General features: G+C 35.8%; 2 protein-coding genes across 3 annotated transcripts; one reads left to right on the forward strand and one right to left on the reverse strand.

The window, feature by feature from the left end:
* Window positions 1-15,033: 15,033 nt before the first annotated feature.
* LBR (lamin B receptor) lies at window positions 15,034-38,831 on the reverse strand. 2 transcript variants are annotated; one of them, XM_069846425.1, is made up of 11 exons: window positions 38,696-38,831; window positions 34,378-34,444; window positions 31,326-31,740; window positions 31,080-31,204; window positions 28,892-29,092; window positions 26,776-26,956; window positions 25,769-26,064; window positions 23,220-23,458; window positions 18,547-18,674; window positions 17,032-17,154; window positions 15,034-15,954 (listed from the first exon to the last, which is right to left on the reverse strand). In XM_069846425.1, the coding sequence occupies exons 2-11, from the start codon at window positions 34,378-34,380 to the stop codon at window positions 15,794-15,796; spliced, it is 1,872 nt and encodes a 623-aa protein (XP_069702526.1). In that variant the 5' UTR covers window positions 34,381-34,444; window positions 38,696-38,831; the 3' UTR covers window positions 15,034-15,793. The 2 variants fall into 2 exon arrangements, with proteins under 2 accessions (XP_069702526.1, XP_069702525.1); XM_069846424.1 differs by having other exon boundaries at window positions 31,326-31,743.
* Window positions 38,832-39,196: 365 nt separating this feature from the next.
* LOC138713907 (succinate dehydrogenase cytochrome b560 subunit, mitochondrial-like) lies at window positions 39,197-50,987 on the forward strand. The gene is made up of 5 exons (XM_069846426.1): window positions 39,197-39,351; window positions 39,505-39,561; window positions 40,167-40,369; window positions 47,001-47,143; window positions 50,698-50,987. The coding sequence occupies exons 1-5, from the start codon at window positions 39,332-39,334 to the stop codon at window positions 50,800-50,802; spliced, it is 528 nt and encodes a 175-aa protein (XP_069702527.1). The 5' UTR covers window positions 39,197-39,331; the 3' UTR covers window positions 50,803-50,987.
* The last annotated feature ends 2,820 nt before the right edge of the window (window positions 50,988-53,807 follow it).

The following is a 53,807-nucleotide window of genomic DNA, read 5'->3' on the forward strand; positions in this document are numbered from 1 at the left end:
TTTTTGCGGTGCATTTTTTTTTTTCTTTGGGTGAAGGTGCCTGAAACAAAGCCGATAATTAGCCTCTCAACAATGACTGAGTTATTCAGTTTATTTTGGGAAACCCCTGCTTCCAATTATTTTGCATTATTGAGTTACATTAACATTTACCGCAGCGGGTTTACCGTACTCCACGCTAGATGGCTTCTCGCCACGTCTCTGACATGTTTCTGAAGAGCCATATGCATGCGCACGCACCTGCGCCATGTTGCCGTTCAGTTATTATATCTGTTGTTCATAATTTACAGTACATTAAAGGCATCACAAAAACTTTGTCCTCGTATAAAGGAAATAAATTGCCGCACACAGTAAATATCTATTTTATTTTGTCGTACCATAAAATAATAATTTGGAAGTTTTGGCTGACAAGTGAGCGTTACTATAATAAAAATCCGAACGCACTGAATGAATTTTTTCGGTAAGTGAGCGCCTACCTTTAGACTACCTCAAAAATTGAATGGGCGAAATTAGGCTACCGCTACACGTTATTTCCTTTTACATGTTTATAATGCAGTATATTACTCATAGGCTTTCAGACCATTTTTTTAAAATCGGAAGTCATTGTTGTTGATTGTTGCCAGCATCGTTGCAACACGCTTCGAATTCTCTTCATCTCTGTATTCTATGACCAGTATCTTATATTGTGACGTCATAATGTCGTAAGACCGCAAAATATGTTATTATCGTTCTTTATTTGTTTTTTTTTTACGTATTATTGTTATTACTATGGTATTATTGCTCTGCTAGTGCTAACTGCTAATAGTAATGTTAATGTGGTGATGGTACGCGGCAAATGTGAGGAACAATATCGCAAGCCTGGGAGAATACGTCTAAATTTAAAAGTAAGTTAACAAAAAAAAGTCTACTATATAATTTATTGTATAAACATTATTAATGACGATATATTGTAGGGTTACCACCAATATTTTTATTGTATTGCATCCAGAAGTGTGAGAAATTAAAGATCATACAACTTATCCCTAAATATTAGGTACCGATATATAATTCAAGATAGGTTGTAACAACTCAGAGCGGGTTACAAATGAGGCGGACATGAGATGCTTAATTACGCCCCATTTACTATTATTATTATGGTTATCAAATGCATAAGTACTACTACTTCTGGTAGGTCTAATTGATAAGCACAGGAACGCCATTTCGTAGTGCTTTAGCAAGACTTCTGGCTTCTGTTGCATTCAAACAATTATAAAATACGATAATTTGGTCCAGGGAGCATCCGTTTTTGGCGTAAAGATAATTCGTTTGGCGTGTTTCTTAATTGAAATTACGAAATGGCGTTCATGCGCTTAACATTTAATCTACTTCTTAATCCTCGACATTTACATGGGATCTTTTCTAACCCCACACCATATTTTATTGTTAATGTGTACATCCATATATTCCGAAACGTTCCAATAAGCTTAACCTAGAAATGCTGTCCTTGGTTACTTCAGTTTCCTCTACAATTAAATTATTGTTTCATAGTTATAAATTTATTATTTTTTTATGTTTATTGTTTGAATTCATGGATGGCTCCAGCTATAGAACACGTCTTTATTTTCTAGGCCTAGTTAGAATTATTTTGCAGTGATAGTGTCATGTATACTATAAAAAGTGAAGAAATGAAACAAATACAGCATAAACTGCCACGTAGGCTATGGGTAAAATGTTGCAGGTTCAAGAGTAATTAACTTACCGGTACTTGTATTTGTAAAATTAGCTTCTTCTTCCTACTGCAGTCCATATCTGTGGAGTAACGGTTAGCGCGTCTGGTCCCGAAACCAGGTGGCCCAGGTTCGATTCCCGGTCGGGACAAGTTACCTGGTTGAGGGTTTCCCTCAACCCAAATGAGCAAATGCAGGGTAACTATCAGTGTTGGACTCCAGACTCATTTCACTGGCATCACTTTCATCTCATTCAGACGCTAAATAACCTAAGATGTTGATAAAGGGTCGTAAAATAACATAATAAAAAAAATCTTGCTACTGCAGCAGGTGATCTCGCACGCACGCACACACACACACACACACAGTGAACCGTAAGTAATGTCATTAATTCAGGGAGCTGCTTTTTGAGATATTTCAAGCAAAAATGGTTTAATACAATTCTTCTAGTTTTTGCTTTCTTTTCGAGATAAAAACTGTTTTATAATGAAAAATTACATAGTGTGTTTTGGGAAAGTCATTGATTTAATTCCCAATACGCTCAATGAATTTAAAAGAGCAGTATATAATAATCAGGGAACGGATTTATATGGACTAAAAATATATGAAATATGTAAATATATATGTAGTTATTTTTACCAAAATATGGAATTAAATATGGATTTTTACCAAAATATGGAATTAAATATGGACTTAAAATTATAAAAAAATGACTATGTACGTTAAATATTGGTACATTTTAATCAAACTAAACAAAAAATATAATGGACGTACCTTATCTTCCAATGTAGTTTCAACAAAACACAATTTTTATTGTCTGTTACCATAACAATAGGTTACAAACATTTCTTTCAAGTGCTGAAAAGTGAATCTTCTTCTATTGTCTCTGAGGATAGATTTATACTGACTAAAAGAGCGTTCGACGTCACAAGAAGTAACTGGTACATAATTCAATTTCACAATGTCTGCTGGGGATAAGTCCAAGTTAATCTTCACTGTTGATTCACCACTCATCACAGCAACAACCTTTTGTAGTTCTTCATATCCAGGGTTTTTTGAAAGTACAGTGTCCACCTTAGCTCTTACTGCATCTGCAACTTTACCTCTACCACGATTCAGTTGTTCCACAGTACTATTTATAATTTCAAAACTTTCAGATAGTGAAAGGTGCCTATTTTGGAGACTTTTGAGCGTTTTTATGATGCATGAAAATGTATGCTGAATGTGAGCTAAGTCATTCTTCACACTTATGTCACAGGTAACTGTTTTCGCAGTATCAATTGAGACTGCATCTTCAGAGTCCAATGCAAGGAGAACATTGTTAATAGAGTCTATATGTTCGGCATAATATTCAACTGCTTCTAGCCATGTACCCCATCTAGTTAAAATTGGCTTTGGTGGCAATGGAATTTCAGGGTACATTTCTTTCAACACGTTAACTCTACTGGGAGCTTTGAGAAATACTTTTTTCACTGATGAAATCAACAAATCTACTTTAGGGAAATTGTCTCTGACCACTTCTGCCACACGATGAAATGCATGCGCCACACAAGTAAAATGAGTCAATTTAGGATATACAACAGATAATGCTTGTCCAGCTTTGACCATATAAGGGGCAGCATCGCTAATAAAGAATAACACATTATCGTACATAATACCCTTTGGCCACAGGATACCCATAGCTTCGTTGAACAGTTTAACTATAGTTTTGTTATTGCACTTTTCTAGAACATCACAATGTAAAAGAATTCGTTCAGAATATTGTTCACTTAACAAACCGATAACTACATTACCAACAAGTCTACCTTCTTTGTCGGGAGTCTCATCAATGGAAACCCAAATTGAACTATCTTTAATTTCATCTCTTATCTTCTGTATTGTCTCATCGTAGATGGATGGAGCATACGTCTTCCTAAGTGTTGACTCATCCGGGATTGTATGTTGAGTATATTTTTCAAGGAATTCCCTGAAGACCTTATTCTTTAGTTTGTAGAGAGGAATATCAGCAGAGATGAGAGAACGGCACAGGTCGATGTTAAACTCAGATCTTACATTCGATGTTGTTGGTTGTGTTAAAAACAATTGTCTCTGCTTGGAATTTAGTTGTTTGTTGGCCTGATGTTTACTAGTTGTAATGTGTTGTTGCACCAGGAACTTTTGTGTAGATGATACTGCACACTGACACAAATTACAAAATAATATTTTATTGTCAGTTGATAAACCATCTTCTTTAAATTCTGAAATGTAACTTGTTAGTTTTGATTTTAAATTGACTGAATGACGTACTTTTGGCATATTTACCGTCTTTATAGTATGATTTACAAAACTGAACCTATGTGTACTCTGACTGGCATTTAACTGTTGAGCTGCACAACTGAAGTCTGTTAAAAATTTTAAATTAAATTAATACAGTTTTGTAACTTACTTTCCCATTGTTGATAGGACTGCTAATTTTCAAATAACTCTGATGTTAAAGGGATTACTGAACATGTGTTTAAATCTCTATTGTTGAAATGTATTTTTAAAAGTTAATGGAATTTTGTTTTGTTTTATTGTTAAACCTAATATAATATGGACTGTTTTATATGAAATATGGAAAATATATGGAAATTAACGAAAATATGTACTAAACTCTAAAATATGGAAAATAAAAGTAGGATTTTTCAACCCTACACATTGTGAAACATAAAGATAATGCAAAATATAAATTATATTAGCTTTATAAGTAAATATGTATTTACATATAAATCCTTTCCCTGATAATAATAAATCATTGAAAGAATTTTAGTTTTGTCCTTTAAATGTGAAGAAATTTTATGTGGTCAAATGTAACATTGTAAAATTCCTTTGCAGAACGAAAACGTACATTGGTTCAGCTCAAATTTCTGCACATTAAGAGGACAAAACTAAAATTCTTTCAATGATTTATTATCATTATTATAATACACTGCTCTCTTAAATTGACTGAACAGTTTGGGAATTAAATCAATGGCTTTCCTAGAACATGCTATGAAATGTTTCATATAAAACAATTTTTATCTCGAGAATGAAGTAAAAACGAGGAAAATTTTATTGAACTTTTTTGTTAGAAATATCTCAAACAATACGCCCCTGAAATTAATGATCCTACTTACGGTTCATCCTGTATATGGCTCCAGGAGCTACTCTGAAATGATTGGGAGCTCAGCTCCAATGCCACTGTAACTTACTACCAAATGCTCGGAATCACACCGTTCTTGTACTAAAAGATTGGGTATATTTTTTTATGTATGAAACAAGCCAAACATTAATTTGACCAAAAAGTGGAGCCATCTCCCCTTTTTGCAGTGAGCCCTTCAATTGATAGTGCATTTTCAGATATACCGGATGTAACTCTTGGCCCTTTTCTTTCGAAGTCATATGTTGTTGTTTTCTAATACCAGGCGTTTGACAATAAAGTCATTTGACCTCTTGCACTCCAATATTTTTCAAAGATATTATCATGACCAGCCACTGAAGCACAGATTTTGAGGTTGTTATACCGCCAGCATTCCATTGTAAGATGTTTAGTTGATTCTGTACCATTAACGTAGTCCCCGCACGGAGATCCGATTGAGGGACTATTTTACCTCCGGATAATTTTACCTTAATGGTACTCATTTCATATTGGAGTGAAAATGGCAAGTTGTAGCCGATTTAAGTGAACACCATATTTTAACGTTTTGGTGGCTACTTCATTCACACACAACCCCCAGAATGTCTGGAGGACCACACCTGCTGTTGGTCGACGGGCCCACTGGACCTAGCTGGGAGATCTTGTTGATCACCAGCTTTCCCTCCTTAAGCCACTGGAGAACGATTTTAGTGCCATAGCAGGTCAGCACTAGGAACAGAAAAGTAGAAAGAGGAGGAAGGAAAGGGAAATGAACCCCTAGGCTCGAATGCTCTAATGCCGTCAGGGTCGAAGAAAGTAAGAGTTCAGTCAGAGGACTGGATAGGAAAGGGTAAAGAGGGAATTAGGTGTTGAATAGAGGAAAATTATACCAAATTCGGTCATTGACTCATCAAGCTGACCAGTGCTAATGGATGAGTAGCCCCTCCCTTTAGTTCAGCTCGTAAAATTATGCTTACTAACAGCTGCACCATGGGAAGGTAGGGATGGGACATTGGGTATTTGTCCAGGTTGGTTCCTTAAAGCCTTCAATGGGAAGGATTAATGGCTCTCCCCCCTGTATCCGACAGATACCCTTTTGCAGCTTTTCGAAGTCATATAGTCCACATTCACGGGCAGTGCCATAAATCGAAACATTGCTCTGCGTACCATTTGTGCAAGCAGTTTCTTAAATACGAGGGCTATTCATAAACTAACTTCCGTTTATTTTTTACAAACCTGTGAATGACGTTACAGAATTGAGTTACATTACGTTTGAAAGTATACACTCTAGTTTATTTTTCCTTTTCCACATAGATTCCAGTCACATTGAGACACTTGTTGTAGCGTTTGACGAGCTCTGAAATTCCGCAATTGTAAAATTCGGCCACCTGCAAATGAAGCCAACCTATGATGTTGATTTTCAACTCGTCATTGTCAAAGTGCTTTGAGCCAAGCCACATCTTCATGTGCATGAAGAGATGGTAATTGCTAGGCGCCAAATCTAGACTATAAGATGGTGATCCAATACTTCCCAGTTGTACTCTTGCAGTTTGGTCGCAGTACAACACATTGTATACGGCTGGACGTTGTCATGCACGAAAATCACCCCAGAACTCAACATGCCACGTTTGTTTTGAATGGCCCTTTTCAAGTTTGTTAGTGTGTTACAGTAACGCTCAGCGTTAATTGTGGCATTCCTCTCCAAGAACTCCACTAGCAAAATTCCTTTTCTGCCCCAGAAGACAGTTGCCATGAGTTTCCTCGTGAAAAGTGTTTGACAACACTTTGTGGGTTTTTTTTTGGGGGGGGGGGGAGTGAGTATGGCCCCACTGCATTGATTGAAGCTTTGTTTTTGCATTCACATACTGCACCCAAGTCTCATCTCCTGTCACAATCTGATTGAGAAAAGCATCACCTTCTCTATCGTAACGCTCAAGAAAGGACAGTGCTGCTCCCATCCGCTGAGCCTTTTGTTCTTCAGAAAGGAGTTTAGGCACCCATCTGGCAGAAAGTTTCCGGTAGCCCAAATCTTTGGTAATCACTTGGTACAGACGAGTATGACCAATGTTGGAAAATCCTCAGTAAGCTCCGACATGGTGAACCTGCAGTTTGCTCTAACCCTTTCGTCAGCCAAACGAATCAGATCTGCATTCACAATACTCGGTCGGGCCACTTCTCTCTTCATCATGGACATTGTTTCGCCCATTTTTTAACATACGGCACCATTGTCTTACACCACCTTCACTCGTTACGTCTGGCCCATAAACTTCACAAAGTTGGCGATGGATTTCACTAGCTTTACAGTTTTTGGCCACAAGAAATCTTATTACAGAACGTACCTCACACCTGGCGGGACTTGCGATTGCAGCACACATTTTGACAGCACGTGGCTCAGAGAGGAACAAAGACACGACCTTGACTCTACTGCTGCTCGACGCGTACTGCTTCAAGGTACACTCCACCGCAAGAGTGGCACCACTCTCTCTGTTGTTACGCACACTATATGAAAACGGAAGTTACTTTATGAATAGCCCTCGTACAACTAATTGTTACCTTGTTTATCAAAGTCACCAGTGGAGTATGGGTAAAGTGTCTGGCTTGTGTGCAAGAAGACTTCCCTATACGAAGGTCACCTCAATTCCAATGTCATCCCATAAAATTCAGTGTTGTCTACATTCCGAAAAATAGGAGCAAGAGATACACCTGGTATAATTCTTTTTTTTTTAATTTATTTATTTTATGTCGCTTTAACTTAGGAAGTCATATCGCGACAATACATAAACAATTCTTACAGTTTACATAGAGTTTACTGTATTACAATAATCATTTACATACATTTGTAAATGTTGATAGCGTTCAGAAATTTAATTAAGTTTGAACTGAATGATGGGTTGTTTAGAACTGTTGATAAGTCTGTTGGTATATGGAATTGATCTCGATGAAGGTGATATAGTGGACATTCAGAAATTAAATGGCGTAGAGATCCTACTGTGGCAATTGGTGCATGTTGGAGGAGGAGTTCTGTCTAGAAGATAAGAATGTGTAATTCTGGTGTGGCCAACTCGCAATCTGGTGATTATTACTTCATCTTGACGTTTAAAATTCTGTAGTGGATATTTCATTCTGGAATGCTGTGCTATTTCGTGAAGTTTGCTGGATGATGACTCTGTCCATGATGTTTGCCAATGGTTGTGCAGTTTTCTGGATATGTATTTAATGGCGTCTGTATGAGGAATAGACGTTAAAAATGCAATGGAAGTCGTGTAGCTTCTTTTGCTGCGGCATCTACAGTTTCATTTCCAGGAATGCCCTGATGAGAAGGGATCCATATTAGAGTTATTTTTCGTCCTTGTTTCATCAGGTCAGTGAGGAGCTGGTGTATTTCTTGAAGAGCTTGTAAACTTGATTGAGAATCAGTGTGAAGAAGATAAGATTTATCAGTCTCTGTTTCCAGAATATATTATAAAGCTTTTTTGATGGTGTATAACTCACATGTGAAGACTGAATAAAGAGATGGCAATGTGTACAACATCATGTGATCAGGGTAAACTACAGCACATCCACATCCTTGGTTAGTCTGCGATCCATCTGTGTATATGTGACGGTAATTACGGTACTGATCCCATTGTTCTCTGCAAAATTGTTGATATGTAATATTGTTCGTTTCAGTTTTAATATGATATGTTAGATCCAGATTTATTTCAGGTAATATGATTCTCCAAGGTGGATGGGCAGTGTTTTTATTTCTTTTAGAAATGGGAGGGATTGGCATATTTATTTCGTTAAATTTCTTAAAAATGTCAATTTGTGTAATAAAATACAATATCATTACTCTGCTGTTTTAGTTTTAGCAATACCGTGTAACTAGCAATATCACCAGATGGAGGAAGGGGGGGGGGGGAAGAGACATACAAACAACACTGCGTAACTTTGGCAACACTGCAGTAGAAACAAAATTCTCTTCACTCTTTTTGTACTGCAAAGAATTTCATTCTAAGAGGATTTCTGGTTAAAATAGTTTTTATTTCCTCTCCTGTAAAATTAATGATTTTTTTTTTAAGTTATGTAGTAGGCCTACTGTTTCTTAGGTGAAGATATATAAATCGGGATATATGAACAAAATGTGCTTATAGACAATAAACACTATATATTTACCAATAATAATTATTATAAAAAAACATAAAGAGTTACAATCAGGAAGATAATTCGTGACACGTTTACAACAAAATTAAAAGTCATGCCTAATTACTAAACATCACGAGTTTTGGTCAAATATCCTTTTCAAATACAATAAGTATGCAAGTTTTTTCTTTCTTTCTGCAAATTGATACAATGTGCAAAAAAATTCACAACAGAGCAACAATTATCGAGAAATAATATTTTCAATGCTCAGATCAATATTTCTACAGTGATGTTTTAAAACTAATCTTAAAAATAAACATACCTTGTGTTTGGTTAAACTTGATATGTATAAATGTACGCATGATTAAAATAAAATAAAACTGTAATGTTCAAAAGATAGCACGCTGATAAGAAGTGAATACTGTTTACAAAATACATACTGAACTCAAAAACAAAAGAATGCATTTTTTTCCTCATAACCAGGGCCCAAATAAAGAATAATGTAATTCTAGACAGTGACAAAACAAGTGTCACATCAATGTTTCTGGAGTCCATACTGGAAAAACTTCACAATTTTTATCATAATATAATTTGTGTAAAGTTAGCTAATATAAAAAGTCTTAAACTGTCAAACATAATTTCACACACACATACACACTCACTCACTCACTCACTCTACTTCGTCACTTAGTAGTTTAAATGAATCCTCTCTAATGTTCTATCATAATTCAAATATCATCTAAAAAAATGACAACTTTTTTCGTTAAAAAAAAAAAGTCCCAACCAAGAAGAGAGGGGAAAGAAATGTTACTAGGATAAAAAAAAAAAGATATGAACAAGTGGTAAGTTTGCACTCTCTTCAAATAATAAGTATTATAACTTTTAATCAATTTCTATACATAACCTTAAAGAATCTTTTGCAGTATCAACCTATTCTATAATGTCATGAATAAAAAATAAAACTTCTTATATAATAGCATCAACATTTTATGTGAAGCAGTCTCCAACCTAAGTACTTGTATTTCCTTTCGTCATTTTATGAAACTTCATATCAATAATTTAATTACAAATAATTGCATCAGACAAGAGATATTTTGAATATCACACTACTCATGTATATCTAAAAACAATGAAGGTGCTACGGAGTCTACTCTTGAAACAATGTTCCTCAAATATGCATTATAAAAACTGTCTTATGAGATTCCTCATCTCTGCATCCTGTTTGTCCTAATCCTAACGATTTTTAATATAAAACACGAGGTTGTAAAGAATGCTTTCACCAATCATGTCATATGATCTGTCATGGTCTTACAGTTTTCAGATCAGCAATTTGGGAGTGTCGTTCAGGTGATTGCTTACCCTGTATTTTGCTGAGGCTCTATAGCACTGCAATGCATTTTTTCTGTTACAACTTTTGAGGGAGGGTGAAATACTGAGTTGAAGCGACAACACATATTTCCTTAGCATTTGGGGCTTTCTTTCAATGTATCACAATAGTTTCTTTGAAAAGAATGTCCATACCTGCTTTAATACTTCCCGGCTCATTATGTTCTCACTTTTGTAATGCAAAATACATGTTTTTACTTTATTTTAGAAAAGGGTTAAGTTGTCTGTCGAAAAACCTGCGTTGAAGGAATGGTTTAGGAACTTTTAAGGGGATTCAAACCTTAGATATGAAAATCTTTAAAAATTTTACCAGACACATGTAATAATATTAATATATTACCAGATTTCAGCTTTCTACCGTAATTATTACCCATGGTATTGAGATTTTACTAATATTTTTTTTTAACAGTAGCAGATTAAAAATTCTTCAGCAGCCACAAATTTTGGTTTTGAACATTCAGATTATTATAATAGAAGTTACCATTCTCATATGTGTATAGAACTTACTAATGTTTCCATTTTCTGTAGAACATTCAGAAATTAAAAAAAAAAAAAAAAGTGAAATTTACCCCATATTTGAATGTTAAAAAATATATAAATCTTAAAAGAAATAAAAAGAAGTTTTTCTTATTGATTCATTCCTGACATACAGTAAAACTTTTGTGTAAAACAAACAAAATTTGTGAACAATGGAGCATTTTTTATACTAGAAAGTGTTGAAAAAAAAATGCCTGTCCTGGGCATGCCATTATTGTGCGAGTATTTGAATCTCAGCATCCTGCAGTTGAAATATGGCTACTAAGGGACATAAAAAGGACCAACTCCCCTTAAGTGGAAATAACAAATCCGAATAGGATTAGAAATCCACTGACTTTACAAAGACATGACAGTAATTATTCCACCATGACTGAGCTACTAGTCTGTCAAATATTTCTCTACAGAGTACTGTTCATTCTTTGAAGAAAATTCTTCTAGCAAGTAATAGCCAATGCTTCTAAAGTAAGCTAGAGACAGGGACAAACTTGCAACCCATTCCATTTTGGTGTGATTGTCATCTGAATTTGATACTTCGCAAATGCTCACATAGTGATTAGCACCAGGTTAAAGACAGCAGTTTTGACAATGTATTTGAAAGTGATTTATCCTATATATATCAAACTGTCCATTCAGTTTTACTAGCTATTCTCATTGGATTCAGTTTCCGACTACATTAGACAGTGGCCATATTCATACTCGAGTCTTCATTTGCCAATCATTTTTGGGTAATCTTCATATCTTTTGCACTTTAGTGATAATCCAGAAAATAAACTGAGTGGTGACTAGTGAAACTTACTCACTAATATGTACTTCAAACTTTTTTGTACTGTTGAATAACACATATACTTTTGAGTAATATTTTCTTCATCTTTACATTTGTAGAATTGTACTAGAGACCTGCGTAATTTTTAGTGACATATAATTTTAATTATTATTAGGATGGAAGTAATATAACTGTGCAGATTTTAACAGCTTACTCCTTGGATAAAGTACAACAAAAATTTATAATACCATATTAGTCCTAAATGAATATTTTTCTCAGTAAAAATAATTTTCCCCTAAATGTTAACACTGATTTACTCGATAAGTACTATCTGTACGATTCTGATTTTTACTCTTATCATTAGAGAAACTGATAAGGAATGATTTATCGGTTTACAGTTTTTAAATAAAATGAACGATTTTTTTTGCAAATTGAATAAAAAGATTAACATGTATCATTTCCTGCCATTAGGAAATCTGGCAACCTACTGCAGTGTACGAGATAGAATGCTGCAATTCAGACTGAGTATGTGTGTGTATTTGTAGGTAAGTCAGTGATGCCCTGTTGCCAAACTATGCAGACTTTCAGCCTAATTTTGTAATTAACTATGCACTTAATTAAAAAACGTATAATAGGTCCTTTTTATTTTAATTTATTCTACTGTCCCCTTCATTATGCACAGTTATATCACTTCCACTCCGTATAGTATCACACGCTCTAAAAACAGCAATTTCCGTGGAATCTCTTGCATGAGAAGTTTAATTTACCTTGAAGTGTTTTGTATGTAATTTATTAAATTCTAAGCTCTGTAAGGATGAAATTTTGGTCGTTTGGTAGCATTATGTCCTGATTCCCATTTCTTGTGCTAACTTCGTTGAAAGATTTTCGCGGTGATCGTTGTAATCGAGTATAGGTCTCGCAAGCAGGGAATACCAATGGCAGGAATGCAAATGAAACAATGCTATAAGGAAGAGCAGGCAACAGGAAAGGTCACGAGATAGCTTAAATGATATTCAAGAGTACAGTCAGAAGAGAAATGACATCGATGGAATCAGTCTTGTGTGGGATTGAGAACCGTGCAAAGAATATTGTTAGTGAAGGAAAGAGGGTTTCTTTGGTGTCATGATTGCAGTAATCAACGACTAAGGCCATTATTGTCTTTTGATAATTTAAATTCTCTTCTGCACTATTTGTATTGCACATGCACTGAAGTACGCTGCCTTGCTCTCTCTTTGTCTCTTTCGATGCAAACGCTAGCAGACGACCACCTTCCGAATTGCCGCAACTCTAGTTTTTTAAAAAGTTAGAGCAAATGAAAATTGTTCTGTATTAAATCCCAGAACTATGACTCAAGCAAAAGACACAGGCAGACAGAGAAATGAAATTCAACACTGCACACAATAACAGACAACCGTCTTATCAGTGACTATGCACAGCTTACTGCTAAAAGCTGGTTCACAATAAACCGGAAACGAGAATCGGAACGAAAACGAAAATGGTAAGGTTGTTAAAATGTGTACATTGAAATGTGAGCATTCACAATTAACGAAAAGCTTGCCGGAGCCCGAGATCGGGAACGGAGAGTTGGCCAAGTTTCAACTTTGGCGTTTATGTTTCCGATCACAGCTCACTAGATTCATTCTATTGCCATATAAAAGCTATTTTGTCTTCATATATTTTGTAGCAAGAAGACCGTGACATAATCTATGCATTATTTTGTTCTGTGCTGTGCATCATGGAGCAAGTTTTATTTGATGAGATTCTAATATTGAGTGTTGAGGAAAATCCTCACGTTTATGATAAGCGGCGCGCCTCGTATAAAGATGAGAAAATGAAGGAGAATACGTGGCTTTCAATAGCTGCATCTTTGAACACCAATCGGAAGCGAATCATATTTTATTACTGTATTGGTTGTATTACACACTATATATTCATGCTTCAATTCAATAACTACTGTTGTGTTCATTTTTGTTCTATTACAAATGTTTCTTCTCTAATTATTTTACGTTATGGTAGACTTAAAGTAGGTTGTGATAATAAAGATGCATGGGCATATTTATAGTACCGTACCTAATGAAATGTTTGTTTAAATTTCGAAGTTGGTTAACCTGTGTTTATGTTGGCTGCCTTGTACTCACGAGAAAACGCCACTGGTCAATTACACACAAATAACATCAGAATGCGTAATATCGACTTTACATATCGTTATTGACATGCATATCGATATGCATAGTCGTTTATGTTCTCGGTTTATTGTGAATCAAAAATTTTCATATTCACGTCCTCTGCATCTCGTTCCCGGTTTATTGTGAACCAGCCTTAACTCTGTTCCCGTAAGCAAGCATGGAAAGATGAAATGTATGCATTGTCTATTAACTGTAAACAAGTTAAAATTTGTTGGTTAATGAAAAGGTTTAACATTCTCCTTTGTAGCGTTTCAGTTTCACTAAATTTCTTAGTCATCTGCAATACATACCAAATTATGATAAAGTATTTAGGTAAAATGAGATCTAAATCCCCTTCATCAGAGCAATATCCACTGAACCTTCATACTTCAGTTTTTCTCATGTACATGTTCTGTACTTTCATTCAAGGCATTAACTCCTGAACTGAAATACAAGTGGTTGGAAGCCACTAGGTCTATCTTAATTTATAATATTTATAGACATCTATGAAAACTCTTTCTGGTCCACATTTCAATCCTGTACAGGTACATCATTACTGACAGCGTATTCCGAATCTCACCAGTCCAGTGGCATCAATGACGTCACGTTGCAGCGAAATAAGGAACAAAACTGCTGGAAGGATCGATGGCTGTCATGGCGACTGTACAAGTTGTTGTCTGTGCTAAGCTAGCAAAATTTTGCTCCCATCTCGTTCAAAGAAAAGATAGCATAAACAATTTATTTCTTGAACCGGTAGTAATAACTGGTCCATTGACATGTTCGCTCATAAGCCATTAACATATTGTTTTTACGTTGTACTCATTACAAACAATACAGCAGACACATGACACAACAGTGCACGATGTTATTCGTCAGCTAATTCCCGCCCTATACAAGAACCAATCAGATTCACTGATGGGGGCTGATGGAGACTGCCACCACCTCTGCAAGTTGATGGCACCGGTGCGACACCAGTGGAGCATCAATGACGTCATCGGTGGAATTCGGAACACCGTGATGCCATCGGATTGCTCACCGGTGAGATTCGGAATACACTGATATTCTTAATGCAGCAAGATTAGTAGATTAGCAACACAAACTGCTTCTAAGTGGATCATATTCTTTGGTTCACTCTTTTCTACTCATGAAGTTTAACTAAACAGTTACTGTTGATCAAATAATCGTTTTCAAATCAACAATCATGATTGCAGATTTGGTAGTGTATTCATAAAACGTAATTTATTTAGAAATAAAAATATACATTGAAAGTTTACATGTGAGACAAGAGATATGCTGAAATTTAAGGATCATGTGTAGTAAATACGTATAAGAAATGTGCAAATGAAAGTGAATATTTACAAGCAACATGTATGGTTTATGAAAGAACTGTATGGCACAGTTTGAGTGATGCCGGAAATAATGTTTGTAAATCTAAAAGTACACACACACCATGGACTACCAAGTAGTATCCAACAAACACATGGAGAATCATCATATAAAATTACAAATATTAATGCAATTCATATAAAATTTAAACTTCTCTTATTCACAATTTAAGGCAACAATCCGGACGGTCATACTTTGGACAAAATCTCCACATAAATCATAGACATTCCCGAGGAATATATTTCACACTGCATTGGATTTAAGAAAAATGTAAACAAATTCAAACACGAAAAAAAAACCTAAAATAAGCTTTGTAGTCTATACAGCATGGCTGGCTAACATCTGGTCAGGACATTGCACATTCATTCTAATTTTCTTTAAACTACATTACATAAAATATTTATCATAAATTGTACTCTAATAAAGTCATCTTAAATTATATAAAATTCTTACTGATTTTATGATCATATATTCATTTTGTTTTAATACAATCTTTCTGTAGAAAAAACAAAATGCAGATTATTCTCCTACTGAGATCAAGATCCTAACCAGAACGACCTGTCATGATTTGAGCATTTCAAAATGTGCTTCTTAATGGTTAGAACACTCTAGGTATAACATGATACTGAACACGGTTGCTGTACCGCTCCCAAGCTGCATTGTAACGTTGTTTACAACGTGCGTCGTCTCTTTTAGCTCTATGAAGAAGCAACAATGTGACAAACAATGGCACTATATATGGCAGGGGATGGGCAATACCTGGAAGAGAGGGAACAGTTTTATTAAAATCCTGTTGAGTACTTAAAACTTTATTGGACTGTATCCATAAATATAAGAAGCTCCACAACAGAGGTCTGCATTGGACGTTTTCGCTCGAGCGCCAAGTAGTTCATAGCATAATCCGATAGGTAGCGCACATGCATGATGAGTAAAATTGTCACGAGCGATAAATCCTCGAACGGTATAAGCCGAGCGTTAGACATTCGTTCTTGTTACAGAGATGAACTGTGTATAACATCATAGATGTTTATCATTTCAAAACTTTGCAGTGTTTAACTAACCTCTCAATAGTATAACTACAAAACTTGCTTTAAAATGTAATATAGATGTTGTAGGTAAATGTTTTTTTCCCCCCACACGAGTGATTTTGTTTTTTCCACATCTGATAGATGTTATTGGATGTAAATGTAATTATTATAAAGGCAGATCACATCACGATAATGCAAGAACTGTATCAAGTTTTCCAATAATAATAATAATAATAATAATAATAATAATAATAATAATAATCTCTAATAATTGTGTATCAATCTTTGCGTCTGTAACAGTTGTGAAGCATGATTATTCGTTTTATTATATTTTCTGTGACGTTATCTCTGTACTAATATTGTTATTAACCTACTGCTATATCAATATTTTGTAAAATGTTTCTACATTGTCGCAGTATATAGGCGGAACACTATGTAAATCAAATACTGAATAATTATTAATTAGCAATAATAACTGTATATCGAAGTTTTTCATACTATTTTATTTATAACTTCATGTTCCTGTTTTGGTACGTTCCATTGACTGTTCCATTAAACGTTTGTCATAAACGCAGAAAATAAAGCCTTATTTTTACCGTGTGAGCAAAACATATGTGTATCTTATCTGTCGCCTTCCATACAAGATAAGACATATCGGTGAGATGACCTTGTACTGTGCTTCTATTTATTATGAGCGTATCACGACTGATCGTATCTCACTCGAGGGTGCGGCACTCGACCGAGTTCAAGCGAGTGATTTAACTCCAATGCAGCACTCTGCTCCAGAATGTATAATTAACATACATACCACAACAACTGGCCCACGTCCAATGCATTATGATGTCTCCAAGATAATTAGGATGTCGCACCCATCCCCACCAGCCAGAAACCAAAATTTTCCTCCCACGCTGGGTGGGGATGGTTTCCAAGTCTGTAACCACATAAAATTAAAACATATAAATATTCCATTTCAGTGTATCCACAACTGCATATAATTTGTCTTAAAAATATGAAGGACTATATTATACAGTGTGTTTTTCTAGGAACTGGACAAACCTATATATAAAAACAATGAAGAAATAACTTAATCGGTGGACCATGTTTAGAAATTAGCAGGCTTTCACAATTTGTAAAACAAGAGAACATCATTTATGATTAAGCCAAAGCCTGTTCACTTGTTATACAAATTATCAAACCCTGCTAATTTCTGAACATGGCCCAATGATTAAGTAATTTCTTCATTGTTTTTATACACGGGTTTCTTATGGCAACATTTCTTATACTCAGAAAAACACACGATTATATTTTTTATAGCTTGCTATTTTTTTATATCAGGAATTGATCACTTCTATCTGTAGTAAAAAAAAAAAAAAAATGTAATAGCAGTTTTCAATGTACAAATCTTACATAAAAAATCCGAACCTACAAATGACACAAACATAATATCTGTTGTTATTAAAACAGGATTTGAGGCTTATGAATTGGTACCTCGTATTATTTGCTTAAATAACGAAAATACTGAATTCTGTATTATAATTTTTCCATCTATTCTAAACTTTAAACAAGTTTTGGAAGTCTGCAGATTCATAATGAAGATTAATACTTGTGTTAAGTTGTACAAAAATTCGAAGCACCTTGCTTTTAAGTAGGTTATTTTACGACGCTTTATCAACATCTTAGGTTATTTAGCGTCTGAATGAGATGAAGGTGATAATGCCGGTGAAGTGAGTCCGGAGTCCAGCACAGAAAGTTACCCAGCATTTGCTCGTATAGGGTTGAGGGAAAACCCCGGAAAAAACCTCAACCAGGTAACTTGCCCTGACCAGGAATCAAACCCGGGCCACCTGGTTTCACGACCAGACTTGCTGTTACTCCACAGGTGTGGACTCTTGTTTTATTTTTCTTTCTATTAAGTTTATTTATACACACTAACATCTGTGATCATATCGTGTGTGGAGATCTTCGCGTATACCAGTAGACCATTTTTACTATTGTTGAGTTTCTGTTTTTATTACTATGTTTTATAGATGGTTTGTGTTCATGTAACTCATTTTAGATTTTGTTATATTTATGATATTGATGAGTAAGTTGGTGATGAATAATAATATGTAAATTTCCAATCTGGCATTTGGCTTTGTGAATGAGGGAAACCATGAAAAACCCCAGTCTGGACACAGGGTTTGAACCCGGGACCTTCTGAATGCGGATCTCAAACATAACTGTGTAAGCTACCTCGCTTGGTTTCGAAGCATTTCTATTAATAAGATTAATTTCAAAGATTCTTATGGTTAAGATACTGGAAAGAAATACTTGCAGTACTTACGGGCCAGAGCTGGATTCAGTGGATTCTTCCTGAATTCATTTTTCTGCAAATTGCTACCTCGGTAAATAACATAGCCAATGGTGTGGATTACAACAATAGCAGCCAAGGCATAGAGTGGGATTTCCAACCTATGAAATAAACAGAACACACACATTTGTACATTAATAATTTTTGCATGAGAATTAATGAACAATTATTATTTTACTAAATTCTGTGGAGTTCCACTTATTTGTACTTCAAGCCTCATATACTGCTAATGGTCTTGCCGAAGTTTTATCAATTTTGAGCTGAATGTGCTTCTACACTAAAGAGGATTTAAGAGTTGACTATCCTTAGAAAGGAGATACTTAAGTTGAGTTTCAGCGCTCCTGACAAAAGCCTCTACATAATGGGCTTTAAAGAGACCCAACTCGGAGGAAATGTTGAGACATCACTTCATACTCTGTTGGTTTGTCCAGGATTAAGCCAAATCTGGCATCAATACCTGGAGAAACACATGTTGTCTCCTGAGGAGAGCCAGGAAATCAAACCCAGCAACATCGTCAACCAGTCCTCCACTGCAGTCTCCTGACATGATATCACAGTCTACTATATACAGTCGCGAAGCTTGAGGTGATTTTTTGCAAATCTCGTGATAAAGCGCTCCAAGCAGTTAGCAACTAGAAACAATAGACTGTCCACGGTCGACTTTGGACTATGTCGTACTTCCATCGAGTGCTAGCTCGTTGCGTATTTCACATTGATGCTTGTGAAATGTTCGTTATTGGTTGTAATGAAAATGTTAATGGCTAAAATACAATAATTGGAATAATAATATTTTACTAGAGACGTAGAAAAATTAAGTTTGTTTTAATGAAATTTATTGATCACGTTTTATTTTCAATTCTGGTGGGATTATTATTGTTTAGGGCTACTTTTTTTTTTCAAAGGATATGTTTTTAATTATAGCTGTTAATTTTGTTGTTATTTTTATTTGTTGCTTTACTAGAGACGTAGAAAAAGTCTGTTACAATAAAATTTATTGATCACGTTTTATTTTCAATTCTGGTGGGATTATTATTGTTTAGGGCTACTTTTTTTTTTTCGAAGGATATGTTTTTAATTATAGCTGTTAATTTTGTTGTTATTTTTATTTGTTGCTTTACTAGAGACGTAGAAAAAGTCTGTTACAATAAAACTTATTGATCACGTTTTATTTCCAATTCTGGTGTGATTATTATTGCTTAACCTCATCCCACTTTGTTAACTACGTAAGCCTACACTACAAGTACCGGTACACGTAAGTTACTCCATTAATTCACATTTCCATTATTATTGCTGTAAAGGAAAATGCAAATTAATATTTATTGGTTTCATAGTTAATTATCGCTATAATCTTGAATGAGTGAAGCTATTATAGTAAATTTCAGTTTGTTTTGCACAAACAAAAATAATATTAACCTATTTCTTGCAGGTATCTTTGAGTTTATGGTGGAATGTAATATATTACATTAAAATAATAAATTAACTTTATGCATGTAATATTTCAATAATGGAAGGAAGGTGTTAATTTTTCCAAAAGAACACAACGAAAGTGTAACATATTTTGTCATCTGCTAGGAGAGAGATCTGCGATGATGAGGCGATAGTAGTGATCCTAGTGGTGGGCAACTACCCATGTTTGCATTTTTACTACATATTGAGCTTCGCGACTGTATATAGTAGACTGTGATGATATCCAGTTTATGGGTGCATAGTTCGTTGGCGGGAATGAATGAGTCATAAAGCACTACTTCTATTTGAAAAGGTAATGTTGTTATCTTAGCAATGAAGCTATCAGCTGACTTACGAATTCTAGAAAACACAAGATTTGACCAAACCAAGTGAACTTAACCATTTTTTATAATGGCCCTGAAGAGTAAAGGGAATATTGAAAAAAATTCTGAATACATGCACAGTCTCAAACTACCAAATCCGTGCTATCTGACAAGTATTATCTGGCCCATTGAAATCTAGACAAGAGTAAAATCTAATAAAGAACTACTCAAAGAAACAAAGTATACAGGAGGAATTCATGAATAAGAAAGAATGAGAAAAAATGCATGACCATACCCACACTGAAGAAATGCAAACAAAAAAATGATAATAGTATTTTTTCAAGACATTATATAATTATTTTCATTAAATTCAAAGTATTAAACGAAACATAAGTGGGGGAAGGGTTCAAAGAATAACAATTAAAAAAAAGCCACTCTAAAGGTTAGATTACACGATGACACTAGGTTTTGCAACTGGTTTTTATGTGAAATGTAGTGGTAACACTGAGTTATGACACTAAAAAGTTTCGGCTAGTTCCAATTTTTCGTGAAACGAAACTTGTAGCTTCGAGGTTAAACACGTTCTTATCTGTGATTTGATTTATATGCAGTGCAAACGTGTTTGTGGGATTTCTATGACCTAAACTTTAAAAGTAAGCAAAAAGAATCAAACTATTCCAAAGTCATTCTTAAATGATTATAACTTTTGGGATCTTCTACAACTATCTCTTTCAATAAGGCTGCAGAACAATTTTTTTTTAGTTGGTTATTTAACGACGCTGTATCAACTACTAGGTTATTTAGCGTCGATGAGATTGGTGATAGCGAGATGATATTTGGCGAGATGAGGCCGAGGATTCGCCATGGATTACCTGGCATTCACCTTACAGTTGGGAAAAACCTCGGAAAAAACCCAACCAGGTAATCAGCCCAAGCGGGGATCGAACCTGCGCCCGAACACAACTTCAGACTGGCAGGCAAGTGCCTTAACCGACTGAGCCACGCCGGTGGCAGAACATCCTAAATGTGATCTTCTCTTTATTCATGCCCTAGTTCAGACTTCTTTCTTTCTTCTTTTCTCATTTTTTAAGGTCAGTAATAATATCTCTGGGCTAAACTAGCATTGCTTATACATCTTGTATATACAAATCTGTGACAGGTTAGGTTTGGTTAGTTTAGGCTTTTATTATGCCTTGCATATACGATCAACTGCATCTCCGCAAAAAAATCCCTTTTAAATTTAAGGATTTTCACTTTGGAAATCACCGGAACTACCTCAGTGCTAGTTTCACCCATATCTGCTGCTACTCCAGCATTTAAATAAATAGCACTGAAGAAAAGTACAAAAGTTGTCATGAAACGACAGTATACGTAAGTCTCCATGTAAAGAACTTCCTTCATGAAATTAGTTGTGAAACCTATTGTCAGTGCATTTCAAACTGGCGTATCAAGGTAAAGCAATGGACTGCATTTGTCACGTGTGCTTACCCCAATCCTGGACCATTCACCTCAACTAAAGTCACCTGGGACAGCCAGGATTACCAGTGCTTCTGTTCATAGTTTAGTTCAGTGACTTGTACGTGGTTTGTACATTTGTACATGACCTTGATCCACAAGTTCGAAATGCGCTGAGTATAGTGTTGTCGTGTAAACTAGCCTTAACAGTGCAAGTAAATGATAAAATATTTACAAATATACCAAATTGGTGTATATAATCTTGCCAGTCAGTACACTATATAGCCTCAAACATATAGTACGGACACATACTTGGCTAGCTACTTCATTTGAAAATATAGTAAAACCTGCCTTAAACTGAACTTCAATAAATGGAAATATTTTCTGGCACCGTGACTTTAGGGTTGAAATATTACATTACTTACTTACAAATGGCTTTTAAGGAACCCGAAGGTTCATTGCTGCCCTCACATAAGCCCGCCATTGGTCCCTATCCTGAGCAAGATTAATCCAGTCTCTATCATCATATCCCACCTCCCTCAAATCCATTTTAATATTATCCTCCCATCTACGTCTCGGCCTCCCTAAAGGTCTTTTTCCCTCCGACCTCCCAACTAACACTCTATATGCATTTCTGGATTCGCCCATACGTGCTACATGCCCTGCCCATCTCAAACGTCTGGATTTAATGTTCCTAATTATGTCAGGTGAAGAATACAATGCGTGCAGTTCTGCGTTGTGTAACTTTCTCCATTCTCCTGTAACTTCATCCCGCTTAGCCCCAAATATTTTCCTTAGCACCTTATTCTCAAACACCCTGAACCTATGTTCCTCTCTCAGAGTGAGAGTCCAAGTTTCACAACCATACAGAAGAACCGGTAATATAACTGTTTTATAAATTCTAACTTTCAGATTTTTGGACAGCAGACTGGATGATAAGAGCTTCTCAACCGAATAATAACACGCATTTCCCATATTTATTCTGCGTTTAATTTCCTCCCGAGTGTCATTTATATTTGTTACTGTTGCTCCAAGATATTTGAATTTTTCCACCTCTTCGAAGGATAAATCTCCAATTTTTATATTTCCATTTCGTACAATATTCTGGTCACGAGACATAATCATATACTTTGTCTTTTCGGGATTTACTTCCAAACCGATCGCTCTACTTGCTTCAAGTAAAATTTCCGTGTTTTCCCTAATCGTTTGTGTATTTTCTCCTAACATATTCACGTCATCCGCATAGACAAGAAGCTGATGTAACCTGTTCATTGAAAACTGGCTTCAGTGGAAAATTTTCCCAGTTTCTTGTAATTCTGTTGACAGGTTTTACTATATATGCATAATTCAAATAAACTACTTTCATTACTACAAATACGATATAGTAAATTACAAAGACAAAAATACACAACCACTACAAACCTGTAGTTAAGCAGGAATCTTGTGATGATTGTAGGAATGTAAGGAAACATGTTGTAGCCAAGTGTTAACATGTAACCTGTGCCTTCATACCTAACCTCGAAAGAGGCCAGAAAACATTCCTCGAACCACATGTGATCTAGACAATACCATATTTGAAGCCCAGCAGCAAGAAGGAGAGTAGGTGAATACCCGCTACTTTGTTCCAGACTTTTAGCTATTATCGCCACATTCACCAAAATCTGCCACAACATTACAATCTTCATTTACTTCACAAGTACATAAATAGTAGTGCAACTTGCTACGAAATTAAGAACAATCAGCAACCCTCTTATTATTCTACTGCAGACATCCTTACTACTAATGCAGACTACATAATATACAAAGTGTATTTCACAAAACATGGTTAGTTTAATGGTTTTCAATAACAAGCACTGGACACTGAATTCACTGACTCTTCTCGATAAAAAAAAAACTCACATCTATGTGTTTAAGATAGTATTTTTCTTTAAAGTACCCAATAGCTGGTTCATAAATTTCTTTCTTTTCTTGGTGAACTTCCTGAGGCTAGTCAACGCTCCGTTTGACAGGTTTTAGATAATGAATGCTATTTCTTCAAATAATTAATGCTATAAAATGCTATTTTTAAAATCATTTTTGCTATAAATACAAACAAATTAATGCTGTACTTTGTAACGGTATGTTTGGATGGTTTATATTGTAATCCGGCAGAATGTAAATTTGGGTATCTTTCCTGAATATATATGTTTACAAAGCTACTTTTAGTATAGCAGTTTTTGACTATTTCTGTGTGCATGCGTCGATCGCCTTCGGCCCCCACCTGGATGGTGGAGGCGGAGGTGGGTCGTTGTGTGGAGTATGGTCAGAATGTGAGGCCAGTTGGAGATCTGCCCTGATACGGGTGGTTAAGACGAGAGGATCAATTGATCTGGAGAGATCAACTGGGTTCGGGTTGACTTTGGTTACACCGGAAGTCTGGAGGTTGTTACCGTGGCATGGGTTATGTTGGGTTGAGAGAGTTTTAAGGGATATGTAAAAAGGGTGTTGTTGGATGAGATAAAGCAAGTCTTAATGACCTGATTTTTAACCGATTAGTAATTGTTCAAATCCAAGATATTCTTGTTACTTTGGTTTGAAAGTTTGCTGTTAATTCTGTTTAACAGGAATGAAATAATAAAAGGAGACTATAAGTTACAGATACTTTTCTGTATTTTCAGTTACTCTTTGCTATTTGATGCCCTACCTAACTACTCTTTCATTGGAGCCAATTTAAAGCATTTCTGTGATTACATTTCTACAATGGTCATCACGTGGTTTTCAAGGAGTTCATGTAGTACTACATTTTGTTTCTCAAAATTTGTCCCCGATTGTGCCAACAACAGCCTCAGCTGAATTCCTTCAAGGAACTAGGAAGATTGTTTATTGATGTGATTTTCATCCACGGGATTATAGCAATTGCTATTAATATGCTGTCTATATTGTCCAGAGCCACATAGGCATTCACCAATCACATGAAAAATTATTTTCCGTCCTTCATGGTGGATAGTTTAATTTGCAGAAATTGATAGTACGGTACCAAGAATAAGCAATAGCATGCTATGTTCTTGAAGCAATAATTCTGTATTTATTATAATGTTAGAATATCAGGAAACTTGAATTTGTCTAATTTTGTAAAGAGGCCTAGTTGAGAAAGTGAGGACAATACTGTAAGAGGCCCATGAAAGGTTTGCTAAAATGGTTCCCATGTTTCTCTAAGAGGACACCAATTGGTTCTTGTAAGTAGTCCACACACTTTAGTTATGCCAATGCATCTCAGTTACTTAGTTCTTGACTTAAAGCTATTAAAATATTATAGAGGCTGCTATAATGAAACAAAACTAGCAAGGAAAACCAAAATGATTCAGCATTTAGAACATAACACAAAATCCTAGGAAAATTAAACAGCAACCATCTTAATAACAGGAAATGAAAACTACAGTGAAACTGTAAGCTAGTGATTGTATAATATGAACAAGACCATTTGAAGTGAGTGAATGTATGTATTTATAGTGGCTATCTGGGATATTAATATTAATCATTTTCTCCCTGACTTCCTAATGTAAGTGGATATGTAGAGCATGATTTAAGATTTTTGTGCTTTAAATGAGCAGAATTTTGAGATTTTGATCTGAACTATAGAACTGACAGCATAAGTGCAAGAAAACAGCTGGCAGATATATCTTAATATGAATTTTATGTACAAATGTTTCTCAAAGTTTCTACTGTCACCATTTCTACACCTCTGCATATAATCTATAGCATTCAAACAGAAAGCACACCTCAGAAAATTATAATTGCAAGACTGAAATAAGTCTGAGGTAACAAAAATCAAAAGAAATGTTTGAATGAATAAAAGAGATACTGGGAATATGCAGAAAAAAAAACGAATATTGCCTCATATCTCGAAAACAGTGAATCATAAACAAGAACTCGACATAATACCATGAATTAATTATACTTGATCATTGACAAGTTCTTGAATTGCAACTTACCAATCCTATGACGCCAGTTCTCACCAAGGAAGATTTTATATCAAAAGGTCCAATCTGAGGATTCACCTCACGGCCCATCCAGAAATCATAAATGTGACTTCCTGTTACAGCGTATGCATTCTGAGCCATGAAATGGGTTCTTCCACCTCTCACGTACAATAGCACAGCCAGGACATAAGCAAATATAAGTCCAGTAACAAAAAATTGAACATATTTGTCCACAATCATTGTTACAGGAAACTCGAAGTATTTGAGGAGTGCAAATATGGCCAGTGTGATAAAGGTATTCAGGAAACCTGTAAAGAAATAACACGAAAAATCGTTAATATGCAAGATTACTGAACCAGAACAAAAGGAATCATAGTGACCAATGCAATTTGTATGTCATTACAAATAAGGAAAGAACAGGAGAAAGTTGAGAAAGAAAACATGTAATTCATTAATTAAATAACTTATTGACAAGTCATGTTCATCTTGAATTTTATTTTATTGGGTTATTTTACGACGCTGTATCAACATCTAGGTTATTTAGCATCTGAATGAAATGAAGGTGATAATGCCGGTGAAATGAGTCCGGGGTCCAGCACCGAAAGTTACCAGCATTTGCTCGTATTGGGTTGAGGGAAAACCCCGGAAAAAACCTCAACCAGGTAACTTGCTCCGACTGGGATTCGAACCTGGGCCACCTGGTTTCGCAGCCAGATGTTCATCTTGAAGTTCTTAGCTTATTGTATACATAATAAATCTAAATTCAACCGACAAACTTCGAGGAGTTGCAAAGGACACCCAACTAAACAATTAAAGATAGGATACCAATGGTCAGAAACCAACTGTTCACAATATACAGGGTGTTAATTATTTCTAACTGAAAACTAATCTATGCTTTATTACCTTACTTTTAACTTCACTTGTAACATAATCATAATTCTATGGTGCACAGCACACACACACAAATAATTTAAAAGAAGATGGAGGGAGAGAGGAAAAGAGAGACAAAAATAACTTACCATTACAACGATACTGCAGTCTACCTAGCTTATCAGGTAGTCCATCAACAACTTTCCCCACAGGCAGAATGGATAACACAAATTGCAACAACACATATCCCAAAAACAATGCAGCCACCTCAATGTCAAAATATGCTCTCCAATCAAGTGGGATTTTGAAATCTTTGATACCATAATTTGCCTGCAAAAGTACAATTACAAGCAAACATTAAAATTATAACAGAATAAAGCTGAGGGTGATCTACATCAGCCCTGATCACTTGTTCAAAGACATGTTGTGCCTCAAATTTACATCAGTCTCAGCAGCTTACCATAACGTGTCTCATCCTAACAATGGAGCACTCTGGTGCCAAGAATGACAAGCTTTTTATGATATTATCACAGTCTAGTATATACAGTCGCGAAGCTCAATACATAGTAAATATGCAAACATTAGATAGTTGCTCACCACTAGGATCGCTAATGTCGCCTCATTACAGGCAATGCAAAATAGTACTGTCACTGTCTATTGTTTCTAGCACCCTCAAAACTCAAGCTTCGTGACTGTATATAGTAGACTGTGATATGTTATATTTAGTTCAATTACCGAATTCTGGCATGAAGTAATTTAAGCTTCAGTCATCACTATCTGTGACAAGAGTGTAAATTATTGCTTTGTCTTAGGCTCCAAATTTTTTAACATCTTTTAATTAAATACTTATATCTAATAACGTTTTAAATATACAATAGAACCCCTTTTAATGACTCTCTAAGAGATTATTTTTCTTTTCCTTAATAGAAGTTTTTCTTACAAGAGGGTTTACATAAAATGAGAAGGAAAAGCTAAAATAACTAGTACTAATATGTGTGTTATATAACGAACATTATAATCATTTAATTGTCAATTATTATTTACAGTACATTTCACCATAATATTTTCTAACTTCGAATGGTGAGGCACAAATGTTTTTCCATTTGGTTCAACCTGACTCACACTGAAACTAGGCAGTGAAAATTCCTTTTGTGCGAGATCGTGCGTATTTGCTTGGTTTCCGCACAAAACCAATACGCGGTAAGTCTAAAATTCCACATTCAGTATTCCCAACCTAACACACATAACAATTTCCTTCTTCTTACCGCTTAAGTGACATATTGATTTTACTGCTTTAGGCTTCTAATATATTATTTTTAGAGATGTTCAATATAGTAATAATTATAAATTGGAAACTTACCACTGCAATTTCACCTAAACTGCATTGTTAATTATTGTTTTTAAATATTTGCAAAAATTAAGTAAACTCTACAACTCCACTAAAGTTACTGGATTCGTGATGCAAGTAACATTAAGGAAGCTGTGAAAAAATCAACAAGATTCCGGATGCCGATGTTATTACTGCAATATGTTATATAAATAATATTGTTAAAATATTAAAATGAAAAATAAATCATTACATAACCTTACCGTTTGTCTTAAGTTCGCATTTATGGACTGGGGGAAAAAGAGACAGACATATATCACGGCTTGCTGGAGTTTTAAAGCAACAATTTTGAAGATAGATATTTTTGTTTTACAAATTTGCCGTCACTGAACAGAAACCAAGATGGAGATTTCATTGCAACTAATTAGAAATTCCTCTTTCAGGTATGTAATAAACGATCTTCACACAAAATAATGTACGATACACGAGGGGTATGTTTTCTTTCAATTCTCGGAAATTAAAAAAGCTCAACTACGTTTCGCCTTTTCAAACTTTTCCTCGAACATGAAAACTTCAACATACTGCTCTTGTAACGCATATTACTATTTTCTTCTTCATTATGCACAAGCAGCATAAACTAAGAAAAAAAAACTTGAAAACAGGATCCATACAATTCGCGAGAACAAAGCAAGAATTATTAAAAAGTACAGAAACTAATTTATTACAAAGGAAATATAGTTATAGCTTATAATGAACAATTGAAAAGGAATTCTGAAACCAAATTACCTAGTCTGACTACTTTTGAGCAATGTCTGCAAAGTTACAGTAGTCAGAAATAGGTTTTTCCTCCTTCATCAGGACTGATTTATAATCTGAAATATAATATTGCTTTCAACATACTTCTAAATTCTACACAATGAACAAATACTTCTGCATACCTTAGAACAGTATATATGTGTCAATAATAATGATGCTTGTGAAAAAAATTGTAACACTAAAATTCCAAATCGGCCACCAAATTCAATGATGTCTTCATTTTCTGACTTTGACGGGGGCTGCTTTTCTGGATATTCCAGCTCTCTTTCCTCAGTTACCTTCAGATGTTCAATCTCTTTAGTTTCTTCTAATTTCTCTTGAAACTGAAAAATGAACAAAATAAAAAAATAGTACATTATGCAACGAGCCTATAATGGTAGTAATTAAGACGCGAGTATGTTTGTTTATGAAACGAGCGCAAGCGAGTTTCATAATTTTCATACGAGCGTCTTAATTACCATTATAGACAAGTTTCATACGACTTTTTATGCTCGACCATATTTCTAACTTGAAATTATTCCTAAGTATTCTTGTTATGGTTATCTAAGTGAAGAGCGGAACTGACCTTCTAAATTGTAATATATGCGCAGACGCGAAAGTATTGATTTTTTCCGAGGGACGAATGTCATTGACCTTAATATAATCTAGAGAATAACATGAACATTTATATTGATATATATGGTCTAGTGGTCAGAGCTTCTGGCTATAGTTCATGAAGTCCCGGGTTCGATTCCCGGTTAGAGCACAGGAATTTTTCCTTAAAGGGGATTATTCCTGTGTTCGTCCATAGTCTGGAATTTAGGTTAAGTTTAGATTTAAGACCTCTCCTGGCACTACATTATCATAATCATCCTATCACATCATCGGGGTAATGTAACTCCGCCTTCCAGGCGCCCCAACCTCAGAAGTGGGTTACAACTAAGCCACGGCCAGGAGAGAAGACCAGAAATGTCGAAAAGACAACCTGGTGGCATTGGATTAAAAAAATATATATATATTTTGATATAACCTCGAAATTGATTTAGAATTGAAAAACGAGATGACAAATTGAATTTATTTGAATATTATTTAAAATTAAGGCTAATTATTATAGTAACAGAACATAACCTTCTCCGACAGTATTGGATTTCCAGCCTCCGTGACGTTTCGCTAATTGCTTTCGATTGCATATCCGAGAATAATCGATACTTGTGGTCTTATAATGGTACAATGGTGATTTCTCATTGGTTGAACAACTGAACTATAATGAATAGGTGTACTTTAATGAGGTGCATTAAAGGGCTGCTACCAGGTATATAATTACTACATTTCGGCATGGTCGAGCATAAAATAACTTTCAATATTCACATTTATCATCTGGTAATTTCGAGTATCTACATCATTTTGTTGACGCCTTTATTCTCTTTCTCTTCCCCTATTCCTCCTGAATCAAAACCTATACTTACCGTAACAAAAATAAATAAAATTCTTAATAACGAAAAAGCAGCAATATTTAAAGAATATGGATTATACTGTGCCATCAAGACAATGAAAAGAGTGTAAATTTAACATTCAATTCAAGTAAATATAATTATATTAGAATAAATCAAGTATCATTATTCTGAAATCAAAATCAATAATTTGTATTTAAATTACACTTTTTAATTTTCTCGGTATTATTGCGTAGAGAAATTTAAACATAAAAAATGATCAGTGTGACACAAACTCGCCCATTAAACATAAACTCACACTAGTACATGACATAACTCTTCACACAGATACACATCATGCATAGCATGGCCCACCAAAGTGGTGTGCAACTTGAAAATGAGTCACAGTCCTGCCATCTCTCTGCAATATGTAGAACCCGAATCACGCAAGTAAAGTGGACATTAAAAAAAAATCTCTTCTCTCTCTCTCTCTCTGAGTTATAATTTTTGACACTTTTTGAAGTTGATGACCCAGCTACTGCTTGTATGACGGCTCGTGACTCTGACATAATTACAACTTTCTGAAATTTATTTATTCTGTATAACAGATTCTGTAAAGCTATATAGATAGCTGTTATTTCTCCGTCAAAATTTGTTGTAATGGATCAACATTATGGTAAACTGAAAAAAAACAGGCCATGTAATTCCAGTGCCTTCTTCAGGTGGCCTGAGTGATCCGTCTGTAAAGATTTGTAGCCATCCTGAATGTGGATATTTTGAATTGATGGTTTCTAGTGATCATACTCACATTATTGTGTTATACCTGATTTAGACAATACTTTAACCCTGCATATATCAGTGTCTGCCATGTTATTCTAACATAAGTAAATGTTATACATACCATCTTATTGGCTGTAATTCTCCTTATGAGTACAACAGAAGATGCAACAGAAGATTCTCTGGATCCTCTTGTTCGTGGTTGGAAATCAAAATCAAATCCGTCTCCTCTGTCATGGTTACTCAGAACTACGGAGAAACAAGAATATGATTATCTTTGTCTCCTTCCTTCCAAGCATCACAACATGCACCACACTACATGGGTAGGGGACCTCGAAGCATGCATTGCTGTTCAACTCTGAAAGCTTACCTCGAGGGTAATGAATTATTTCTTCTTTCTGTGTAGATGTAACTTCTGCCGCTGAAAAACTTCTGGCAGGAGATTTTGGTTTGCGAGCAGGAGATTTCCTCCGACTTGCTGTCTTCCTTCCAGGAGAAGGCTTTCTAGCTGCTCGACTTGAAGATTTTTCAGACACGTTTGGAGATTTTTCAGGACGACGTGCTGGAGATTTCTCAGAGCGACGTGCTGGAGATTTTTCAGAGCGACGTGCTGGAGATTTCTCAGGGCGACGTGCTGGAGATTTTTCAGTACGTCGGGCTGGTGACTTCTCAGAACGACGAGCTGGAGATCTAGATCGTTGAGTCGCCACAGCACTCTGAGCCACTGCCACTGCTGCAGCTGCGGCAGCAGCTCGTGCAGGAGATCTCCGAAAGTTTCTCTCTGGCTGCTTAAAAAAATGAGAAAGAAAGTGTATCACAAAATGGCACATACTTTCTCGAAGTACATATTATTACTCAGCGACTGAAATAATTACTATATTGAGTTAGCTCTGTGGTAGCAGGTCTGCCTCCAGACTAGCCGGCCCAAGTTCGATTCCCGGAGGGGTCGGAAATTTTCATGTAAAATTTTTACCTCGGGACTAGGAGAGATGGCACTGCACAACTTCTAATCACTAAATTGTGCACCAATATATCTGGGTTAAATCCCAAATCTCTCCCCAGAGCATATGAACAGAAGGCATATGTCACTGTTGATAGTGATTTGTTCGTCAGATGGGGATGTTAAGCCTGGCAGTTCCCTTGGTGCTATTCGACAGAAGTACGCTACATGCCGCACCGGGTTTTCCCTTCTCCATTTCTCACCATCATCATCATCATCCTACATTACAATTACATGAACACTTACACATGCACACACTATATTAAGTATATCAAATAAATTATCTGAAATCATAGTCTTTTAGGCAGCTGGCTAACTCAATTGGTAGAACAACTGGCTATGGACTGAAAGGAAGGAGTTTTTCTCATTGCTAAACTTCCAGAACAGCCCTGGGGTTCACTCAGCCTCGTGTCAAATTCAGTGCCAGGTCTTTCTGGTGGGTAAAAGACAGTTGGAGCATGGTGCTAACCACCTCCATGTCCCCTATGCACCTTCCTGTCAAACTGAGTACTGAGGTTTTCCCGAGGGCAACTTGGCTCTACAAGAGGGGACTACACACAGACCCTTCAAGTTGGAGATGTCATAAGGCTGATGAAATCACTTTCCAAAATTAAACGATCTTTGGCAAGTCTCCCTTAAAGACATTACACCTCCCTTGAAGGGGTTAGAATTGTTGGAAAATTAAAGCAAGGGGCAACACAAATGATCCTGAAGGATTGAAGTGCTGGAGTCATTAACTGAAACCCTCTCCCTGCAAATACCATACTATTCCATTGTGAAAGCAATTGTTGTTATGAGTTTATCAAACTGTGAATGACTATATGAACATATTCCACTGAACATCAATGACGAAATACTATATCGTGAGGGTTGCTGGATGTCTGGATTTCACCGGATATGTCCTGATTTTTAGGTTTAATTCCTGAATCTGGCTAAAAATTGTAAAAAAAAAAAAAAAACAAGAAAATGTCCTGCTTTTCTCTCTCGTAAATTCTTAGAGGAATTAAGTTTGTAAGATTTAATTTGAGACATCTATGTTGTATGAATTTCCACAAGTAATTCCTAGATGTAAATGACAACAATTCATGCTCAAACAAATCGGAAATAAAACAAGGTAGTTTATTTATAATACGCAGACTTAAAAAGTTAATTTAATTAGTCATTACTAACACTTTGTATCAATTTTATTGTATACTGAAACTAACAATTTATCTTATTACATAAAATATTGAGAATAAGCTTCACATCTCATGTCACATTATCATGCCCTGCTTTTCATTTTTTCAATCTGGTAACCCTAACTATAGTACAGCATCTTTTCATGTAAATCATCTTTAAAATGTATGTACATGGACTGCCAATCTATGTTTCTCTATTACACAATACATGAAAAATGAAATGTTTCATGAAACATACAAACAGTACATATATGAATGCTGACAAGTGAGTTCTATATAGTTTATATAGCAGTCTTGGACAGGACTCAATTTTTTCATTTTAAAACTTAAAGAAATTTGTTGGGTAATTTTGTGACAACAAGTACTATTGTAATTTCGGCATTCCCTGTGGATGTTCTCTCTAGTTTTGATATTTTTATTTTAAGTGCCGTTCTTATTTCACTTATTATAGGTGTTAATTATTACATTACACAGTACTGTGAGCTAGCAGTGTGTAAGTTTAGGTAAGCAGCTACCTTATGAGCAAGGTTTATGTATAGAAATGACGTAATGGCAAATTGACAAAAAATGTTTATACAATTTCCCAACACAAATATTACTGTGCCAGTGATTTGAAGACTTAATTCGTTTAAACATAAATAAATGTTTATATTCTGAAGTTTACTCGGGCTATAATGAAAGTACGAAATATTGGTCTGTACTTTTTTATAGCAATACATAAAAAGAATCTAAATTTTATATATTTATTAGTAATCTTACAGTTCATATATTACACAACACATTTACTACTCGGGGAAATGTTTTTCGAACCTTAGTGACAATTATGTTTACTCTGTCTCTCAAATATTGAAGTTTCAACACAAGCTTTCCCTCCTTCCCAACATGCAGCAATCACATACGTATATGGTTGGGACTTCTGCGACAGATTCAGCATAACAATAGACTTTCATCTAAGAAAACACAAGATACTATACTGACAGTGGACAGACATTAATTAACCCACTAACATATAGTACCTAGAAAAATTAGGACATTATTCAGGCCTAAATACTGCATGAAATTTATATATATACACATACACACATAATTTTAATGATAAAAACTTTAGATTCAGTTATGACATTGAAAGAAAGCCAGAGAAAACATCCATCTGTAACATCTAGAAATATCCTACATTTATAAAAGAGTTAATCAAAAATAAATGTTCAAAAATATTTCCTATACCTAATGTTACATATACATACCATTATATGTCTTCGCTACAGCTCTGTTTAAATAAGCTGAATCTTCGGACTTCAAAATAATACAGTACTGCAAAAAAAAAAAAAGAAAGAAAAAATCAATAGAAAATTATCCATCTCCCAAGAAAACATAAAAACTGATAAGTCCAATCTTGTTTTAAAAAACTGTAGGCCTACACTTGTTGAGGAGGCCCATTCACCCACACAAAGAAACAGACCTGACCTAACTCCACTTCTGGTGATAATAACTAGAGCTAGGATTTATATGTAGTATGAGTTAAGAAATGACGCTGAGTATAGTTGAGTCGATGTGATGCCGGTTAAGAAGGTTTTAAGCCTGGTTGACAAGACTCGAAATGCAAGAAAAGTCACAAGGACTAGACAATGCAGCTTTTAAACCCCCGCTGTTTTGTAAGTGGTGGTTAAGAGGATTAAAGACCCTTAGTGCTAACTAATGGAAGTACTGAATGACAAGAATGACAAGTACAAGGAGTGGGGCGCATGGCTTGCATGTTTATAAACTATACCAATTAAAAATATTAGCTATTACTACATACGAATCCTAGCTCTAGTAATAACTTAAGATTTAGTGACGTACAGAACACATATGTATGTATGTATGTATGTATGTATGTATGTATGCATGCATACCTAATCACTATTATATTGAATATTATAACTGAAATTTATCTTAAAAGTGTAAATAGCAGTTACAGTGACAGGGCACTCACTACTAGTGGTGTCATCCCTCTCGACATGATAGACCTCATGCTCATACCTGTTCCCCTCTCACTAACTTACCACTGATATCGTTGACCTCATGTCCACAACATACTCACAGTATCACATTAATGTGAAGCTCGCTTTGTGATATTGTCAAAGGCTAACCAAAAGATAAGTACAGGAACTTCATTTCGCAGTAAACTTACACTGCGAAATCACTTGGATAACTTAGCTGTATTGTATATATTTTTTATTTTATTGGGTTATTTTACGACGCTGTATCAACATCTAGATTATTTGGCATCTGAATGAAATGAAGGCAATAATGCCGGTGAAATGAGTCCGGGGTCCAGCACCGAAAGTTGCCCAGCATTTGCTTGTATTGGGTTGAGGGAAAACCCCGGAAAAAACCTCAACCAGGTAACTTACCCCGACCGGGATTCGAACCCGGGCCACCTGGTTTCGCGGCCAGACGCGCTGACCGTTACTCCACTGGTGTGGACCGCTGTATTGTATATCTCGTAGAAAATATAAGGAAACAACTCCTAGGAATATGTGAAAAGATTTCAATGATTTAAGATCCTCGGCCACACGTCACTTAGATATCCCTCAACTAGCCCACTAACCTTGTAAATACCGCTTGGTCCCTTGTTATTACCTTATTGTGGAACAAATTTGTGGCAAAACTCTTTAAATACACATTACCCTGGATTGCTGCAGCTGTTTCTTTTCATTTCTACATTATCGGATTCATTTTACAAAGTGCTAAGAAATGGCGTTCCTGTGCTTAATATTTAATCAAGTGGTCTTTCATTGCAAACCCAGTATTCTCCAATCTTTCCTATTTTATGTCTCTCCCTTAGTTTCCGCATATGATCCATATATCTTAATGTTGTCTATCATCTGATATCTTCTTCTGCCTCAGTCTTTTCTCCTGTTCACCATTCCATTCAGCACATTCTTCAGTAGGCAATTTCTTCTCAGCCAGTTTATTTTTCTCTTCTTGATCAGTTTCAGCATTATTCTTTCTTCGGATAAATCGCAATATAGCGAACGCCAGTAGGGGAAGCTATCCCCAGCCACATGAAATGTGTATTCGACACAACACTAGCCTATCACGTAGTGTGTCTGATGAGCTAGTAGGGGAAAAGTGGAAGGGGTCGTGGGCGGAGCTTCTACGTTCGCTATATTGCGATTTGCCCCTTTCTTCATCTACAGAGCATTCAAGCCAAGATGTCCACTCACTACCAGTGGCCGTGCGGTCTCTGCATACTATACGGGTCGCACATCTCCCGCCAAATGGTGACCATAATTAATGGCAAAATAAAATTCATAACACTGAAATAAAAGGGTTATCTTATTGTAGTAATTGCTGGAAATGGTGACCTTCGGCATTCAAATATATTTGACATTGCTTTAGCACATTCTGGGCACTTTCTGTAGTTCATTTTCACTTATGTTCCATATTGCTTGTCAGATGTTTTCCTTCAATTCATCCAAGGTATGTGTACGATACACTCTTTAATTTACCCCACAAATAAAATTCACATGAATTTAGGTTGGGGAATTGCAGAGACTACAAACCACTTCTCACAATGCACTCGAAAATATTGGCAGTTCTTGCATTGAAACATTCACAGTATGTGCCGTCCCATTGTCCTGCATAAAATATGGATAGTCTTTTTCCTCAACTGTGAAATTGGCAAAGAATGGCTGCAGAATCAATAGTACATACCACTCACAGTTTATAGTCTCCTCAAAAAAGATTGGGCCTATTATTCTCCTTCCTGATATTGCACAGGGTCTTCTGATCATGTAACAGCAGTTCCAAAATATTATGTGTGTTTCCAGTGCTCTAATATCTATTGTTTTGTTTTTTTACATAGCCACAGAAGTGGAACAATGACTTGTCGCTGACAAATACTAAAGTGAGGTCTACTAAACCATCATGGACTGATTGCTGATACCAGTTACAAAAAATTATCCTAGCCATGTTTTTTAATAGGTTATTTTACGACGCTTTATCAACATCTTAGGTTATTTAGCGTCTGAATGAGGTGAAGGTAATAATGCCGGTGAAATGAGTCCGGGGTCCAGCACCGAAAATTACCCAGCATTTGCTCATATTGGGTTGAGGGAAAACCCCGGAAAAAACCTCAACCAGGTAACTTGTATTTCAGTTCCTCTCCCACCTCACATTCTTCCCACCAAAACACTCAAGATTTCGATTAGTACTTTTTCCTATCAGTTCTCGTAGCTGTGTGACTGAAGCGGTGTTTAATATCCAATAACTACACCAGCAGTGGTTCACGTCCCCATCAACCCAAGACAGATTTTGATTACTTTTTCTTACCTTTTGTCCCAGCTCATTCACTCACTCCCTTTTTCCGAAGCACCTAATAGTGACTGGGGAAGGGATATCGACGGGCGTTCCTACAATTTCATCCAAATGCATAAGAGTTCTAAAGGGCATAAATCCAACAATCACTTGTATAGGCTACTACAATAATTTCACGATTTAGGTTACCTCACTAAAGTTACTTCATCACAATTTCAGTTAAATGGTTCAAATTTTAAGTCTCAATATTCTGAAAAATTGTGCCTCCTTTGATGTAGTTCTTCTGAAGAATTATAATTCCATAAGCTACAAAACTACTGTATCACTCTTGATAATGCACTGGTATGTTAATGTAACTTCACAATACCGCGTGAGTACATATGACATTACTAAATTGAATTACTCTTGGTCCAGGGACCATAACTTTTTTTATGTACTTATTTATTTATCTACTCTTGTGCCATCAATAAAAACATGTATTTTAATTATTTTTAATTTGCAGTCTTTGTGCATAAGTAGGCTTACGCTGCATTCCTAAGTATAGTGGACCATTCAACCTATGTACCATATATTGGTTTTGTTTGTTTAGTCCGAAGACAGGTCTGAACCTCATATGTGATACCAAATAGGCACCACATATAAGGCAACTAGGCCAGGAGGTAATGGGGTAGGGTGGCCTGTTCTTTTCTCCCTCTATTGCACTGCCAATTAGCTACATATTACACTAATCAGACTTATCTTTCTTAAATGACATAATTTTATATATGTACAGATTATAAAGGTTCTGGGACGAGGATCCGTACATTTTAGTCAACTTCATTACCAGAATCGCTTTCAAATAATTTCCAGCCTTTCCTCCTAGATCATAGAATTATACTTCTATGATCTAGGCTTTTCTTGAGCTGGCACACCAGAGGTAGAGGTAACGGTCATTGGCACCACTGGTCATTTCTGGACAATAACCTTTGACTTGAGAATACGTCAATGTGTATTCATTCTGGAAGTACATTTATGTTACATAAATGTGGAACAGCAAATAATTTAATACACGGTTTCCATACGCTAGTTGTAATCATTAAACACAACTGCAATGAGAAATGAACCATGACAAAACTATAGTTAAAATATTAATGCCCTAATATTACAACATATATATAAAAACACGTAATTTAGTTAAATCTCAAATGGCATATGATGTGCATGTACAGGTTATCTCATATTTAATTTTAATTCTAGTTGATAATCTCATATATACTTTACCTCAAAACAAATTTGTGTTCAGAACACGAACTTCATCCAAACAGACGCCTTTCTACCAAATCGAAATGTGTCATTGAATATCATTGGTTAATGACAATCAATCCTCAAATTTTATTGGTTGTTGTTATAAAACAGATTTGCCCGGAAATTGCTATAATTATATCAACTTCAAACGAAAAGCTTGTTTGGCTTTGTTTTTTTTTATTCGTTACATTATAAGTATTCATTAATATTGTTAAATTTTAAAATATGACCTAGTTAGTTATTTAAAAATGATTTTTTCTGCGAATAACTGAATTCTTCTTGTTCATTTGTACACAAATCATACAAGTACCAGCAATAAATATGTGTACATATCTGTAACATTTTCTATTAATTTCATATTCATATTTACGATTAATCATTGTGCATTATTTTCCGTCAGCAGGTTTATTTTAGTTCGCTCTTATGCAAATCATATAACTTAAATAAGTATTAATTTTGATTGAAAGGTAGCTGCTATTTACCCGTAAGCAACGTATTTACCTATTGGTCTCATGGGTAATATCGGTATAGGTTACTTCCTGTTGAAGTTCTCTAGTAGATTGTCGATAAGAGGCGGTATTAGGGGAGAGGACGAGAAAGAGAACGTTTAGGATGGCATTTCAGAGTAGTAGGTAATGCGAGTAATGTATAAATATTCGAAGAAAATTCACTTAAGAAGAATATTATCCTACCATTGATTTTATAGTGTGAGACGTAACAGCCCTATGTTATTATTTTTGCTAATTAATTATCTTACTTTATGTAATTGTTTCTTAATTTTACAGGATTTTTGCCCAGAAACAATTGTCGGGATGCCTTTTCCGTGGCATTTTAACACCAGGGTAAGAGACACTATCAAGGACTTGTGTATATATATGACAGGGTTTTTAAATGTCACTTTTATTTTCAAGGCTTTTTCGTGTTTAAAAATATGACCATAAAGAAGCTTCCGAAATTGTTAGATGTGGGTAAAATTGTTTTGTCTCATATGTAGTATGAAAGTACAGTTTTTCTGTAATAGGGCTACTCTCCGCTTACCTCTTTATTTATTTTTGTATATAGAAAAGATGCTTTTCACTGAAATGATTTGCCAAGGCTAGATAAATTAGATTTAGTTGTACCATATATACTTTTCATTGTTTACGTTACAGTAATAAAGGTCGCTAGATTTAAGAGTTCAGTAGCACAAATACTGTCTAGTATAATTAATATTACCATACATGAACTCTTAGGTAGTTCCATAGTCGTAGGCCTAACACCTTCACAAAGAGAACTTGAAATTTGTAAACGCAGTTTTTAGTAAGGCAATTTTTTTTTCTATTATTTCTAGGAAAGCCTTCTAACGTTTACACGGCTAATAGCCAATTGTTGTTAGGGGAGGGATGCTTGCTGGTAAGTAATTGTGACGTCTCATACCTCTGGTTCTTTAAAAACATTTTATTTGCAGATTGAGAGCTACCACTGTTCGAGCAGCTGCAGCAAGTGCTGCTGCAAGACCAGGCGAAGACTTCGATGCTAAGAATGCAAGACTGCGTCGCCCGCAGTCTCCTCATCTCACCATTTACAAACCTCAGCTGACATCTCTTCTGTCACTTACCCACAGAACGACCGGCATGATAATGGGGAGTATTGTGACTGTGTGGGGAATAGGTAAGATTAAAAGAATTAGTAACGATAAATTCTTAGGAGACGGGCATCTGCTTGGATGTAGTAACTATTGACAACTTTTTTTAGATAAATTTTAGTGACAATTTTGTTGAGTTTTATGTAGAGATGGGTAAAAAAAAAGCTGGAACAGTTTATTTGAAAGGTTATGGTTGTCTCATAACAAGATTCATTAAATGTGAAGCACAGGAACGCCATTTCATAATTTCAATTAAGAAACACGCCAAACGAATTATCTTTGCACCAAAAAGCGGATGCTCCCTGGACCAAAAATACACAAATTCAATCTTCTAACACGATTATTTTTTAATACTTTCGTTTTAAGTTTATTTCAGCGATTTTGAAAAAGGTAAGGGACCGTAAGAATAAAGTTGAGCATATCCTTTTACTCTACTATTTTGAAGGATGTGCTTCAGATTTTAATAATAAAATGCAGAGCAAAACCTTCTGCTCTTGATGACGCAATAGGAAAAGAGCACTTGCTTCACAGGAAGAAGCATTTGCTTGGAGCGCATCCTTTTGCTTCAGAATTAGAAAAAATGTATGAATAAAGTGAAGCATATCCTTAGATTCCGAAGCATATCCTTCTAAAAAGTGAAGTCTGGTCAGGAGCAGACTCATCTCTGTAGTTTACTGATCTGGTTGAATTACCAGTCGCATTACGTCGTGAAAAATACTACAAATTACGTTGGTGTACTGTTAGGGAGCAGTATAACAGTTTATATACACTTAATGAAGAAAATATCCAATGGATTACATCACATTTTCTGGAGGAAACACAGGAGATAAGAGGAGGGGCCCAAGTGCTAGCATGCTGTCTACAATCCCGGAGGCCCGGATTCGATCCTTGGCCAGGTCGTGTTGGAATTTGTGGTAGACAAATCAGACGTTGCAAAGAGTTTTCTCGGGATACTCCCGTTTCCCTGCAACATTCCATTTCATCTATTATCTGCAATAGTAAAAATAGGTTAGAGTGAATTCTTGGGAGTAGTACGGGTTTCCGATGCTGATATAGGAAGGGCTTGGAGCTCCGGTATTGCAGAAGAGATGGGTATACATTGGACCACTATGAGTAAAACTATTATTAATGTATTTAAATATAACGGAAAAAGCGAACAAATGGCTCAAGTTGTCACCATCATTACAAGATATAAACCTGAATAGTTATAGAAATTAAATTTTCCGAGTGTAATCAGTGTATTAGACTGCACTCGTGCGTATTGCTAAACATACACAGCATGGTGATATGGTGATAAAATTAGGAGTATGTTGCAAGCTACATGCAAAGCAAAAGAATGCTTGACTAGTGTTGCAGTTGGCCAGGGTCCGTTTTTGACTGTAGAATAAGGAAAAATTCATCAGTTCGTGATGTGTTCAGTGGATTTAAAAATACTTGTCCTATTGAGTGACGGCTTCGAACCATGGCTCATGGTATCATATCGAAATCGGATTTTTAAATAAAGAGACAGTTATTTATAATAGAACGTTCCTTTGGCCAACTATGAAGCAGGTTTCCCATTCTACAATACGCCTGTACAATGCTGCCTCAAACATCCCAACAGTCATATTGTTTGTTGCTTTGTGTTGCACAATGTAAGCTAGCGAAGTATCTATATGATCATAATTATGACTTTACAGACAATATATAGGATTTAAATGAAGATGAAAATACTGAAGAACAAGAGGAACCTGCCACTGGAAGGACTTCAAATACATTAACGTCACTGCATTGGTATAATTTTACTACTCATATTTTATTGATGCACACAGATTAACGTAGAAACTTTAACTATCAGTATTTCTTATAGTAGGCTTAATTATAATATTTAATAATGCTGTTATGGGTACTTCAAAGACGCATGTTAAGAGGAATTTATTAGTATGCCGAATTTTCTTACAATAATTTTTATCGTTTTCTGAAATGCTACCTCTTTTTTTTTTCCTTTTCACTTCTGGAACTTGTCACTTTTTTCTAATATTCCAGGATGTGTAGCTAAAAATATAATTGTACTTTCAAGGGGCACAAAGCTACCGCTGTCTGAATCGGAAGATGCAGTTTTAACCACGTGGAATCCTTATTTAGTTGTGATTGAAATGTAAAGTAAAAGTAAATCCATGGCTTAACAGCCCTGAACGGCCAAGACCGACCAGCCGGCTGCTGGCCTCACGTTCACATGCCGAAGTAGAGGTGGACGATCATCCAACCAGAATGGAGGTATCGTGTGGTTAGCACGATGATCCCCCCAGCCGTCATAACTGGTTTGCGAAACCGGATTTTCGCTACCTATCGTAACTCCCCAAGTGCATCACGATGCTGGGTGGGTACCGGACCCATACACTGGCCGAAATTTTATGAGAAAATTTCTTCCCTCACGAGGACTCGAACCAGCGTGCATTCCGTAACGCGAGTCCTAGGCAAGATACCTTAGACCACGACGCCACGGTGCGGGACTGTGATTGAAATGAGTGTGGTTTATTAGCATCAGAAGGAAACTTGCTATGTCACTGGGATGCCTACCATTGCTGCTTATCTCATTTCTTTATGAAACCGAACACCCGCACTCAGCTGACAAAGAGTGCCGACAAATACACAGTACTGCAACATGAAACGACACAACATTCATGAGCACATGCTCCTGTCTTAGAAGCATAAGGTCGAAGAATAAGGTAGAGGTTATTCTTACAATTCGAAGCACATGCTTATACTTCAACCTCTTGCTTCGAAGGAAATCCTTCAGTTTTATTCTTATGGCCCAAGAAGTGGCGTTCCTGTAATTCACAATTACCATAAAATCGAAACTCCTGTAGCTAGCCTGCAAGATATTTAAAATAATGTCTTCCAATATGCAGTCGCCAGGACAAATTGTAGAACACGTAATATCACTTCTAATATTCCAAGGAGTGAAAATGCACCTCGACAGGACTAGATGAACCCCATAGGTAATAACTGAGAGCCTATAATATGAAGGAGGATGAATAGAGTCAGAAACAAAGTGCTTGAAGTTGCAGAGCACACATCAACAGGTGCAGACATAGACACTGCAGGAAATTACAGTGTTTCACCAGAAAGTTTTTAGAAAACTACACAGCAGACAGTTCCCATCAAAACCAAAGTGTAATAAAATACAAGTCTCGGTTTGGTAAACGCGCAACACTGAGTGCAAAATATATAATATACGCAGAGCCAGGCAAAATACCATGTAGTGTGTCTCATGTGGAAAACCAAACAAACTCACAACCCAATATCATTACTTGGAAATCAGAAATTCCAGTTGGTAATCCAGTTCCTTGACAGGATGGAAAAGTGTGGTGTTGTTATGCTGTGATCGAATGTTGTAGAATGTTCTGCTGAGCCAGCATCTCGTTGGCTGCCCCAATTATACATCCATCCTCTTTCGTAGTAGGTGCTCGACTCCTCGGTACATCATCCTGAAACGCCATCACAATGCATGGAACAGGTGATGGCCATTAACATTCAAACAAGCCAATTAGAATGTAACCCTAGACCCCAATAAAGAAATGAAATAAATCTCGTAAAAGCAATGTAGTACAATATACACTTTCTAGGCTAAAAGCTACTGAATCGACTTATCCAGAACTCTCTCTAGTGGAAAAGTACTAAACCCCGTTAGAGAGGATGTTGAAATGTGACAGCCAAAAGATGAAGACCTAAAAAAAGAGAGGGAAAAGGAGAAACGGAGGAAAGAAAAATAAAAAAGCGGCATAAGATTCACCACAGTAATTAGATGATTTAATTATGCGAAGTTAACTGTATGTCAGAGTATTGGTTTAGTTTTTTGTTGGGTGCATGGTTTAACTTTAGAAGCAACCCCTTTAAAAATATCCATATATGTATAATTTTGCATTTTGGATTTTGAGGTGTTTGGTGGCATCTGAAGTTCATAGTTGGCAGTAGTTTTTCTGGCAGTTTTTGTCTGCCTCATAGGAAATTACCGAAATGACGTAAAATCTATTTAATTCTAAGGAAAAAACTGTGTTAGTTTTTGATCCTGTGTAATATTCTCGAATGAGAGATGATTTAAATATTTTTTCTTTCATGCACAAATTATTCTAGAATATTTTGCAGAAAAATGCATTGGTAATTATGTAGACAAGAATGGCCAAACAATAACACACACTAACGGAAGACGTGGGAACTTTGGGTAAACTAGTGAATAGGTAGGCCTACTTCCCTTCGTACTTACACACAGTTAGCTATTTCTTCAGTCTTACCAACATAACCTAGGACGACATTACGAAAGTTTCATGCTAGTGTACACTGGAATTTGTTATGTTATGTTAGGTTAATCTTGACATCTGTGCTGCAATGATCAGTAATGTGTGATTACACACTGAATGTTAATATAGTCTAGAAGGCTGGGAGAGAAGTTGGCTATGTATCCATTGAACTGAAGATCAGAGAACTTGAGAAACAAGTCTGATGACATATCATAAGATAACTGAAATGTTTTTCATCGTGCTTATGAGTAATTAAGTTGTAACTAAAAAGTAACTAATTTTTATTTAATGTTTCGGTAGGACACTACATTTTGCTGTCTGATAACATTGTCTACAGTGCACATCATGGTATTGGATTTGCATTTGACGAAGCATGACGATGATTATTATTGTAAATTTTATTACTAAACAACAATGTAGTTTATTCTCTCAACAATAACTCTTCACTTTCTACAATTCAATTCTATTCCCATCAACAATGGAATTTGCTCTCCACACAGTAACACAGTATTCGTTAGTGCACTCCACAGACGACAATGACAATTTACTTGGACTATTACGAACAACAATGAACTGTTAATCTTAACTAATATTCACAAAGCACTATTTACAACACAGAACTGTCAGTTCTCAGTTCACAGCTCGTTTGTCTTGGCTAGTTCTTCTAGCTCAGTCACTTGCGTTCACAGAATCTCGAACCCCAGACCTTCAGAGACGATCCGCTGAACTTCGAACTCAGGTCCTCCAACTGCGGTCCACTGCACTCGAACTCCGGGTTTCAGGCTCCACAGTTACGGACACAACTCAAGTCGCGCTCTGGTCTCGAAGCTGGCTTCACTGCTACGCAAGACTAACTCGCTTACTGTCCAGATCTGCCTGTAACAACACTGGCTTACTGACTGACTGACTAAAACTAAACTTGCGTCTTCTCTTTTATAACCAAACTATAGTTTCTAGAGAGTTCGCAAAAGATTCCACTCTCGAATAATCTCGCACGCTGCTGCTCCCCTCCACCGCGCGTAGCACATGCCGTTGGGTTTCTCTCCCTCTCGTCGCGCCCCTCTAGTTTGCGTGGCTGCAGCTCCCTTCTCCACGTCATCCGAACCTTCCACGCGCACCCTGCCCTCTGTGGGACGCGTGATCGAGTCTTGATGGGCTGTCACATTATTATTAAGAAATGGTGGAATGTGATTTCTATGTCTAGCATGGAAAACAGATTCGGTAAACTTCATTACAGGCTTAATGTTGAAGTGCGTTGTACATAATGGTTTTTCATTTTCCTCAGAGGATGACCCATAATAGGTCGAAACATGTAAGCCAGGTACGATAGAATTTAACACAAGAAAGTCATATAATACATATTCTGAAAAATTACAGTCAAAGCTTTTGGTTACACAATGAACGCCGAGAGATATGCGGACATGCTGGAGAATTTTGTCCTATCCATCGTATCTGCTTGGGATGATGAAGTTTTTTTTTTTTAATTTAAAAAATAACTCCTGAAATTCCAAACAAATGGGACCAAATTTTTCCTAGTTTTGCACATAGAAAAGAAGAGGAAAATTAAGAATAATTTTGAGGGAAAAATTGTTCCCGGGGCCGGGTGTCGAACCCAGGACCTTTGGTTAAACGTACCATCACTCTACCAACTGAGCTACCCAGGAACTCTACCAGACACCGAACCAATTTTTCCCTCTGTATCCACAGACCTCAAAGTGGGCTGACAACCGTCAAGCAACCAACATTGAGTGCACACTAACTCTGTGTGACTTAAATTGTGGTTTTCTGTTAACGAACAGTGACGTGTATTATGCTAATCAAGCTTTCAAGTATAACTCCCTGTAAAGTTGATTTGAATAATTTCGAGGGATAAATTGTTCTGGGGCCGGGTATCGAACCCGGGACCTTTGGTTAAATGTACCACCGCTCTACCAACTGACATTTTTACTTTCCATATTTCCAAAATTCAATTTTCACCTTCCTTCAATCTGTGTTGCATACTACATACTGCGGACATTAAAATGATAGACAAGTACTGGGGAAGAGATAACGGGCAAGTTAAAATATTGGCTAAATCCAACTGAAAACACCAGCTTCACTAAAATCTTAACCAAATTAGACCTCTCGATAATAATCGCAGATGTCATTATGAAATATTGTTTCTGTGCTTGGATATGAAATAGCAAGAATCATGATACATTTTTCTTGCATTAATAGTATAAGTTGCAGATGAGAAGTATGCCACTTCATCAGTCATCACAATTTCTTCTTATTTAGTACATCACGTCATGGATACATGAAGGATGCGAACTTATAACGTGACACTAGCCTATACTCTCCTACAGTTATTGGTAATTTAATATCATTATTGTTGCAGGTGGTCTTTTCATGAGTGGCCATTTCTCGGAAACTTTGGCAGCAATTGAAAATATGCACGTGAGTCCAGCATTACTGCTAGCAGCAAAGGCAACTCTCGCCTTTCCCCTCTGTTTCCACTATGCTAATGGTATTAGGCACTTGGTAAGTCTGCCTTCCTTCTTATATTTGAAAGCATGGCAAAATGTATATATAAGCAAATGCCAACATAAACTACAGTGAAACCTCTCATTTACGGACATCGAAGGGATGTAACAATCTGTCCGCATCTGGGAGGTGTCCTTTATTGGGAGGGAGGCTCCCCAATCTACCAGTAAATTTATAATATGCATTATGTATCCCTTCACGCTTTAAATGAAATATATTACTGTAGTTTAATTCTAAATACAGTATACTACAGTAAATTCTTTGCAACTTTGAACTGCAGTAGATAACACTGAAAAAGGAAAGTACAGTACTGTGCCATGCAAATTTTATTCTAGGTCTACAGTTATGCAGTATTGTAATTTACAGTTTTCAACTTAACCTTTATGTTCAGGTGCCATGTCTCTCGAAACAGAACAACTGATTGCAGTGAAGAGAATAACCCTACCAACCCTATCATGTGTCGAATACAATTTCACGATCGCGGAAACCTTGGACCCATCAGACAAGTTAAATTTTATGACTTTGTTTATCCACCCGCTTCCAGCTAACAAGGGGTAGCCGGCTGGGCTAGTGAAAGTCGACGAGACCCTTGTGTTATGTTTCATGTTAAGGAATTTCTGTACAGTTCTCAAAACTATATTTTCCATTATTGTAACACATTAGGTCTTGAAATCCAAGTTCTGTCCGCAGTTGGGAGGTAAAGCAAACTTTAGGACTGTGAAACAGCTGTCCGTGTCCGTGTCTGAGAGTGTCCGTAAACGAGAGTTAAATTTATCATTATTTCTATATTATTTCAGTTGGGACATAAAAATCTGTCCGTATATGAGGAGTGTCCGTATCTTGGAGGTGTCTGTAAAGGAGAGGTTTCACTGTATTTGTTGATATACACTATTCTAAATATATATTATCATACATCAGATTACTGTATTCCACATTTCTTGTATTTTGACGATAATATTTCTTTCTCATTGTACAATGTTTGTTGGTTTAAAATGATCAGACCTTTCTCATCACAATGTGTATGTTAGAAAATCAGAATACAAAATAATAATTATATCTTAACAGATTTGCAAAGGTTTTAGATTAGCTTTCCTCCCCCTATCTTTTAATAATGTTTTCAATGGATGGTGTAAAGGACTTTGGTGCAGCAAGTCTCACTGCAGCTCTTAACCTGTTATACTTGCTCTTAATCTTGACTTCATTCTTTTCATTGTCGATATTATGGTTCAGGATCGAACTTTAAATTAAATATGATATATGATTTATTGTCCAAGTGGTTGATGGCCCTTCACATTTCTGTATTCAGGGACTCACCATCACTATTTACAGATTTCTATACTATACTGTCCAGTTCTCAAATTACATTCCTGCCCCTAACTTGAACCCGTTATTCACCCTCATACAACATTATCCTCAACACCACATTCTATAACACCCTACCTCACAGCAACACATTTCCAATCCTATCTATTCCAAATTCATCTAATATCTCTGACCCTTTTACACCAAAGTAGATTACTATCCTCTCCTATACTAGGGTGACCAGACATCCTGTTTTTAACGGGATTGTCCCCATTTTCAGCTTCTTGTCTCCTGTCCCGAGAAAAGTATGCTCGGGATGCTAAATGTCCGTTTTCCCTAAATTATTGTTAAAATATTTTTTTCTTTTATTTTACTTAATAATCACATAAACACTGATTAATTCTATATTCTCTCCATCAGATGTCACTGTAATGAATTCAATAAAGGCCATGTTAATCACAAAATGTCATTCCAAAAATGTGTCTCACATGCACTTCTGTAGTTTCCTGAAGGAAAGGCTAACATATCTAGAGCAAATTCATTCATCAAAGAATTATGAAGCTGATTCTACAGTTCATCTACATGGAGAATATTAAAATAGTTGAAAAGTAATATGAGGCAAAAAATTTTGTTATGAAACAAGTTCAGAATACAGTGACATGGATATGATGTAAGGTCCAATGAACTCGAAGTATTTTTAAAAATATGTTAACCTAATTAATTCAGACTAGTTGCAATATAAAACCTCGTCAACAATGACTTAAGCCAAATATCCATGCTACTCTATTATGTACTTAAGTAATTATTATAGCCAGTTACTGTAAACAGTGTAGTATTTATTACTTAAAAATAAATAAAACTGGACCTCATACTGCTCACTGACATTATATAAGTAATTAATAATGAATGTTTACATAAAATGTTGAGTCATGTCAACTTAAATAAGTGTCCTGTTTTTTTTTTATTTGGAAACCTGGTCACCCTACCCTATACATAATAATAATGCCCACAAGAAGTTCTACTCACTATTATTGTTCTTGGTCCATTCTCAGTTCTACTCAATTACTTACTCTCGTTTCTAGACATACGTAACACTTCACTCACACAACACTTCTCACGTAACTTTTTAAGACTCTCATCTTCTCCTTCTCACCAGATCCCCTCTCCGGCTCCTTTTTTTAAACACATTAAATATAAATTAAAATAATGCCACTTACCCTTATGTCTTCACTTAGTACAGTGAGTAAATTCATCCTTTCATCACCAACGATGTCTTTATATTTTTCGACATCATAATGTTGCTTTAAATTACATTTTCTGCACCTGGCATGTTTTTACAAATGAGACACTGTGCATCTCCCTATTTTGATTCCTTAAAAAAAGAATAATTTCCAGTCATTCTTAAACTCAGTTTCAGGTTTCCACTGTGCGACTTCCATTGGAGATACATACATACATACTTCATCCCTGATCAGTACAAAATGAACTGCCTACTTTCCCCTTCTCTGCTACCTTGTTCCTGTCTGTGAGGGAACAATTATGATTTCATTTGCCTGTATGGGTAAAACACTCGTACGGAAATCCAATTGCCAGCCATGATGTAGATCATGTCCATAAAGCACACACAATACTATGTGTGTATTAAGATTGTCAGCACTCTTTGCCGAATAAAATTACAAATACAGTATTGGTACATATATTATTTTCTAAGTTACATTGACAAGTATGGATACAGTTTTGTGCCACAGGAAAAATCTCAAGAATTTGGTAAAAACTCGTGTTTTTTTAACATTCCATATCGGAAAAATTATTTTATTTTATTTTTTTGCTTGTGTCTTCCTATGTAACCTTTTCTGTTAACTTATTACCGGTAGTTGGATTTTGTTCATATTGAATACTTAAATCCATTTTACGCATTATGTGGGGACATAATTTAAATAACTTTGTGTGAAAAACACGTTTACTTTCAGAGGATGCAATCCTAAATATCCTGCCCTAACAAAAATATTTAAAAAGCGCAGTATTTTATCAAATGTTTGCATTTAGCCCTGTATTGCACAGTTTATGATAGTTACAGAATTAGGATAGATTAGATTTATTATGCTAAATTAAAAATATTTCTTCAAAGTAAGTTTAATTTATAGAAAAAGATTTATTTATTGTCTACATATTGAAATTACCTCTACTGTGGCAAATGTTTCAGACTTTGACGTTTGACATTTTATTAATAATTTGCTCTCTTGTTTTAGGCATGGGACATGGGTAAATTCCTGACCATCAAGGAGGTGTACTTGACAGGATATTCTGTTCTTGGAGTTAGCCTCATCTTCTCTGCAATTCTAGCATCTTTGTGAAGAACATGTAACAGGTGGCTATTTTCAAACAGGAACACATTTTATAAATTTGCCGTATGGTGACTTGTAAAAAGATCTTTGTTGTAAATTATTAGATACTGTGTAATAGCTTTCACGTACTAGAGTAAATATAATCTGTTATTCTGTGTATGCGTGAAATAAAAATTGTGATATTGTTTTCAGTATCCCATAGTATTACGCAACATTTGAACCACCTCAGTGAATTTATTATGGTAACATGCTCTTCTTCTTTGTTGTCCCCTTTTGTGATCAAGCGCTGGAATCTGTGGATAGTTCAGCATAAAAATCCCATCAAGTTTGTCATCTGAAAGAAAGACTTTTATCGGCTTGGGTTCTGCAGTCTGTAGAGTGTTGGCCTTCTGTGCCCGAAGTTGTGGGTTCGATCCTGGCCCAGGTTGATGGCATTTAAGTGTGTTTAAAATGCGATTGGCTCATGTCAGTATATTTACTGGCATGTAAAAGAACTCCTGACGGAGAAAATTACAGCACATGGGCAACGCTGATATAACCTTGGCAGTTGTGCTTATCGTTAAATAAAACATTATATATATATATATATATATATATATATATATACTGTATATCAAAAGAAAGACTTGTTTACAGAAAAAAAATGCAGTGACCAGTAGTTCTTAAGGGGAGAGGATGGTATTTTTTGGTGAAAAATGAGTAAATTTTCAAAAAAAAAAAAATAAGTTCTTTAAAATACCCTGTGATACGTGTGGAATGCATAGCATAACATTTTGTGGGTATTTGTGCCCTTATCGGATGTTGAGTCACCATTTTTAAACTTTCTGAGTTATGGATTTTTAAATCACTCTCCCACTTTTATTGTTATTTCCGGTAAATTAAATTTTAGAAAAATTGGTTTTTTCTTTAAAGTACACTTTGATATGTGTGGAATGCATTGCATAACATTTTGTGGGTATTTATGCCCTTATCGGATGTTGAGACTTCATTTTTAAACTTCCAGCGCTATGGATTTTTAAATCACATGCCCACTTTTATCAGTTTCCGGTAACTTCATTTTTTTCCTACATTGCCAGACAAAAATGGATATAATTTCTGAACTATTAAAGATACATGCATGAAATTCATAACACACATTCTTTAGACCAGCGGTTCCCAAAGTGTGTTCCGCGGAGCCCTTAGGGCTCCGCAAATGATTCTCAGGGGCTCCGTCCACGGAAGTTATGAAGATGACAAAAATTGCTGCTTCCATCTAGTCTCTAGCGGGGAAAAGGGAAACTACTTCCATCAAGTGAAAAATACTTTCTGAGAAAGTAGTTTGCGTTCTTCTTGCTACATGGACGCATTAATATTATATCTACTCGTCACTCGAACTACCTCGATCTTTCTTGCTTGCCAAGTACTCAATGATTCTCGAAATTTATTTTATTTTTTATATACTGGGCAGGCAGCGTTTGTTATTCGTGGTACGTGAAATCTACAATCTATTGACTGTTACGTTACCTCAAAAAATATAAATACTGTATACCTGCATGTTAATTTGATAGCAGATGTGTTCGGTAAACTGTCGTTGAACCGGAACTGTGACATAAGACGGGCTCCCTAAGACCTAAGAGTCATTAGCCATCAACCAGTGCTCAGTCAAAGGGAGATAACAACAGCTATAACCTTACTTTCAAAGAAGATAGTGCGAATTCCTGGGAATTGAGTTCGGAATATGTTGAACATGATTCTATCTCAGAGTATACAGTGCCTAGTGTAGAGGTATTGAAAGTAACAAACGAAAATATTGTGATTTATATTTGGACATGGGATTCACTGAGTTTGCTGATGAACGTCTACAGTGTGTGATATGCAGGGAACGGATTTATATGGACTAAAAATATATGAAATATGTAAATATATATGTAGTTATTTTTACCAAAATATGGAATTAAATATGGACTTAAAATTATAAAAAAAATGACTATGTACGTTAAATATTGGTACATTTTAATCAAACTAAACAAAAAATATAATGGACGTACCTTATCTTCCAATGTAGTTTCAACAAAACACAATTTTTATTGTCTGTTACCATAACAATAGGTTACAAACATTTCTTTCAAGTGCTGAAAAGTGAATCTTCTTCTATTGTCTCTGAGGATAGATTTATACTGACTAAAAGAGCGTTCGACGTCACAAGAAGTAACTGGTACATAATTCAATTTCACAATGTCTGCTGGGGATAAGTCCAAGTTAATCTTCACTGTTGATTCACCACTCATCACAGCAACAACCTTTTGTAGTTCTTCATATCCAGGGTTTTTTGAAAGTACAGTGTCCACCTTAGCTCTTACTGCATCTGCAACTTTACCTCTACCACGATTCAGTTGTTCCACAGTACTATTTATAATTTCAAAACTTTCAGATAGTGAAAGGTGCCTATTTTGGAGACTTTTGAGCGTTTTTATGATGCATGAAAATGTATGCTGAATGTGAGCTAAGTCATTCTTCACACTTATGTCACAGGTAACTGTTTTCGCAGTATCAATTGAGACTGCATCTTCAGAGTCCAATGCAAGGAGAACATTGTTAATAGAGTCTATATGTTCGGCATAATATTCAACTGCTTCTAGCCATGTACCCCATCTAGTTAAAATTGGCTTTGGTGGCAATGGAATTTCAGGGTACATTTCTTTCAACACGTTAACTCTACTGGGAGCTTTGAGAAATACTTTTTTCACTGATGAAATCAACAAATCTACTTTAGGGAAATTGTCTCTGACCACTTCTGCCACACGATGAAATGCATGCGCCACACAAGTAAAATGAGTCAATTTAGGATATACAACAGATAATGCTTGTCCAGCTTTGACCATATAAGGGGCAGCATCGCTAATAAAGAATAACACATTATCGTACATAATACCCTTTGGCCACAGGATACCCATAGCTTCGTTGAACAGTTTAACTATAGTTTTGTTATTGCACTTTTCTAGAACATCACAATGTAAAAGAATTCGTTCAGAATA

This window comes from Periplaneta americana, chromosome 14 (assembly GCF_040183065.1).
Source record: "Periplaneta americana isolate PAMFEO1 chromosome 14, P.americana_PAMFEO1_priV1, whole genome shotgun sequence".
NCBI classification, from domain to species: Eukaryota; Metazoa; Arthropoda; class Insecta; order Blattodea; family Blattidae; genus Periplaneta; species Periplaneta americana.

Excerpts from the sequence above, each read along its gene's own strand:
- LBR (XM_069846424.1), bottom strand. Across the intron at positions 26,957-28,891 it reads CACATATATACTGTTCTAAG|GCAAATTATGGTATCAAAGA; the intron begins GTATGCAGAAGT and ends GTACTTTTGCAG. Across the intron at positions 18,675-23,219 it reads AGATTCCTGCTTAACTACAG|GTTGGAAATCCCACTCTATG; the intron begins GTTTGTAGTGGT and ends TTTATTTCATAG.
- LOC138713907 (XM_069846426.1), top strand. The coding sequence starts at position 39,332 with ATGGCATTTCAGAGTAGTAG. Across the intron at positions 39,562-40,166 it reads CGTGGCATTTTAACACCAGG|ATTGAGAGCTACCACTGTTC; the intron begins GTAAGAGACACT and ends TTTTATTTGCAG. Across the intron at positions 40,370-47,000 it reads TGTGACTGTGTGGGGAATAG|GTGGTCTTTTCATGAGTGGC; the intron begins GTAAGATTAAAA and ends TTATTGTTGCAG.